This window comes from Equus caballus, chromosome 19, assembly GCF_041296265.1.
Source record: "Equus caballus isolate H_3958 breed thoroughbred chromosome 19, TB-T2T, whole genome shotgun sequence".
Classification (NCBI taxonomy): Eukaryota; Metazoa; Chordata; class Mammalia; order Perissodactyla; family Equidae; genus Equus; species Equus caballus.
The window spans coordinates 6,398,255-6,469,977 of NC_091702.1; the positions used below are offsets into that span (position 1 = coordinate 6,398,255).

Below are 71,723 nucleotides of genomic sequence, written 5' to 3' on the forward strand. Positions count from 1 at the left end.
CTTCAGTTTTTCCCAGTGAAAGTCTTTTTAGTTTTAAGTAGAAACCTTTTCAAGCACATGGAGAAGTAGAGAGAAAAGGGTAATAACTACCCTAATACATCCATCAACCTATTTAATAATTAACATTTTGTTATATTTGGCACATTATTTGTCTGAATTAGACTCTTTTAAAATCCATCTTATTATGGAAAGGCTGAGTATTAAAAAACAGAGGAGTATAAAGAATTGGATCCTTCTTCATTCATTACCTGGCCCATTTCTATAAGGAGACTTTCTCTCGTCAACTGTTTGAATACCCTAAGGTAGGGTTCTTACAGAAGTCAGGATAAATGCTTGAATCTCTCTTTTCATTAACCCATTTTCCACAGACGATGTTGGTTCTCTGGCATCCTGAGCCACCAAAGGGATGTTTTCTGTTTGCCTTTTTGAATCCATGCTAGTCAATTCCTGAATACAGTCACACCTGGCATAATGACGTTTGGATCAATGACAGACCACATATACATCAGTGGTCCCAAAAGATTCGTACCGTAGAGCCTAGGTGTGAAGGAGGCTATCCCAAGTTAGTGTAAGTACACTCAGTGATGTTCACACAAGGGCAACACTGGCTAAGGATGGATTTCTCAGAACGTATCCCGTCGTTAAGTGATGCATGACTGTACAAATATTTTGGTGTCTTTCAAGTCACTGTTATTAGTTTTGATGCTCAAATTGCTCCATCTTTGACTAATGGGAGCCTAGTCAGGTTAGATCCTAAGACCTTTTCACAAGACTCGAGTTATGGTTGATGGCTTCCTATCTTTGGATACGACAAGATTTTCAGGCTCACCTGCTACATTGCTTGTCCCAGACCTAGAGTCAGCCATTTCTCCAAGGAGCCCTGGTTGCAGTTAATGAGAAATGGTGCTTGGAGTCCACAGTCTCGTCACTAGAAGCTTTCACTAGTGATGGGTTGGTCATTGTTTCTGTATTATCATAGATTTTCTCTTCCCATCATGTATGTCCAAAGTTTTAAAGACCAAGAAGAATACATAGAAACCATAAAGGAAGATCATGAAAAGATGTTATTTTTAAAATATCTAGCAAAATTGAAAAAGAAAAAGTAAAAATTCTATAAATGAAAAATTAAAGGTATTCAAAAATGCAAAGTAAGTCTATACAGAGTTTAAACAGCAATTTAGTCACAGCTCAAGAAAGAACTGTGAAATGGCATTTAGACTTGGACACATCACCTGGAATATAGAGCAACGTGATAAAGAGACAAAGAGACGTTAAAAACAGGATGACTAAATGATAAGGTCCAATTTTGTATAATAAAAGTCCAAAGGAGGCTTAGAGAAAATAAGCACAAGACAGCAATTGAAGAGATAATGGCTAAGAACTTTCCATAATTGGTTGTATTTAAGAAGCCCCACAAAGCCAGATATACATAAATTAAAAATTCATCCACATCAAATAACAATAAAACTACACAACCACAAAAAAACAAAGAACAACCTTAAAAGCAATCAGCGAATAAAGCAGGTTTAGTGTGAAAGAACCATCCTTAAACTAAAGTCTTCTCAGCAGTCACAGCAGAGCCCGGGATCCCGCAGGTCATATCCGCCAAAGGAACATAACCGTCCCCTGGAGTTCTGTATACACCCACGAGAAAGAGCGAACATTCTCCCAGCAGACAAATACACAGAATTTGCTACTCATAGACCTCAATGCAACACTACTTAGGTGAGAGGCAAACTGAATCCAGAAGGCAGAAGAGGTTTCCCAGAAGCCATGGTGGACAAGAGGAGCTTGCTACACGGGATAAATCAAAACAGGCCTGGACCATGAGAAACAAAAACAGAGAGCACCACCAGTCCAGTGTGGTTTTTGATGAGATACGTTTCAAAAATGGTAGAACTAAAATGGTAGCCAACAATAATGATAAATGGCAGGAGCAATAAAGGCACTCCAGCATGCTCAGCCTGTAGAATGGTTTGGGGGGAGGCCAGAATTATTGATTACCTTTAGATCTGTTACCTGAAGTGCAAATGTTAAAACTTTAACAGTGCTACTGAAAATGTGGAGACAGAATAGTTAACCTCTAAGCTAATACAGCCGGAGAGAAGTAGGCATAAATAGTCCTTCAGTAATATAATAGGAGATAGAAAAAAGAAAAGTTATTTAAAAAGAGCAATGGTAAATAGAGAATAAAATGGAAGAAGAATTCAAAAATATTAAAGGTCACAATAAATGTGAATGGATAAAACTAGTTAGTTAAAAGGCAGTAATTATAAAGATTAAAAACTCCAGGCCTATTTTGTTTATAACAGACACATGTGAAATATAACACCATGGAAAATTTGGAAGTAAAGATATAGGAAAAGATATACCAGAGAAGTACTAATCAAATAAAAGCGACACAGCAATATTTGCCTTAGGCAAATCTGAAGCTGTATATAGTTGAATGGAGTCAACAAGCCAGCCTCAAAATGTATAATGAAAAAGCAGACAGATTACAAGGAGAAATGGAAAATCCATGATTACATTAGATTTTTAAAGCCTCTCTTAGAAACAGAAATATTGAATGAAAAATATTCATCATGATAGAAGATTTGACATCAGGTAACAAGCTTAATCTAATTGACATATGTAGAACTCTAGACTCAATACTTAGTGCATATACATTATTTTCAAACACACATGTAATTTCTACAAAAATTAACCATGCATTAGCTCATAAAGAAAACTTCAAACATACAAGAGTCAATAGGACACAGATCACTTTCTTTGACAGCAGTGCACCAAAACCAGAGATCAATAACAAAGATAATTGACCTTATTCCAAGTATTTGGAAAGTGTAACACATACATATACACCAATCAAAACGTGTCTAGGGGCCGGCTCCGTGGCTGAGAGGTTAAGTTCACGCGCTCTGCTGCGGCGGCCCAGGGTTCGGATCCTGGTTGCGGACATGGCACCGCTCGTCAGGCCACGTTGAGGCGGCGTCCCACATCCCACAACTAGAACGACCTGCAACTAAGATCTACAACTGTGTACGGGGGGCGGGGTTGGGGAGATAAAGCAGAAAAAAAAAACAGATTGGCAACAGTTGTTAGCCCAGGTGCCAGTCTGAAAAACAAAACAAAACAAAGCCAAAACGTGTCTAAATAACTTTATATCGTAAAATCATATACAGTTTATAGACTATTTTGGACTGGATAACACAAAACTGAAAACAAAATGTGTGCACCAGTGACAGCAGGAATTGGAGGGAAAATGTCCCCCTGTGTGGATATAACAGAAGAGAAGGATGATTGAAAATGACAGAGATAACCTTTCAAAAGAAGAAAGGAGAACTGGAAACAGAACAATAGTATAAACTCTAGGAAAGCAGAAAAAAGGGACACACTTAATGACATAGAAAACAAAGATAAAAGAGATCTACAAAAGAAAAATGCAACAAAATTCTTTCATAAAGAAAGAGAAAATATGAATAGCACTGTAACCATGGAGGAGAGTAAATCAAGTGTCAGGTTTCTGATGAAAGAGCACCACACTCCAATGATAGTTAGACAAGTTCCAACCACTGTTGGGAAAACAATCACCTCTTATCCATAAGCTGTCCTAGGAACAGACCAAGAAGGAACCTCCCTAACTCACTTTATGAGGCTAACAGTATAGCTTTGAAATGAAAACTAAACAAAGGCAGTTGGAGAACGGAAAATTAGAGACCAACGTTGTTATGAACATTGCCCTATAATTGGGCCAAAATCTGAAACGAAATCTTAGTAAATGGGCTCCAACATTGTATTTTAACAAAGCATCCAAGTCATGAAGGATTTACCTTAACCATTCAGGATGGCTTAACGACATGAAATCCACTAACATAAGTGCATTACACTAGGAACCCGGGCGGGTAGGGAATCAGCACCAAATGAACAAGTGCTCACACCTACAGATGGGGAGGAAAAGTGCGAAAAATTAACCAGCAAACATTTTACCAAACTTGCAGTACAGGGAAATGGTAAAATGATAAAACGCATCAAACAAAATGTTGCAGTAAACATCTTGATCAGTGGTGAAAGCAAAAGTTATTCTCATTAAAGTTAAAAGAAGCCCCAAGGACACTTGGAATCACCACTTTTGCTCATCATTGTAGTGGAGGTGCTAGCCAACAAACGAAGAAAAATAGAAGAAGTAGAACGCATAAGAACTGTAAAGGGAAAAACAAGATTCACTGTCATTTTCAGGTGATTGTTCTCTTAGAAGCTCTATGAAGCCAATCCTCAAACTGTTAGAACTAACAAAAATGGAGCAAGGTTGCTGCAGTCAAAATCAAAATACAGAAATCAATAGCACTCATTTATACTGAAAAGATAACACCAACTAGAACTTTTAAAAAGGATACAATTCCACAGATAAAACAAGAATGGCTGGGAGCTGGAACTTGTAGAAGCTGAGTAATAGACACGCGTGTTCATTATTCCAGTCTGTCTCCCTCCGCATAAACCTAAAAGTTTCTATTTTTAAAAGTTAAAATCTAAAATAGATCGTGACCCACTCAGAATAACAACAAATCTATCAGGTACTTAGGATACCTCGAAATGTATCTTACAAAGATGTGCAAGAATTTTAGAGAGGAAATTATTTAAAAGTCATTGAGTAACATTAAAGGAAACATATAAATAAAGAAATGACCATATTCATGACATGAAGCTTTTTTTAAAAGTTTTTTGGTGAGGAAGATTGGCCCTGAGCTAACATCCGTTGACAATCTTTGCCTTTCTTTTCCTCCCAAAGCCCCAGTACATAGTTGTATATGCTAGTTGTAGGTCATTCTAGTTCTTCTATATGGGATGCTGCCACAGCACGGCCTGATGAGCAGTGTGTAGGTCCACGCCCAGGATCTGAAGTGGCAAACCCTGGGCCGCTGAAGTGCAGCAAGTGAACTTAACCACTCAGCCACGGGGCGAGCCCTGACATGAAGCTTTGATGTTGTGAGGATGTAGTTTTCCCCCAAATTATAAGTTCCCACAGGGTATTATGGAGAACTCAGCAAGAAGATTCTAAAGTTCATACGAAATTCTATCAGTTCAAGAACAGTGAAGACAATTTTAAAGAGGAGGAAGGGAGAGGAGGAAGGGAAATGAACTTTTTTCAGCACTTAGCCCAGGCCAGGTGCTGGTCGCGGCCCTTTCCCTGTATGACCTCACTAATCCTCCCCGCAGCCCTGTGGGGCAGATACCAGTACCATTGCCATTTCCTAGAGGGAGACACTGGGGGAAAGATGACATCATTTGTCTGAGGTTTAGGGGGACTGATCTTTACTGTGTGCCCAGCACTGATGGGGTCCTGGGACATGGGATTCTCAGTGCTCACACCAGGGAAGTCCCCACAACACAGCCTGGTTAATCACCTCCCCAAGGCCCCATGTCAGGAACCAGCTGGCAGAGCTGATATGCAAAGCCTGGCAAGCTGACCTCGGTGCCTGTCCTCGACACAACAACGCATCTAAACCCTTAAGGCTTAGGTTAAATTACAGAACACTGAAACCACTGATACTGGGCAGGGCATAAATCAATAGTCCAACAGAACTAGGAACCCAGAAGCACACCTGTCTATACTTGGTATTATCAGTGGGGGAAGGACTCAACAAATGTCACTAGGATGACTGGTCATCTCACCTATGTGGGGGAAAATAGATACTGACCCCATGCAATAAACAATAAATTCCAGTTATACTAAACGTGAGCAGCGAAAAGTTAAAATTTAGAAGAAATGATAAAAAATCTCTTTTGGAGCTTAGGAAAGAGAGTAGGATTTCTTGAACCAAATTTAAAAAGAAAAATGGGCAAATGATGAGAATAAGTAACTCAAAGAAGAAACACAAAGAACAATATAAACACAGAGTCTGCGAGTCTCCAGTAATAGGAAAATGACAGTGGGGACAATGAAATATTTCAGTTCAGCTTGGCGTCACTTAGGCTGAAAATGTCACGTTAGAAAAAACGTGGGTAACCAGAACCAGCAGGCATCTAAATTGGTACAAGCAACTTAGAAAGCAACAGAGCAAAATACATTAAAGGAGAAAATGGGCTACAACTCAACCACTCATTTACAACAGACTCCCCAGAGCTCACGCCGGTGTGTACACAGAGAGGTGCAAGTATCCTCCACCACAGCAACACCACAAAGTTGGGGAAAACAGATGTTTATCACCAGAGGAGTGCACACTTTATGGCTTAGTCATTCAGTTAAAAGGAATGAAGCGGGGCCGCCCCAGTGGTGCAGCAGTTAAGTTCGCATGTTCCACTTCAGCGGCCTGGGGTTCACTGGTTTGGATCCTGGGGAGAGGACATGACATGGCTTGACAAGCCATGCTGGGGTAGGTGTCCCACATATAAAGTAGAGGAAGATGGACATGGATGTTAGCTCAGGGTCAGTCTTCCTCAGCAAAAAGAGAAGGATTGGCAGCAGATGTTAGTTCAGGGCTAATCTTCCTCAAAAGAAAAAAAAAAGGAATAAGGCAAGTGCATATATCAACATGAATAAGTCTTTAAAAACATATCGATTTAAAAAAAACAAGTGGCAAAGGCTGTTGTATATAGTAGGGTACATTTACATAATATTTAAATACAAGAACAATATCAAGTATTGATTAGGGCTCTGCATATGCACATGAACTCTCCAACTTAACAGCAGTGGTTGCTTCTGCAGGAGGAGGAATCAAATGAGGAGGGAGACAGGGATTCTGATAAATAGATCTTTAACATCTCACGGCTTAAGTTTTAGTACTTCTGAAGCGTATATTTAGTAAAATCTGGTTGGCAAGAACATGTGTATAACAGTTAGTGTCCTTTTTTCAACTTCTAAAATATTTCACATTTTATAAGACAATGGGTGATGGGGACCAAAATTGTTTTTCAATCATCTTTTCCATGATAATATCTCAAATTATACTGAAATTGGCTGGAAAAATGATTTTAGTTCAGAAGTTCCTTGGCATGCCTCACTTCAGGAACGCATCGCGGGCGCAGCTGCACTCTGAGAGTTAACACAGACTCTGATTCCAGTGCAGGCGCCCAAGATCACTGCCAAAACCCAGGATTTAAAAGACAAAAGCAAAAGAGCCAAACCAGGTTCTCAGATGACATTCAGATACATGTGAGCATAGACCTCATGAGAAATGCTTAAATCCTATCCTGGCTTTAATTACCAATACAGCAAAACACAAAACGAGGAATCTTTTGGTCAAGCTGCAGGGCGGCACTCAGCACGGCCCACGGAGGGATGGCGTGGCAGGGTCCCTCAGCAGTCCCCAGAGTGGCCCATCGAGACTGCCCCAGCGGCCCCAGCTCCCAAGAGCAGGTGAACGGCCGGAAGGTCCAGGGTGAGTCCGAGGAGATGGCCTGAATTTTTAAGCAGTTGCCTGGAAGCTGAGCTCATAATGTAGCCTTGGGATGACATGAAAGCTTAAAGGATAAAAAAATATCAATATGATGCTGAATTATTTGGCTTCTCCATCCCATCTAGCAATTGGAGGCAAGGTATTCTGGGCATTAAACAAAGCACAAGGAAGCCGAATGAAGAACGAGCTGGAGGAAGTGTGAGGATGGAAACGGCAGCCTGTCACAAGGCGTGAGATTCAGTGCACACAGTTCAAATGACAAAGTTTATCACAACCACCTTGCCATTCTATTTAAAACCCAATGAAATTACAATCTCATTGCTATAGACATGATAAGTATCCCAAAGATAGAGTACAAGATTACAAAATGTCTACCACGGCCTGTTAAGACCCCGTCTGCGTCATGACACAGGCTGGGGAGCGCCTGCACCTGCCTCTTAGCAGAGGCTCACCCGCCGAAGCCGACGCCCCTCCTTTGCACGGCGAGGGCACTAACAGGACAGGCTGCGGGACTCCTCCGCCAGGACTGTGAGACCGTGCCGCCAAGGTCTGCAGACAGCTCCCGGCAGGGAAGCAATCAGTACACGCCTTTTTAAGTAACAAGTGCTGGGATAAGAACGTTAAGTTTAATAAAATACTAAACACACAGAGAGAAACAGCTACGGAGACTGTTTCCTAAAACATTGTGTCTAGATTATATCTGCTTCACTTTCTCCATGCCAGAGAGCTGATAATTAGAAAACTGAACAGATTACGGAGCTAGTTAGTACAGCTCCGGGGGTCACAGGGCCCCAGGGCCAGGCATTTGGTACAGAAGAAACATCGGAAAATGTTTCTCTCACCGGTCTTGGTAAATCATACTGTAGGAACAATTTAGCTTAAAAGGCCTCTGGAACACATTCTGATACAAAACAAAATTCTTTTGCAACTGTAATGAGTTCATTACAGCATCATGTATGCCAGGAAGAAAAACGCTCAGCTTCTTTATGTGATGTAGTTGCATTCCTTAAAAGAGCCTTTACTTTCCGCAGCTGTAACATCTATCCAGTTAGGTCTATGTTAACTGTGTTTATAGATTTTTAAAAGAAAGCTTTGAAGCATTTAAAAATGGATGTGATGTTTGTTTCCACAGGCAGGAACAGAAAGAGCAGAATGAGAAGTGAGAGAAGGAACCGCGTCTGTCTGGGGAGCACGGTCACAACAGCAGGGCTGATCGCTCATGGACACGGCGGACCCTCAGGGTCGTCTGCACGCCCTCCTGAGACCCTACCGTAAGGAATCCTAATAATCACCGTAAAACACTCCAAGAGTTGGAGAGACGAGAGAGCGACCGAGCTTTGGAAGACGGAAGAGGTTGTCCACTCAGCAGAGGAGAGCAAGCAGGAACCCCGTCTCCCGGTGGGGGGCCATCAGCAGGGTGAGATGGCTGAAGCAGCATCCCAGAAAGGCTTGGGAATGGCAGACTGGGGGCATCTCTGGGGCCAGCACAGGCTGGGCTTAGGGGCCGTGCAAGTAGAAGCAGAGCCCCAGGTCCCTTGCCAAGCCAGCAGAGCTGGCCGACTGACCCCGTGTCCCACAGACTAGGAGATGTACTTTCTGGAGACTCTGAGGCAGGGAAGATCTGTACTCAGGGACCCCAGTCATAGCTCGAGGGAGGGTGGGAGCAAGGTGCCCACCAGGAAACGGAAGGATTAAAGAACAACCACAAAGCACACTCAAGGGTGAGACATCCACCTGAACTCTGATCCCGTCAGCTCACAGGTCCTGCATCCAGCTTAAATCCTCAGCAGGAGGCTTCAGGGTTCTTCTTTGGGGAACCAGACCAGGCTAAGAAAACACAGAAGGTCAGCGATGCATGAAGGTCCCTGTGCCAAATGTGTGCTTCTGAAGCACAGACAACTTTCGATCAGCTCTTCGGTGTCTCCTTAAATATAAACAGAGAGCCGAAATTCAGACGTTTGGAAAAGTCACGGCGGGGGGGGGGGGGGGGGGGGGGGGGAGGAAACCCAGAGCTACTAGTGAGAATGAAGTCAGCAAAAGAATGCCTAAAAAATAAAAATGAACGACTCCAAGAGTTTAGAGAATTCTTGCACCCAGGAAAATGAATAGAACACTAAAAAAAGAAACATTCACAGAACAAGAATATCTCTTGGAAATTAAATATCTGGTAGCAGAAGCAAATAACCTGAACAGCAGGGTTGGGAAAGGAAATTAAACAAACTCTCCCAGAAAGTAGAACAAAAATGCAAAGATGAAAAAGACGTAAAAAATTAGAGGATGCCGTCAGGGATCTGGGACATCCAGCTGATAGCAGTGTCAGAAAAAGCAGGATAAGGACAGTGAGGAAGAAGTAACTGAAGAAATAATACATGGAATTATCCCGGCACCTTACAGCGTGAGCTTTCACAGGAAGGGCCGCAGAGTGCCCAGCACAGCACTGACAAGCACTTAGCTAAAGCACACCATCAGGAAATGTGGAAATACCAGGGATCGAAAGAGGAGAAAAGCTTCCAGAAGAAACAAACAGGCTAATTCCAAGGATTGGCAGAGTGCCACCCGCTTCTCAAGCAGCAATGGGCCTAGAGACCATGAAGAGATGTCATAAAATACTGAGGAAATGCGACTTCCACCTTGGAATTTTATACCTAAACAAACCAGCTGTCAAGGGTGCAACACATAGACATATTTGCATGCAAAGTATAGCAGACACACATCCCAACCTTCTTTCTTACTCGCAGAACCCTGTTTTGTTTGAAACAACAATGTGTACAGCTATTTCCTTTCCTATCTTCCCATGTGGGTAGCAGTGGCCCTGTGCCACAGTAAGGCCAAGAGAAAAATCTGCTACGAAGGTTTCTGGAAATGTTCTTATTCTCCCGATAAAATAGATTTCACTGACTCTGATTTTTGCCTCTTCTGCCCTATTACTGCCTGGAATACAGATATAATGCCAAGGGCCACAGCAGCCATCATGACACCAGGAGTCAGTAAGCATAAAGGCAAAAGTCAACATGTAAGTATGGCAGATGCAAACAAAAGTAAGATCCTGGGTCCCTGCTATTATCAGATCCTGACTCACTACACCAGCTTCCACACTGCTTACTTCACAACTGCTTCTCACGGAAAGGCAAAGAAAAAAAGGAATGAAAATTGCTGTAGTCAGGTTTTCTATTATTTCCATTCGAAGTCATTCCAAACAAGTTATCAAAAAATTTTATCTCCCACACACTTCACACCTCAGGTAGTTACTAGAAGATGTGCTCCACAAAATTAAGGAATAAACTAAGAAAAAGAAAATTATGATGCTCAGAAAACAGGTGATGCAACTCAGAAAGGACACAGAGGCATTCCTAGCACCTCGGAGAGAGGGCAGTCCAGAGAGGGCAGCCGTATGGCGTGCCTGAAAGTCCCCGTTTTATATTGGAGCAGGTGGATAAAGGGCTCCAGGAGAGAGACCACCAAGGAAAACAGATAATGGGTAATTCCCTGTGTGTCTGATCACACTGAAAAGAGTTTAACAATTCTCCCAGAAAGTGCAGAGGTAAAGATTGGGACACAGGAAACAAAGCCAAACAGGAACAAAAACAAAAACAGAAAGCAATTATTAACTGTAGGAAAAACAAGTTGTAAGAGGGATGAAATAGAATTATAGGACACTGCAGCTCAACTGTGAACAGTACGTGCAAAGTGTTCAAGTGCAAACATGGAACTTTGTTTTTTAAATTGTGGCAATATTACTCTGGAAAGTTGGAAAGAAGAGAAGCCAGTGTGGCTGGAGGAGAATGAGCAAGAGGGAGAATGGTCAGAAAGCAGATCATAGAGGAGAACAGAGACTGGGTTATCCAGAGGTTTGGATCGCCCTAAGAACCACAGAAAGCCACCGGGGAGTTTTAAACAAGAAACCGGCAGGAGTCAACTCATGATGGACAATGATGACGCTGGCTGTGGTGCTGGCAAGAATGCGCTGGGCAGGGCAAGAGAGAAAGCCAGCAGACCAGTTAAGAGGATACGACAACAGGGGTAAGAGGCTTCTGCAGAAGAGAGGAAAAGGAAAAAAAACGTGGCCAAGATGGGAGAAATGGGGGCAGGTGGGTAGATAGAACACATTTTGGAGGTTAGTGCCTTACAGAGGGAAAGGGGAGCCTCTCGGGGATGGCTTTCCAGGTGTTATGAGGCATCTTGAGGAGGCAGAGGACGTTGTTACTGAGGTGCGAATTCTGGGGGAGGAACGGGTTCAGGAATGGAGGGTCTGGAATCCAGTGTTCTGTTTTGGACCTGTTAGGACTGAGATGCCACTGAAGGGCACCAGGCAGGCGAATGTTCTGGACTCAGGGTAACACACAGAGAGACAAACCCAGGAATATGCTCTGCCTTCAACAAGTAGCCTCCTCCCTTGTCTCTGGCCAACATGAAGAATCTCTCATGAAATGCTTGGATTCTGAAATAATCTCAGTGATACAATCTGGTGCACTGACTAGGAGCTGATACTGAGAATCCAAGTGAATCCCAGGATGTCACAAACTGTGACCCACTCAAAACGTTTAGGCCTAACTGGTTTTCTATTTCGACTCATATTTATCCTAAGGGAAAGCTCTCTCCACCAAAGCTGCAGTCGTAAAATAATAAAGTCCCCCTCTATGAAATAATTTCCCATTATTAGCTTGATTTAGTAAACATTGGCTCTAACAGATAATACCGTCCAGGGTCAGTGGACTTCTGTTTACACGGAGAGCTTGTGCCCGGTTGGAGATCCCTCAGGCACACTCTGAGATTCAGTTCCAGGTTTTGAAAAGGTCTCTCTGAAAACACTTTCAAAAGGACCAATTTGTAGAAAAGTCTTTCAAAACACTTTGGACTACCACTATTTCCATTTGCAGCTCATCGACTTCTTTGATGGCCAGCGGTATTCTTTCTTGGCCTTCTTACTGCTCCTTCATTACTTTGTGCAAGTCTTACTTAATCATTAATTCCCAAATGAGTCTTCACTGCCCTGTGGATTTTAATGAGAGCTGGGTTTTAGCCACATTACTCTACGTGTGGTGGGGGCGGAGGGCAGCAATGGCAATTGCAAAATAAAATGTACCATAAAGTGGTACAGTTCGCGACTGAGGCCTGTCGTTGAAAAATAAACGCCTGTTACATAGAATCAGAGAAATTGAGAGTTGGAGGCCAAAGCAAGTCATTCGTAGGTAGACCGACAGCGCCTCTAGCGGCAGAAAGGCGATGGCGGCGGTGGCGGAGATCCAGAGAAGCTTCTGAACTTTTAAAAAGGCACCTGCTGGGTCAGTGCTCATTATGCAAAAAGAAAGGATCCACGGGTGCCCAATTTTAAGGAGATACAACTCGGGAAAATTTAGATCTATAAAATAGCTATAATAGCCACACTTTAGTTTAATTTCGAAATGAGCTGTCGCTTTACACAAGGCTGATTTGACTTTATAGGTGAGAAACTGATGGCGTGGAGGGAGGCGTGAAAAATCTGCTAAATTTGGCCGCCACAGACAACTAGGGAGCAATTCGGAATTTAAAAAAGAGAAAGAAAAACTAAAGAAGTCGACCAAAGTGTCTATTTTACAAATAGAGAGCGTGGAACACACCTGGCATACCTGCGGAGAAGGGGACTGCTCACCTGCGTGGCTACTGCGCGTCCCCCAGGTGTATCTCTGGGGGAGACAGGGGTGGAAAGGAAACTTCCAGAGGGCCGACCCAGAGCCTGGGGGGCGGGGCGTTCACTCAGGGACAGGGTCAGTAAGATGACCTGAGGAGCATCAGCCAGGGCAACACTATAACTGTCAAGACATAGACAGACACCCTAGCGAATGACCCCCAGGGGGAGGGTTGGGAGGCGATGGGGCAGCAGCCTCGAGGCTGTGCCATCCGGCTACCCGCAGGCAGCTTCTGGGCCCGACCCAAGCGCTCCTTCTCCCGCCGGGAATTGGCATCTGGTGGGGGGCTGTCCCCTCCGCCAGGAGCCTCAGGACCCCCAGCTGCGCCCCAGTGCGCCCCCTCGCGGGGCAGCCCCGCCACTTGGCGTCGCCCCAGTGCTGCGCGTGGTGCCCCTCGGGGCGAGGTCCCCAGCAGCGGCCGATCCCGGGCGGCGGGCGGGAGAGGAGAGCTGGGCGCCGGCGGGGAGCCGCCTGGGCTCGGCGACTTACCTCGGGCGGCGCGCTCGCTGCCCTCGTCCCTGGCCTTCAGTGCCGCAGCTTGCGGGCGGGGAGCGGGCGTGGGACCGAGGGATTCCCTGCTGCAGGGAGTCAACTCCAACCGCTCCGCAGCCCCGCCGCCGGTGAGCTCGTCTACGCCGTCATTTTTTCAAAGCTTTCCCCCGTGTGCGCGCGCGCTGTGCTGGCAGGAGCCAGCCTGAGCCTTAGGCCGGGAGGAGGAAGATCCCTGGTGAGAGAAGGAGGTCAGTGGTCTGGATCCCCGGCCAACAGTCACCGGCCTCATTACCAGGGGCAAACGATCGTCTCCCCCGCACCCAGCTGCCGGCGACGTCCCGCGGGCTCTAGAGAAGGCACATGGTAGCCCGGGGCGGCTGGGGGCGGGGCTCCCTGGGGCGGCGCGCCCAGCGTCGCAGACGTGGCTTGGTGGCGGCGCGGGCGCCCGGAGCGCTCGCATCCCACCCCGGAGGATGCGGCCGCGGGGGCGGGCGCCGGCTGCCAGCGGCGCGGTCCGCGGCCCGGCCCAGCTTCCCAGTCGGAGGCGGGGAGCGGTGGCTCGCGGATCCCTCCCCCACTCCCGGCGAACCTGCAGGAGGCGGGTGGCGGGTCTGAGAAGCGGTCCACCGCCCACGTCTCAAAACCGACCCGGTCGGCGGCGGCCTGAGGAATCAGCCTGGACTCAGGGGCGGGCGGCTCCGGGCGTTCGGTTCTGACGCAGTGCTTCAGGTTTCCGGGGGCGGGTTGACTCCCGTTTCCTTCCCATGGCCTGGACCCAGGAAAGAGCGCATGGCGATGTTTCCCAAACTTGCCTGATCCAGAGAAGCATCTGGGTTTGTGTGTGAGCAATACAGATTCCCGGGCGCCCTCCCACGCCCTTGGAATGGGACTCTCCAGGCCGGGGACCCAGGGGACCGCTGGGGGTGGGGGTGGGGGTGGGCAGCATGCCGCGCGTGGAGGGCCCTGCCCTCAATCCTGGTTCCTGGCGTCCCCGCCTCCTCCACTGCAGCCTCCCTGAGCTGTGAAGTCAGGACTCCAGTGCCCTCTGGGGACCATCCGGAGCTCAGCGAGGGGGTTACGCAGACTCAAGGGGCTGGCTGGCTGTATCAAGGGGGGCTGCGACCCACCTTGGGGGGCTATGGCGATCCCCAACCTTGGCGACTTATTAGAAGGAAGCGCGTTGAGATAAAACCACCCCACCCAGATTAACTAACTCGGAATCCCTGCAAATGGGCAGAGCCTGAGTCAAAGCCCCAGGTGCTTCCACTGTGCAGGCAGGCCAGAGGACCAAGCGCCCCGCCGCAGCCTGTCCTGTGCCCTCCCACCCAGTCTCAGGGGCCAAGAGCCCGCAGTTGAGGAAACCCCCTCCCTCACCATTCCTTCCTCCTGGAAAGTGGCTGTTGCTCCATCTGCCTCCTGCCCCCACGTGTCTGCAGTGCCCAGGAACCCTCAACCCTCTCAATAAGGCGCAGGCCTTCTTCACAAACCAAAAGCGGGACCCACTGGCCCAGAGGCCCCCGTCAGTGCCAGGGCATCTCAACACTCCTGGAAGCAAGGCTAGGGTCCAGCCCCAGCTTCAGTCCAGCCCTGCCACATACCCGCTCTGCACAGCCTTTCCTTGTTCATTCGTTTGCTCCATCAGCAATTAGCAACGCTGTGTTAGGGGCTTGAGAAACCCGACTAATGAGAACCCCCGCTTGCCTCAGAGACTTTTCTGTCTGGTAGGACAGACTGACAAATCATGACTATCAAACGAACCGTGTGAGCTGGCTACTTAAACTTTTTAATAAGCATTCAATTGTTTGTTAACTGCTACATCATTTATTATGTACTTCAAACAATCGTAGGATTGTGCTAAAGTGCTTCCCATGCATTATTTCATTTTAAAATCCTGACTATCCGAATGAGAACCTGCAGCACAGAGAGGTTAAGTACCTTTCCCATAGTCACACAGCTAGGAGGTACGTCAGAGCCCCCACCAGAGCTGTCTGCAGACACAGCCTGTGTGTTTCTGACTGCCAGACTTCGGGGACACATCTGTTAGGGGAAAGTAAGAGGCAAACCTTCCAGGGGGCTGTGAGCATGGAAGGCTGATGTGACGCCTGAGCTATGGTGAGAATTCCCGCCCTGGCGTTTGCAGTGGCGATTCTCCCTAGGAAGGGTGGCCTGAGAAGGACAGTTTCACTGGGACTGGGGTGGTTCTGATCCCTGTGTTCCAGAGAACTTTCAGAAACGCTGCTCCTGAAACTTAAACACTGTTTCCTTTGAAGTCAAGGGGACGGACCAGCTTGGGGACAGTCCAGCTCCGGCCCCTTGAATCCTCCTGACTGGTCACGTTGTCCGCTCATAATGGACCTGATAGGTGCTGGGCGTTACACACTTTCCCTCCTAAAGACCCACTTCTTTTCCATCTTTAATATCCAGCTGCTAGCCTTGACTGTAGGAGTCCAATTTTCTTTTTTTAAACCTGGAAGTTGCAGAGCTCTTTCCAAGGGGCTAAATGTGCCCCAGCACTGACCTTGGTTTGTTCCTGATGGAATGAAACAGAAGAGCCAGTGCAAGGGGAAGAGGACAGGAAGGGAAATCCACCCGCAAGCCCTGGTTCCTCAGCCTTCTAGTCCCCGTCTCCGTGCAGCAGGGAGCCCGGGCTGGCGCTATGTCCATGAGGACTCCACGCTCCTCAGTAACAGCCAGCGGGGCCGAGAGCAGACCTCCCCTGGGGCAGATGGTGGGCCCCTGCGTGGGAACCACCTCCTCGCTCACAGTAAGTGAGAGCCGGCATGGCATTCGGCCCTGGACTGGTAGGTGACGGTATGGGTCGGAGGCCAGGATCTGCTCCCTGAAATCTCAGATAGGTGGCTCCTTGTCCCTTCCTCTCCAGAACTGCCCTGTGCCTGTGTGCTATTTTGTTCAACAGCCTGGGCATTCACCACGAACAGGGCACTGATCTCTTACCCAAGCTCACATTTGGCTCCATCTGCTCTGAGTACCAGCAGGTGGAAAATGGAGGCCGATTTTCCTAAGCCAGGATTTTACAGGCAGCCCATGCTGATCTCTGTGTAAGTGAAGGGCCGGCCTCCTTGTATCTCCACCTGTTGATGGAGCTTCAGACATGGGCTCCCAGAACAGCTTTGACCTCTCCAAGCACAGCTCCCAAGGCTTGCTGCAAAAGGAAATGGACAACCCCCCATGATTACCATTTTGGAAATCGTGTCAATTCCATCTCTTGGGGAGATTGAAGCTCCTGATCCTCGCACCCGCTTCTTTTCCCAGATCTTCTCCCTTCAAGAATCCATGCCTTCAGCTCCTCAGAAACCTGCTCCTGAGAGCCTCCTCTGGGCCGATTAACCCCTCTTGGCTCTGACACCTCCGTTACCACACAGCACAGACTCGGTACTTATGTGGCCCATCCAGATGCCAAAGTAAGCATGTTCCTGGGGGGATCAGGAACTCATGGATGCTCTCGGTCAGGAGGGACACGGGAGGTCGCTTAGGCTAAATCCTCCCCATCTCTACTTATCTGTGTCACCTGCCGATTGACCATCCCACTTCCCCTTATATACATACCGTGATGGGGAACTCATTACCTCCCAAGAGAGCCCATGTTTGAAGTACCCCAAGTGACTGAAAACCCCAGGGAGGAGCAGAGAGCCAGCGTGGCCAGAACAGCAGCTTCTGAGACAGCCCTCCTGGCTGCACACGCCCGTGCTTTCCCGGGATCCCTGGGGCAGGCTGAATGAAAAGGCAGCGCTCGGAGAAAGGCAGACAGGAACTCACGACAATGGCCAAACACTTGAAGACTGTGTTTCATTCCACAAGGAAAGCTTCACCTCCGTGCCTCTTAGTGTGGGCTGGGCTCAGTGGCTCGTTCTAATGAAGGAAAAGTGGCCACAGTGGCAGTGCATGAGTCTGAGACGAGATCAGGACAGGCCTGAGGGACTCGGGTCACTGTCTCTGGGGACACCAGCAGCCCTGTGGTGAGGACACTCAAGCAGCCCCGTGGGGAAGAACTGAGGGAGAAGCCGAGGTCTCTTGCCAAGGAGCCCCGAGAGTGCGTCAGCTCGGAAGTGGACCTCCCAGCCACAGTCAAGCTTTCAGATGGTGGCAGCCAGGGCAGTGTCTGACGGAGGCCGACGGTCTGGCTAAGCCGCTCCTGCATTCCCCACCCACGGAACCTGCAGGACATCATGAATGTGGCTTTGAGCCACTAATATGGGGAAGTGACTTGTTAAGCAGCAATAGATAACTAATGCACATTTGATAAAACAGATGTTCCTTTTCTGTATTTTCTTCTAGCTTCCAAGGATTCCTGAAGAATTTCAATACCGAGGGCACCTCCCTCTTATCTTTGAGCTTTGAATATGAGTGATAGATTGTGTGGCCATAGGTGGCAGTTTTGTTCTAGCGTGATTATCAACAGCACCCCTCCTTCACTATCACAAGTGTCCTGGTTACTAACAAACTGCACTGTTATCCTGTCTGTGGGTAAATACGTCTCCTACGTGGTGTTTTGGGGGCGGGGGGAGGCAGGCCCTCAGGCTTGGTTCTGTGTCTTGACTCGGTTCCTTCCGTGAGCAATGGGTGGCTGAGGGACTGAACTCCCAGTGGTGGACAGTACACGTGAGCCCGGTACCAGCCATAGCCAGCAGAGCAGAGCTGCCTGGGAGCTGGAGCCTCCCAGGGTTCTCTGAGTATCTTCACTGTGCCGGGAACCACACACACCGATCAGACCAAACTGCCACTTGCGGAAGGTGTAAGACACTTCCTACCAGCTGCCAAAGAACCTGCAGGCACCTGCTGTTGGCTGTATCTCGAACACAGCAAAGAGAAAACGGGATTAAAGTCGGGCTTGTTCTTGGATCGGGAGCCCCACCAGGGGAAGCACAGATGCTCCCATGGTCCAGGCTGGCCACACCCTTGTCAGGTTTCTGCTCTGAAGAGATGCCAGGCTCCAGGCGCCAGGAGAGCTGGGATTGGTGGGTCTCTGGAGACAAGCCAGGGCCTCATATCTAGTCTCCAGCAGGCTGCCCCCAGGGAGAGGGGACGACCGTATTTGACAGCTCCTCCAGGAAAGGCCATTCCAAGAGGTACAGACATTTGGGAAACTCCTTCTTTACCTGATCTCTCTCGTGGCAAGTTAGGCCATTTGCCTGTTATTCTGTGCTCTTGAAATTGGGAAATAACTGGACCCCGGCCCCTCTTCATGAATGTGAACGCCGTTCCCATTTCCTCTTTGCTGTTTTAGGCAAATCAGCCCCGGTTTCGTTAACTTGCCTCGTGGGTCCTCTTCTCACTCCCTGGATCATGTTTTGCTCTCCTTTGGCTCCACTCCAGTCCCTTGATTTCTCTTAGACTGTGGAGGCCCAGTGTGGCCGTGCAGCTCCGAGAAGGGTCTGCAGGAGGCCGTGGGAAGCAGCGGCTGGTTTGTTGCGTCTGTTTGTTGGTGGTGGGTCTCTGTGCGGTGGAGACTTGGAACTCCTCTTCAGAGGCTGGACTGGCTTCCCCTGTGGGGGTAAAGGAGCAGTTCCCAGTGGGTCTGCGGAGGCCGACTCCTCTGATGTGGGTGTGTTGGGCCCCCAAGCCTCGCTACACAGCCTTGCTTGTGGCGTGCTCGGCCTTACTCCTTCACTGGAGTTATTCCAGCCCGCTTCCTGGGTCTCAGTGTTCTGTGCTGCTCTGATGAGCACTTTCACACAGAGCCCCTTTCTCCCGTTAACTCCTCGATGGACTTGGGCAGAAAAGCCAACTCAAGTTCCCAGGGCCTGGGGGTCCTTTGTTCTTCCTCCTGCACTGAGCTCTGGTCTAGGATCTGATGTAGCTTTAAATTTGTAGCAATTACCAAGCATCTGACACTTTTTCTCACCACCGCATCCTGACCAGCAGCATCCCAATGCCATAAGCCTCCAAATTCTGTCAGTGGGAACGTCCCCCACTGCCTCCCTGGCATAGACCCTGCCAGCATTCCTTTCCCTACTCTCAACAGTACTCATCACAGGCCCTCTTCCCATGACCCACCGGTCCTGTGACAGGGCATAGCTTTGAGCCTGCCTACAATAATCCTCACAGACAGCCTCCGTCCTGCCTCGGATCTCTCTGCCCCAGGCCTCCAGGATCTCATCAGCTCCCACCGAATCCTGTTCATTACTCTTCTTTAAGGAACAAATGGATGCTCTGAAAAGTGACCCGCCCATGAATGCAATACTTGATAGCAGGACAGCTGGGGTTGGAAGCTGGGTCTGTCTGGTTCCAAGGATCTCCATTCCATTCCCCCCTGCTGATGCTGGCCCCAGACCCAAGTCACACCTGCCCCTTCCTTTCTCTCTCTCTCAACCAGGCACTTCTGATTGGGTGTCACGTCCTGTCCATTCCACCTCAGAAATCCCTCCTGAGTCTGCACCCCTCAGCCCTGCCCCCTAGTCCCAGGGCTGGGAATCCTGGGGCCTCCTCTTGGTGACAGTCACAGGCTCCTGAAGCTTGTTTTTCTGTCAGTCCAGCTACTGCTACTGCAAGAGCACTTTTAAAATGAAAATCTGACAAAGCCTCACTGAATCCCTGTTGTCTCCACTTACATATTGAATGTCCTTCAGAGACATATGAGGTATGTGGGACCTGACCACAGCCAGCGTTCAAGCTGTGTCTCTCTCCCGCCCCGATACACAGCCCCTCCTTTAGCCATCTGGGACAACTCGACATGCGAAAGTGTTGAACATTCCTGGTTTTCCACAGGCTTCTCCCGATGTCAGAATGCCCTCTACTTCTTTCCACCAGCTGATCCACCCTTCAGGGCCCAGAGTGGGGCCATTTCCTCTGTGTTGTCTTTTCTATGACTCCAGGCAAATTGGAGACTTCCTTCTTTTGCTTGCACACTTCTGTGTATCCACTGCTAGTGTCAGGCTCCCCACTCTGTACTCTAATTATTGTTGTGTGAGCCTGTCTGCCTCACTAGACAGGGAGTTCCTGGTGGCAAGGCCCCTTGACTTGCTCACGGTTATGTCTGCCGACCCATGCCTGGCCCAGAGCCTGGCAAAGAGAAGGGACAGCAATTTCTGGCTGAGCGTGTTCCCACTTGGGTCTCTAAGACTTCTCCTCTCTGTTCAGCTTTCCATTCCAGGCTCAAGAACAGTGATTCCGTGCGTGTGTGTTTGTGCTGAGGTGGAAGAGGATACGTAGACAATACTTCATTCCTCTCCCTGACCATTCTCCCAATAACCTCCATAATCGTTCCAACTAAGGCCTATCACCATTGCAAATGAAGTTAGAACTGGTTTCCACAGAGCTAGCAATCTGTACTAGGACATGTTTTATTTTCAATCTTTGACTTTTAACTAAGTCTGTTACATCTGGTACTATTTTTAACTTTAATGGAATAAAATAAAACTCTTTTAAAACTCTGAACAATCTCTAACTGTGTTTTGTTCTGGGAATCAGACAATGGATGAGCATTGTGGTGACTGGGAGATATTACCAACAATGGGAAAAATAAGTAAGCATGAGTGAGAATCGTCTGAAACCAGAAGTGTGGGCTGGTACTTACTCAGAAAGTCACATGGAAGGGGCTGGGTCACAAAATCAAATTTGAAGGTTTTTTAAAAATTATCATCTCATGTACTAGAGAACCCCTTGCACCTGGTAGAGTGCCAAGTAATGTGACAAAATCTAATCATGGGAAATCAAAACCCTGTCCCCTCAGGAAAATGCTGTCTCTCTTGGGGGCAGGATGCAGACAGTCTTCTGTGCCGTGTGGACAAATGACCCACTGTGGTGAGCAAGCAATGAGGCAGCAAAGAGGAGACTGTTGAAGTCGGGTGGAAGCTGTGCCTGCAGCCCGAGCCGCTAAGGCACACTTCCAGCAGCCCAGGGAGCTGCAGCCTCGCTCTGGCTGGGCTGACGTGGCATTGGATTCACTGCGTTGGAACACCAGCAGCAGTACCCAAAAGTGTGGTTTTGCTGTTCAAAACCAGCCACTGCTTCACCTGCCCGTGGAAGGAAGAACGTGCCCTGCGTCTTCATCCCTGAGCAGCATGTTGTCCCCAACCCCATGTTGAGCTTCCTAATGACCATCAGGCTTACATCTGCCAGTGTGGGCCCAATGGTGACCAGCAACACGATCTCCATCCTAGAGGTGACCATCCTGGGGAGAGAAGATGCATGCAGTCAGTGCTGAGACAATAGAGCATCTGTGTCACCCCCCAAATTGGTCCCTTAGTCCTTAACAGAACAGACGCCAGCAGTCTCAGCACAAATTCTTTTACAGCTGAACCCCGCTTCCTTCTGGTGCTTATACTTATGGCAATTCACCTATTTCACGCTTCTTTCACCAACTTACGTTTGAGTTCCATTTTGGGAAGTGACACAAAAATCTCTTGTATCTTTGCAAAAGAGGAAGAGGAAGAAACACACACACAGGCACACACGTACACGCTCCCCAGAATTCTAGGCTGTAGTAATAGTCTACAAAGGAGCATTTGTTTTCTGTCACCAAAAAACCTTGTCAGAAAGCATTTAAAAAGTGTCAACAGTCCTTTCAGAAATAAAACATATATATGTTAACTTATTAGATGCTTATCTGGTAAGATGTCTGTGGAGTAATGTCAATACCTGTTGGTGGAAAGTCCCATCTCAGAAACAGGGCCAGACAGTGATGGATGAGTCCCTGCAGGTTCAGATGCCAAGGGCCCTCAGAAAGCCCCCCACTGTGGTGGTGTTGGTGCCCTCCACGGATGCCCACTCCCAGGGCACCCTGTGCACAGCAGAGGGGAGCCCTGCCTGGGGCCGTTGTGCTACCCTCTCACCTTCTGGCACTGTGTCAGACCATGCTTCATGGCTAGCCACAGGGTTTCCCCTACGTAGTGTCACTTTACTCAGAGGTTGGATATCAGAGTACTGACCTCACAATGAGCCACTGGAATAAAAACTACATACCTGAGTATACAAGACAATTACATTCCGGGTGGCAGATGACCAGACACCCAGTTCCCAAGTGCTATCTTAGGCCTGACAGCACTGACACTATGACAATGGCAGTGCCCATTTGTTGAGTATATATTACAGTCTAAACACCTCACATATATTGTTTATAAACTTCCCTATTCCCTGTGAGGGATATTTTAGCTTACCATTTTAAAAATGAAAAACTATGCCTCAGTGATATTAAATAAATTACTCAAGACACCCCAACTACTAAGTAGCAAACCCAAACTAGGACCCGCACCCAGGTCTGCCTAATTCCAGAGACTGCATTTTCTTCCCCTAAACCAAATTGCCTCTTATAAAAGCAGATTCCACCCAGATTTGGACTTAAATCCTGTGATCATCCCACTGCCAGTAAAGCATTTGGTTTCTTGCCCTTATCGCCTATAAGATGGGAGCACTCTTTAACCTTGGTAGATTTTTAAGGCAATTAAAAATGGAAAGACATTAAAAATGATATGGCATCCTGGATCAGATCCTGGAAACAGGGCACTAGTGGAAAAACTAGTGAACTCCGAATGGAGTCTGGCATTTAGTTAATAGTAATTTACCGATGTTAGTGTCCTGGCTTGGACACATGGACCGTGTGATTTTAGACGTTGACAATAGGGGAAACTGGACGAAGGGTATGCGAGAACTCTCTGTGCTATCTCTGTCACTTTTCTGTAAATCTGAAGTGATTCCAAAATTTGAAAGTTTACTTTTTTAAAAAGGGACACCTCAATAAATAAAAGGAAAAAAATGGAAATGTGGTAATCCTCCTGTGGTTCCTGAGTCTCAAGATTTGCACAAGTAGATTTATCATAAGCTGAAGAGACAGGAGGACTAACAATTTCTAGTTGTACATCAATGCATTGGGATTAATATACTTATTTAACAAATTTACTTAGAAACACTACCAAATGCATTGTTGTTTTTTGTCCTTGTTTATTTTATTAATCGACGAATGCTGAGTGGAACTACTATCCAATGTAAACATTTTTGACATTAGAAAGTGGTCCTAAAACCACGCAAAGAAATGTGTGCATGGTATGCTACCATTTATCCAAGAAGATGTGCTGTAAATATATGTGCCTGTGTACATCATTACATTATTATACCATATTGTTTTCTAAATGAAAAGATAAGCCATAAATATTTTTAAATGATTCCATATAAGGGGAAGAAGGGATCGTGACAAGGAGGAAGGAAGAGGCTAGACTCCACTGAATATACTTTGTAGGTGTGATTTTGAAACCATGAATGTAGTCTTATACAAGTATAAAATGAAGTGAAATATTCAGAAAAGAAATCCCTAGAAGTCAAGAGCAAATTGAAATAAATAAACCTAGCCATCTACTGATTTGTGTCATGACCACAAAGACAGAAACTATTCCATGTGACTTTAAAATACTCATTTGACTGTACATCCTTAGTAAGACATACCCGAAGAACAGGAAGAACATACAAAAGAAAGAACAACTTAAAGGGTATTCACAATCGTGTTATTGACTCTATGGTTAGGGTTGTTCTTCTGAGACTTAAGATTGATGGGATCAAGTGAAACAGCTCCTGAATTTTAACGAGAAGCAGTCTGATCAACTCATTATACGTTGTATTTTAAAAAACGCTTTCCAGCTTTATGCACTAAAATGTCTGGAAACAATGACACACCCATCACTAGTGAAAGCTTCTAGTGTCTAGATTGTGGACTCCAAGCACCATTTCTCATTAACTGCAACCAGGGCTCCTGGGAGAAATGGCTGCTTCCAGGTCTGGGACAAGCAATGTAGCAGGTGAGCCTGAAAATCTTGTCGTATCCAAAGATAGGAAGCCATCAAAGATAACTCGAGTCTTGTCAAAAGGACCCAGGAGCTGACCTGACTAGGCTCCCATTAGTCAAAGATGGAGCAATCTGAGCATCAAAACTAATAACAGTGACTTGAAAGACACCAAAATATTTGTACAGTCATGCATCACTTAACGACGGGATACGTTCTGAGAAATCCATCCTTAGCCAGTGTTGCCCTTGTGTGAACATCACTGAGTGTACTTACACTAACTTAGATGGGATAGCCTCCTTCACACCTAGGCTCTATGGTACTAATCTTTCAGGACCACCAACATATACATGGTCTGTCGTTGACCTAAACGTCATTATACCGGGCGTGACTGCATTCACGAATTCACTAGGATAGATTAAAAAAAAGGCAAACAGAAAACATCCCTTTGGTGGCTCAGGATGCTAGAGAACCAACACAATCTTTGGAAAATGGGTTAATGAAAAGAGAGATTCAAGCATTTATCCTGATTTCTGTAAGAACACTACCTTAGGGTATTCAAACAGTTGACGAGAGAAAGTCTCCTTATAGAAATGGGCCAGGTAATGAATGAAGAAGGATCCATGGAGTGAGGGCATAACCATTTTGCACCCCCTAATAAAACAACAGATCTAGGAATGGTCATTGGTGGCTACAAAGGTCTCAAAGAGAGATGGCCAGACATGGTGCCTCCTGATGAAAGTCTACAAATTTGATGTCTGAATCTAGCTGAGTCAATTTTAACAAAATGCCTGAGGAGCAGAAAAACAGATTCAAAGACTCCGTGGGGACACAGCTAGCTAACTCTGGACTGTGGGAAACTAGAGCAGTGCCACCCAACATGCCTTCACAGACCAGCATCAGCGTGATTCGGGAGCTTGTTAGAAATGCACATTCTCAGGCCTTAGGTTATTGTTAATTTTTTAAGGTATGGCGGTGCTTTGGTGGTTCTATTTTACAAAGTCCTTTCTTTTAGTGATGTGTATTTAAAGATTTGTGCATGAAATGATATCCTATTTGAGATTTGTCTCTACTAATTTTGGGGTGGGAAGTGGGAAAAGAGGTGGGGTTATAACAGAAACAAGATGAGCCATGACTTCATAATGATGGAGGCCGGGTGCTGGGTACATGGCAATTCTTTCTACTCCTCTGTTTTTAATACTCAGCCTTTCCATAATAAGATGGATTTTAAAAGAGTCTAACTCAGACAAACAATGTAGCAAATATAACAAAATGTTAATTATTAAATGGGTTGATGGATGTATTAGGGTAGTTATTACCCTTTTCTACTTCTCCATGTGCTTGAAAAGGTTTCTACTTAAAACTAAAAAGACTTTCACTGGGAAAAACTGAAGTAGGTGCTCACGCTTCAAAACATGGGAGTCACTGTAGAAAACACTGACGTCTTTGCTGTAACAATTATTGATGAAAGTGTATGTGCAGACACCATATTAGACAAATTCAGATGTGATTACCTTGTTGTTAACACCAGTGTTAATCAGCAGGAAGTGAGGTCCAGGGAGCTGTCGCCCAGAGTCACAGGCTGTGCCTGCGGTCAGTCCCAAGCCAATCTCTACCTATCCTGTGATCTTCCTGGTACTGGAAAATTTACATTTCAGAATCACATCATTTTTCCGGTTTATTGTTGATCATTCCTATGACTTGGGGATGCTTTCTGTGTTCTAGGATATCAAGTGATAACATTCTGTGCTGTGTGTTTGTTACTTGATTTTTGACTTTAAAATGTGTCATTGGATTATAACATACATTCAGAGAATTGCGTGAATATGAAGTATGCAGCTGCACGAGTGTCACTTATGTCTTGTGGACAGGTTTCTGGAACCCCTCTCCCTGGCCCGATGGGTGAATCTAGCCCACAAACTGCATAGGCGTTAAGTCAGTTCAATGACACCCACGCTGTGCTGCGCAGTAGCCGTGCAGGCCGTCTTCAGCCTGTGTCACACGACCTTGCGTCCATGACTGAAGACGCCAGTTGGACCTCTGCAGAGCAGGAAGAGGTGAAGGGCAGCTCGCTCTCACCCACCCCCGCTGCATTGCTTAGAGATTGTGGGAATAGTTAACGACCCTGGTCCTCGTCTCCCTCCACACGTAGATAACATCAGCTTCTCTGAACTTGTTTGATGTATGACTGAAGATGCTTTTTATGTCACCCAGATGCACCGTATCCTTTGTGACATAGATGAAATCTAGTGGCAAGTTTTTTCCCTCTTCTCCTCTTCCCTGCACGTACACTGTTGGTAAAAGAGACAGAAGCTGGCCTTCACCTCACACCCTCGGAGCAGTCCCATCAGAGCACCCTGTGGAACTGGTTCTCGGGGTCCCACTCCTCACCCCGAGTATTGAATGAACTCCGTCACCAATATCACCTGCAGCTTTCTCTCAGTTGACACAATGCAACCTGTGTACCACCTCCCAGGACAGGATGTAGAATATTTCCCATGCCTCCACCCCTTGTGCCCCTCCCTTGTCACAACCCTCCTCCTGGGAAATGGCTATGCTGAGGTCTACCACCAGAGATAGAAGTAGGATCCTAGTGGGTGGTCTTTTCTGTCCTGCTCTTTCACTCATCATGATGTCTGGGAGAGTCACACTGTTGCTGCAGGTGGCAGGAGCTTATTGCTTTTTGTTGCTGTGTAGTATTCCATCGTGTGAATATACTCAAGTTACTTATCTATCCTATTTGATGGAAAGTTGAGTTGTTTCCAGTTCTCCACTATTGTGAGTAGACTGGCGATGAACATTCCCATAAGAGTCATCTGGCAGATGTGTGCAGCCACGTGTCATGGAATAAACCCTGGGTGGAATTGCTCAGTCAGAGGAAACCAACCATATGTTTACCTTTGGGAGGTCATGGGCAAAGCACTTCCAACAAGGTCCTCACAACTATGACTCCCACCAGCAGCAAATGAGAGTCCCAGCTGCTTCATCTTCCCAGTGACACAGTTGTCACTGTCCTTGCCATTCTGCTATCAGCATTTAGGAACCTCCTCCAAACTGTCCTGTGTTCCTCTGCAGAGTCAGTGTGCCCTCCTGTGGCTCGCACAGCATCTTCTCCATCTCTGCCACAGCTCTTGCCATCTCTGGTGGAGCTTTGCTTCCTCTGTGTCTCCCCTCATTAGAATCTAACTCCCCAGGGGCAAGGGCGGTGCTCTCTTCTTCTTGATATCCCAGGAGCTTACACAGGGCCAGGGACACAGTCGTGGCTCAATCAGAGTTTGATTCAATGAGTAAATGAATGAGTGGATGAATGAATGAATCAGTCAATTAATCAATGTTCTGAAGAAATTAAAACCTACTTACCTGGCAGGACATGGTGCACATTTTATATAAACAACTAAGCTCTTTGGGCCACGCGAACCTCTCTCCAGAGCTGTACACACAGGAAGAATTTTTGGCCTGAAATTCAGAGAGCGCTCAGGGATGGGGAGAAGCTTTCATCTCCAAGGCCTCATTTGCACTGGGCCTGCAGCACAGAGGAGCAGGACTCGGTGCCAGGATGGGGCTGCCCAGGCTGTGCTGAGCTTGGATAGTGTGGATCCGCTTTGCAAAGCCCACCTCTTCCCCTCGAGCGACCGGATCCCCAGGATCCCAGGAAACAGCATGTGCACGCCCTTCCGTTTCTCAGTCGCTGCCGAGACCAGCAGGCTCCTCCGTGTTCGGGCTTGGTGGGCTACAAAGGCTACGCCCGCCCTGGCCCCACCTCTGAGTTCAGGGATTCCCAGCCGTGACCTCGGGGTCCAGATGCACGTGCCCAGAGGGGAATGATCATGGAGATGCAGTTTTGGTCTCCTCTAATAGACAGGTCTGCCTGTCTATTATGTATAATTTATTATATTTTTATATATATAATATACAAATTATATATAAAATATAATTTACAAATTATATTCATATAATTTATATAATATATATAATTTATAATATATAGTGAAATATAATAATTTATATATAATATAAAGGCTGCCATTTGTATAATGGGAGATTGAGAGTGCCCTGCTGTGTTACAATAACCTGAGTGCCTGTGGAGACAATTCTAACCACCAACAATTCAAAGGCAAAGCCCATCGTTCAGGAAAACATTTGGTTTTCATTGAACTTCTGCATTGTGATTACCCCAGTGGACTGATATCTGCGACTTTTGTTATGAGCTGTTTAGGAGCATTTTGACATGTAGGGGGTGCTGCCGAATGGAAAACAAATGTTCAAAGAGATGAGCACTGAGAAAAGCAGAGTTCTGAGAGAGAGACCATGGGAACTGGCATGAACGTCATTCTAGTCTCACCAGGGTTTCTTCAAGTCACACCAGCCTGGAGGTGAGAAGAGGCAGAATTCTTACTGCATTTATCTAAGGGTTTACTGCATTGTCTCTACTGGCTCCTGAGGGCACAAGACTCAGCCCTTTACTTCCAGGTGGCCCCTAGGACTGTCACATGTACAACTTGAGCAAACATCCTTGGCCTCCGTTGTGCCCCACTTCCCCTGGCCCTGCCCTCAGCCCCATCTCCCTGAAGCAGTGAACAAGGAAACGGCAGAAGTGCCCGATGCCCAGGGCTGAGCTCTGGCAGCATGCCCTGGGACAGGTGACCACAACCAGCCTGCCTGCTTTCCCAATGTCCCCTGGGAGTTTTAGTGAAGACAGCAGCTGTCAATTCAGCCTGAAATGTCTATCACAGTGGCATACTCTCATGCTTACTTCCCCTGTTCCCCCAAGGAAAGACGGTCCTGTGTGGCTGTCCTCATTTCTCCAGGCTGCTGGACCATTTCTGCCAGGCAAATTCCCAGCTTTGTGTTACAGGAGGAGAGGATGGGATGGGGACGGCAGGAGAGAGGCCAGCGAGAGAGGCGAAGCTTCCTCCCGAAGTCCATTGACGCGATTTGTGTCCCAAAAAGAAGGTCTGGACTTCCTGTGGGTCTGCTTGTGGCTTTTGAACCATGCTTCTTGAACGTCACCCCAGCTGTGGCCTGAGTAGGCCCCATTCCAGTCCCCTCTTCTCCTAGGACTCAGACGTGAACAAATGTAAACGCGAGGCAGCCTCAGTCCTCAGAACAGCCCGTCCTCTTGGGTGACCCAGGCCCCCCGAGCAGACCTGCAGCCTGAAGGGCTGTCTCTTCTCCAGGATGAGTTCCATGCAGGAGGCTGCCCGCCTGTCTGCCCACCCAGGTCACTGCCCCCAGGGAGCAAGGCTGGGGGTTAAGCTGCTACGGGAGTAAATGGCCAAGAAGGGCTTCCTCCAGCAGCTCTTCCCATCCCCTCAGGCTGGGTCCTGCAGCAAGGGGCAGCGGACACACCCCAGGAAGGCCGGAGTCACTGTCCCCAGTGACAAATGTAAGCAATCAAAGCTCACCCCCTAGTCAATTATTCAGATAAATCTGAACAACATCAGATGGCCCATAAAGGTCTGTTTGTTTCATTTTACCCCAATTAGACTAGATTTATGGCACTTGGATTCATAGGTGCACACATCCATCAGTGTCGGGGAACATCTACATGTGGCTGACCAGGAGTGAAATTGTGGTGTTTGAAAGATGTTTCCAAGTCAGTGATGTCCTACTTTCCAGAAATAGTTAATGACAGGAAACAGTGCTAATTAGTGGTAATGAGGGCAAAACGCAAGACTTCAATTACATAACATCCTATAAATTCTGTATGCGTTTCTATCATCTTCCTGTTTCTCACTCTGTCTCTCACTCTCTAGCTACATAACTAATAAATGTAAAAATGATAGAAAACACACCAAAATATTCTCACTGGTTATTTTCGGTTGCTGGAATTGTTGGTGACTTTTCTTTGCTTATTAAAGTTTTTTGCAGTTTCAAATTTTTCTTCACTTTTATATAGTTAGCCTTTGTTGTGTAACAAACTACTCTAAAACTTAGTTACTCAAAACAAAAAACAAGAAATATTATTTCTGACAAGTCTGTGGGTCCGTGGGGCTGGTCCCTGGATCCAGGCCTGCTTGTTGGGTCTCTGCGGTCAGCTGAAATGGAGCTTTAAGTTTAATATATTTCATCTTCAATGATTTAAGCAGTATTTTTAATCACTTTAATGGTATTTTAAAAATCACTATTGTGTTCGGATCCCCTCTAAAACTGATTCAGGATATATTCTTATCACATTCTCACAAAACATTCGGTAGTGGCCTAGATTTATTACTATTTTGTAACAATTCTAGTCACATTGGAATCCTGCAAAAGATGTTTCAATAAGCTAATATTTAGAAATATTTAAGACTGTCCCTCTGTTAGGAGAAAATGTCGTCAATCACGGCAATATTCTCATTTGAAAACAAGATAAGCAGAGAAATGCATTTTACAAATAGTATAGATAATTTGTCTTTCTTGAAAGCCAGGAATGTAAAATTATAATAATTTCTGATTTTGATATATATAAAACATTGAAAATTAAAATAATGTTTATTAATACATCTCATCTTTATCTTTCAATATATTTTCAGCTACTTCCATGTCATAGGAAATTTAGCATTAACAATTCTTGCAGCGGATGTAGGATTGAACACTTTTCCCTTTCGCCCAGGAATTCTGTAGTCTCCAGGCGTGTCCTGTGTCCCCAGCTCCCTCCCGGGAAGGCCCAACATCTTGCACATCCTTTCACGAGGGCACCTGTGTGTCTGAATCTGTGCACGATTCCTCCCACAAACCTCACAAGCCTGTGACACAGCACAGCGGGCTGTGATCGCCCCATGAGCCCCATAAAGGACGATCCTGTGCACAATATGCCTCAGGAACACACGCCCTGAGGGAGTAGAGAACAAGCCCCAGGAACAGTCCAGACCATGCAGCTCTGTGCGCATGACCGAAGGAGAGTGTCAGAGGAGGCACACAGGCCCCTGCTGGGCCGGAAACGGGCAGGGAGCATCCTCTTCCCGAGGGAGAGGCACGTCGATACTGGGGACAGGAAGCTCTTGTCACACTGGGGCCGGGCCGGGAACCTGTGTCCATGGGTGGCACACCCAGCGCCACACCCTGGTCTCTGGGGCCCCGGTCAGAACAAGGCGGTGGTGGGCACCCTGTGCCCCCGGCCGGGGAGCAAGCTGGCTACCGCTAAGCAGGGACTCCTAAGCCGAGGCACAGCAGCTCAGTGGTCACACTGTTCAGTCCCTTAATTTCTGAAGTTCAAATGGAATGGGCACCGTATCACAGGCCTTGATGAGAGTGGATTATGATAACAAGAAGTACAGGTCAAAGTGCAACACGCGGTGCGCATCCTCTGTGCTGCTAATGAATGAGGAGAATTTAAAAGAAAAGAAAATACCCTTCACAAAAGGGCACAAAATCAAAATAAATAAAATCCTTACATAAACATCTAAACAAGTAAAGACAAATCTGTATCAGAAAACTACCAAATGCTGTGGAAAGCTAGCAATGAAAACCTACCTAATAGGAGACGTATTTCACTTCCATGATCAGTAGACTCAGTATAATGAAGATGTCAGCTCTTCCCGACTGGACCTATAGAGTCAACACAACCCCAGTCAATGTCCCAGTCAGACACTTTGTAGATATCTACAAACCGTTTCTGCACCTGGAATATCCTGCACAACACTGAAGAGCAAAGTTGAGTAAGCCGCACTTCCCCGTTCCAGGATTTAGAAAGGTACAGGGAGTGTGATGCTGGGGTAAGAATGTGCCAGGAGATAAATGGAAAAGAATACAGACTCCACAGATAGACTCACAAACATGGGCAACTGATCTTTGTCAAAAGATCAGAGGCAATTTGATGGAGAAAAGTTAGTCTTTTAAACAAATGGTGATGGCACAATCGGGTGGCCATATGGAAAAAACTTAACAAAGATGCCAACTTTTCACATGACACAAATATTCACAAAAATTGCTCATGGATGTAAACATAAACTGCGAAACTATCAAAATTCTAGAACTAGCAAAGGAGAAGATATGACCTGAGTTTTCATAATGACCTTTTATCTTCAACATTGAAAGAACGAGTCTTCAATGAAAAATCCAGTTAAGGTGGACTTTGTTAGAATTAACATTTTCTACTCTGTGACAATCACTATTAAGAGAAGAAAAAGACCAACCCTAGACTGTGCGAAATCTTTGGAAGAAGCCTATCTAAGAAAGGGCTTGTATTAAAATGTACAAAGCATCATAAATTCAACAATAAGAAAACAAACATTCCAATGAAAAATGGTTAAAGATCTGAACAGACACCTCGCTCATGAAGGTGTAAGCATACAATAAGCATGCAAGAAGATGCTCAAAATCACTTATCATTAGAGAGAAGCAAGTTGAAACAAAGTGAGACGCCTCGACACACAAATAGACGAGATCAATTCATGGCTGGGGGGTAGGACAGCACAGACTCTCTGTCGTCACTGCTGCCCATGCCGAGTGGTGCAGCCACTGTGGAAGACACTTGGGCACTTTCTTACAGAGCTAAACATCATCTTAACACGTGATCCCTCAACCATCTTCCTAGGTATTTACACAATGTTTTCAAATAGAACGTCAACAAAAAAGCCAGCACACGTATATAGACTGCACCTCATTTATACAGGCAGGGAACTTGAATGAACAAAGATATCCTTCCATAAATGAAAGGACACCCAAATGAGGTACATCCATGCAATGTAATGCTATCAGGTGCCAACACTGAAAGAGCTATCAAGATGAAAACACATGGAGGAATCTCAAATTCACCTTTCTAACAGAAAGAAGCATCTGTGAAGGCCAGGTAGAGTACGCTCTCATTGATATGGCATTCTGCAAACACAAAGCTATCAATTTGATCCACAGATCAGCTTCCCAGAGCTGTGCAGGGCTGGGGTCGGGGGAGAGGGATGAAGAGGTCAGGAAATCCGTGGGATGCTTTAATGGCGGATACTTGCCTCTCTGCCTTTGACAAAATCCCCAGATTTTTACAGTGGAAAGAGCAAATCTTGACTTACACAAATTAGTAAAATAATTTAGGTGGGTGGATCCTTGGATGGAATGCAGATGAGACTAGAGAGTCTAACCGTATTGAGAATGGAAGAAACAAACTCACTGCAAGTGGTGGGGGAAGTGGTGCTGAGCTACGGACCTTTGGAAATGACTGGAATCTGTACAACTACAGGAAAAGACACCGAGCAAGCAGAGAGCCCTGCTTGATAAAGTTCTTTCTCAACAGTTACTGGTTAATAACTGTGAGGCCCCTATGCATCTAGACCGGGATTGGAGAAAGGACTGAGTGGTCGTCAGACGGCAGGAGCCAGGGTTCCACTACTGCAGGGGCAGGTTTCGGGGAGGGCAGGGCGCGGGCTGGAGGGCTCCATGTGGCCATTCGCTCGACTGGGAAGCCGTGCTCTGAACTGACGTTGACCTTAATCTAAACATGGCTGTTTCTATATAGACACATATACAGCAGACAGTGTACACACGGTAAGGTCAGCACACCAGCCTAACTTAAGCATCCTGCCACCGAGAGGGCCAAGAAGCAAGGACACCCCGGAGCAACCAGCACACTGAGCTCACAGATGCACGTTTTTAATGCCAAGGTCTCATACAAGGAGCCAGTGCTCCTTGAGGAAAAGGCTGATTCCAGGCTGAGGCTGAGAAGGCGCAAGACAATGCTGCAGAATCCTGTAGAAAAGTAAGGAGGCGTTATATCCCCAACTAAAATACACAGGCGCCATAGTTTTCCATCACATTTATGTCGTAAGAATATTTAAGCATTAAAACCTACCCGGCGGTGTAGTGGCTGAGTCAAATGCTTCATTTCGGCTGCCCAGAATTCACAGGTTCAAATCCTAGGCGCAGACTTATGCCCTGTCCATCAAGCCATGCTGTGGTAGGTGTCCCACAGACAAAAGAGAGGAAGATTGCCACACATGTGAGGGACGCTGGAGGCAGAAAGAGGCAGCGGAGCTCCGTCGGGACAAGGAGCGGTCTCATGCCCGCCAGCGTGGCTCTGAGAGTTTGAGAAAGAGGCCCCTTCAGAATCAGTGGGGGCATCAGTTGGACATTTGTTTAGTTAAGAAAATGGTCTGTTCAGCTCAAACACTTCAAAATCAGAGCGATGTGCATGGAGCAAAGGTAGTTGGTGTTGGTTTCTGGCCCGTGTGCGCTCACGCCCCCATCCATTCGCTGAGTGACTGAGCTTCTCCACGTGAGCCGCAGCGGCTCCTGGGCCCTTTGCACTTCAGGTTCCCATACAATGCACAGGTTAGCATGGGATCTCTGTGCCTCCTTCCAGCTCCGTCTGCCTCATTGCTACATTCACATAAGGACACATTCCACTAGGGAACTATTGTTGCTGTCGTTAGGACACGAAAAACGCATCCTGGGCCCTCCTGAGAGGTGCTGCCGGGCCTCACATGCCTCCTGGATGCAGGTTTCAGTGTGGTTGGCATGCCCTCTGTAGGCCATGGTCACACCAAGCCCGTGCTCAGCAGCTTTTCTCACATCCCGGTCCCAGGCCACAGGGCGAGGAAGGGGCAGCAGGCCAGCAGGCACTGGGGCCTGAACCACTCAGCAGGTCAGCACTCCCGTTTGAATCCACGCTTGGGGTGGACACCAGCTAACAAGCACCCTAGGCTCCCCTGGGCTCCTGAGGTGTTTCGGGTGCCCCTTCCCTGCCCCCTTGCTCCATACCCCATGCCCTGGGAGCCCTTCCACCCAGGACATCAGGAGGCTTAGCCCCTCCAGCCTGGCTATGGTAACCCCAAAGCCTCGTGGTCGTGCCCTCGTGGCAGGGAGCCTCTCTTTTTTCTGGAAATGAACTCCAGTCGTGCTGGCTGAGGGCTCCAGCCCTGTTTGTTTGAGGTTCCATCCGTCGCCCAGGCTGCATGCCTGCTGTTCTCTGAGACGGGGCCCCGTTTTCCTTAACGTGCCCTGTTGTTCACCACAAGCTCTCTGGGCCTCCAACTCCTGCCCGCTCCAGGCTGTGTACTGTCTGCTCCCACCCCTCACACCCCTGTTACTGGGCTCTACCTTCTGCTGGGAAGCCCACCAGTTGGCTTTGACTGGTCTGTGGACACTCAGCACTGCCCTGGCCTCTGTTCACCTCTGTTTCCATCACGGTGGACACCCAGCTCTGTGTGACAACCTCACATCCTTCCAGCCATCCTCAGCTCCCAGGAGTCCTGGTCCAGCTCCTTCTTTCACACCTCCTACCATCCAGGATGCTTTTAAACAGCCTCTGAGTACCACAGACAAGCTGCCACTCCCCCAGGCCATCTGCTCTGATGCTAGCCTAGGTCCCTGCATCTCGGCTGCTTCCAGGAGGAGGTGCCTCCTGGGCAAGGCCCTGAGTGACCACCTTAGTGTAGTCATGCTCAGAAACTCAAAACCAGGTCCTGCTTCCTGTGAGCTCGTGAAGATTTTGGAGACATGGTCGGAGAGCAGACGCTGACTTCCTAAATCTGCTCCCAGGCCATTCCAAAATGTCTGCTCCTGAGAGAAGGCCCGACTACCCAGCAGTTGTCCCCTGCAATGGGGTGGGATGGCACTCATGGCACGAGAACTGCGGGGAGCAGGGACGTCTCCCATGGTCTGTTTCACTCTCTTGGCAAAAAGACCACAGACCAGTGAAGAGTTCTGATGATGAAACTTTGCCCAGTTCTGACTCCCACTCTCTGTGGTCAGGAGCAGCCTTGGGGGGATGCTTGTTAAGAAACAGCTAGTGAGACTACACGGCAGAACTTTGTGTCACTGAAGAACGTCGTAAAGTCTCCCACCAGGACCATTTAACTGTGTGACGCTATTCTTCTCTGGCACAAAATGTGCCCCCAATCCAACAAGATTCCAGTTGCTCCTTCGTTTCTGGGCCTGATCGTGGGTGGGATAGAAGGAAATTCATGACTTCAGCCTCTAATCTGGTAGGACAATCAGGCACACACTGAGCTCTCTCTGTCTCTCACGGCCAAGGGAGGGGGACCAACTCAGAACTGACCTGGGCCCTGGTCACATCGAGGACAACAGGTTCCCTGCGTCAAGATGGAGTCCCTGGCTAAGCCATCTGTCTGAGGGGGCGGAGATGCGTTGGGCAGGCATTCTAGGTGCGGGCAAGAAGAGCGGAGGTGAGGGAGCAAGAGAGCCCAGGCATGTTTGAGGAGGACAGGCCAGATGGTGTGGGTGACAACGGCCAATTACTCCTCCTTTCTGTGCTTCCTCTACGTTATTAAAAACCTGGGATATTACCCACAACACTCCAAATTATTCTGAGGGCAAAATGAGTGGATACGCACAAAGACTCTTAACCTAGACCTCTTGCCTTCCCCGGCCCTGCTCAGCCCTGGGTCCTGGCGCTTCTCTTGCTCTTGGAGGTAAAGGATGGTCTGCCGTGTAGCCAGTCACGTTCTTGGATGGCTGTGCCCTGTCAGGGAGGCCGTGGGCAACCAGGATGTGTGCTCCGTCCCTGCCGCAGCCTGAAGGCCATGCTGGCAGAGGCCAGGCCCCCTGTGTGTCTGAGGGCCACTGGCAGCCTCCATCCAGAGGGGAGAGCTCTGAACCGCTAAACAAGTCATCTGGGTCTTGCTGTGACTGGGTGTTTCCGTGGGAGCACGTTCACAATACTCGGCGGTGACCCCTGAGCTGCTGATCACCGGGTGGGGACTCTGGGTGAACTCAGTGCAGTGGCTCTTGTCCACCCATACTGCCAGCCCTTCAGGATTTAAACAGGCAAGGCCGTGTCCATGGATGCCCAGAGATCATAGTTGGGTGGCATTCTCCTGGAGGACATCCCTACACCTGCCCCTCTCAGCCTCAGCTTTCAAAGCCCCCAACAGAAATGGCTCACACAGCCCAGGAGGTAACCACAGCACAAGACTGTGGATGAGAGCACAGCCATCCCAGGGGCAAAGGTCTATGGGCTCCGGCCCAGCCGGAACGTAGGACAAGTCAGGAATAACATGACTCAGGGTGTGACGGACGGATCTCCTAGACCAAGGACGTCAGCACCACACAGACCCGGAAGTCACCTTGGTCAGCAAGGGACCGAGTGGGGGTTTTGTCTGGCCAGGTACATGGACCCTTATCCCGCCTGTCAGAACCCATCCTGGTCCATCAGGCCAGCCAGGGAGGAGTGGCTGTGAGGCACCTGAGGGAGGGTGGGGCCTTGAGGGGACTTCTGACTTGACAAGAGTGAAGAAGGAAGTGCAGGGGCTGGGGTCCTGGGTCACAGGGAGCAGGAGGGTGTCGGGAACGGGGCCCAGCTGGAGCCTGGACGGCTGCACCACAAGTGTTCCCCTGGAGAGGAGACGAGCAGGGAGAGGACTTCGGAGCCGGGGACAAGTTCCCAGCAGGATTCCAGGCCAGGGAAAGGGTGAGCATGGAGCCCCAGGGGGACACTGAGGAGGGGAGGTCCTGCCTGCCCAAAGTCCCTGCACAAATGACCTTCCCCTGGCCTTGTCCTCTCCACACGCACGGTTTGATCTCCTTACGTGTTTTCCCCACTTAGAGCTGATGCGTTTCCAGAGGCTGAACTAGAAAACTACAAGTTCCCAACATGGGGTCCAGAGACACGTCCACAAGAGACGCAGGAAATGTTTCCTCTCCCTCCAGAGTGTGGATGGGCAGCCCCACCCCTGGGGCACAGATTGGGCCTGGCAAGTGGTGGCTTTAGGGCCCCCCACATTTCCGTGGTGGATGCTCGGCCTGAGAAAACACCTCGTCCTCCCATCTCAGGGGTCTGAGGGGCTGTCTCTGCTCCTGGCCCAGCTTCACGATGCTGACACGGACCTGTCCTCTGAGGAGGGGCACTTGGGGGTCTCCTTCAGCAGCCAGGGAGGGGCTGCACCTTCCCCCCTCTCCCACACACAATAATCGGATGACTGCAAAATGTCTTACTCCAGTGAGGAATCTGAGAGTCTGGACAGCGTTTAAATTAGCAAAGAATGTGAAAGAACCACCACTCCCAGGCTCTAAGAGAAACAGGACTTTAATACAACAGTCTGCAAATCTGGCATGAACTATTTACAAGCAGTGATTCTCACCCCTACAGAGATGGAAATTGGCCTCAGGAAGGGGTGGCAGGCGGTGGGGCCCTTGCACCCTGAGTGCCCCAGCTGGCTTCCCAGTGCTAAGGAAGAGGACATACGACCACGGGACACTCACTCCCTCCTCAGCTTCATGATGGCCGTGCTCTCTGGGCCTGGAGAGATTTGCTGGCCAACTACGAAGGGGGCTCCAGAAGGAAGGACAGGATGTAGCTACAGGACAGAGTGGCACCTGTGAGCCTCCCACAATCCACAGCCCAGGTGTCCCTCCCAGCATCTGCCCAGCAGCTGGAGTCCAGGTGCCCTAGCCATAGCCATGGGACAAGTCAGGGCTGACAAGGGAGCCATGGACTCAGGCTCTCCGGACTGGCCAGAAGGGAGAGTCCACCTGTTCCTGCCCATCTCCTGGCTGGCCTCACCTCTCATCCTCACTGAGCTGCTCCATGTCCCAGAACCAGGACCTGAATAGCTCCTGGGGCTCTAGGTTGTAATTCTCTGCAGCCTCCTGGAGCTGAACAATCTCAATCATCACGCTGTGTTCCTGGGACCAGAGAAAGGAGACGATGCCGACAGAGCCTGCTGGGGATGCTGCAGGGTCTTCAGGGGGTGAGGAGTGGGGCAGGGGACTTGTCCTGGGTCCTTGCTCACATGGGACCCTCCTTCCCTCCAATTCCATGCAGGTCCTACCTGTTCTCAGAGATGGGTATAAGCCCCTCCTGCACAAAGTTTCGCTTGATGCCCACCGCAGCCCCCACCCCCCTACTGGATGGGTCTCCTGATTCTCTGTCATCCAACACTCTCAATAAATGTAAGACACAGGGGGTGGAGCCCATGAGAGTTCTGCCCAGGGGTGTCTCTGGTTTCAACACCCCTCTCCTCCCTGACATGGAAGGCCACAGCTGCTCACCTTTTTCTTTTTCTCGTGGTTGATCTCATTGCCCTGGAAGGCAGACAGCAAAAGTCCATCAGAACGAGCCCCCTAGCTATGACAAGCCCCCGGGTGCACCCCTTCTCATGGTGCCCTGCTCCAGGTCCAGGAGGGGGCTGGGCATGACAGAAAACAGGACTTGGACCCAGGCCAGGCTCTGGGCTCCAGAGAAGGGGGGATATGTGGGCCGACACTCAAGGACCCTGTAGCCCAAGCCTCTCTGATGACAGACAGGGAGGCTGAGTCCTCAGGCAGGAAGGGACAGCTCCAGCAATGTGCTGCCTGACTTGGAGGCCGACTTCTCTCTCGCCTCCAACAAAACCCATGCGGCTCTGCAGGCGGGCAGCTCTGCTGCTTCGCCAGCCTGGGGACCCGGGACCGGCTCCACATGGAACCTTCGTTCCCTCATGCCTAAGAGGGGCACACTGTCCCAGCCCACAGGGGAGCCTGGGAGGCTGTCATGACAGGAAGTTACCACATTCTGACCACTCAGGTCTTGGTGCTGTGACTGTGTCTTCCCAAGTCCCAAGCTGGTCACCCCCTTCTGGCACCCAGGCTCACTCACATTTACGTAATCCTCCATGGCAGTGTCCAGCATGATCAGGTCAGTTAGCATGCTGCCCAGGAAGGGGACGATGCCCTGTGCCATTGGGATTAGATGGGATGAGGCCCTGGTCTCAGGTGTCCCCATGACCCTCCCCTGAAAACTCCTCATGCTCAGCCTCCTGGCCCAGCCCGGGGTCCCCACACGGAGCAGCCTCAAATCCTTTATAGCCGGACCTCAATCCCCACCCCTCACCCTCCAAGAACACCAGACTCCTCCTGGTCACCTCCCAGGGCCTGCTTTTGGCTGGTCACAGGGCCTTTAATCCTTGGCCCCTCCACTCTCCCGACCCACCCTGCTGCAGCTCCCCAGGCCCTCCTCCTGGTCACTTCTAAGGGCGGGTGTCAGGCTCTGCGGCAACAGGAGGAGGGCTGCAGGAGGAAGGCCCCCTCTCTGGATTGGAGCCCCCAGCTGGGAGGGCAGAGTCCCCTCCTCTGACCTTGGAGCCCCTCCCCACAGGCGCACTCACCTTCTGCTGCTGCCTCTTCCGGCCTCTCTGCAGGGTCCTCAGCAGGGTGGCAAACTTGGAGGGCTGCTTCTGCCAGGACTGAGGACAGGGTCAAGGAGGCCATCCTCCCCTCACCCCACTTCTCCTCAGCCCCTCTGACCTCAGCCCTGGACGTCTGAACCAAGTCAGCTGGTACCCATGCTACTCCATCCTCCAGAACACTCTGATTCTAGAACAATCCTAGCTCCAACACTCTCGCTGTGTGACCTTGGGCCGAACGCCTGTCCTCCTTGAGTCAGCCTCCTCGTCTGGAAAGTGTGACAACTCCCCCTACCTCGCAGGGGCTCCTGAGGACTCAGCGTCAGTCTACATGGTTCTGGCTCTCACCCCAACCAGCGTGAAAGGGTGGGGCGGGGCTGAGAGGACACTTCGGTTTCTCTTTCATGTGAAGCCTATGAGGTCCACTCAGGAAAGATCCACTGAGCACCACCAGTTTCCTGGACACTTCCCATAAGCCACCTGGGCACCAGTTACTGCTGACTAGGACCCAGGTGAGTGTTCCTGACAGGGACAGACTAGCAGGGACCGTGGTAGGGCCAGTGGGGAGTCACACATGCACAAACATCTGTCATGCTCCAGTCATTCAGACTCAAGGCTGGGCAGCCCATTTGTCCACCTGGCCTGGGGGAATGCCTGGCAGTGCCCATCCCGAGGGCAGGCAGGGAGCCCTCCTCGTGGAGAAGTGGTGAAGACAGAAGGAGCAGTGGGGGCCTGGCTTCCTAAAGACACACTGAGCTGGTTCAGGGAAGAAACATACGCCCGTCCAACCCATCCATGCAACAGCCTGGAAGAATCTAAGTGCTGACAGCGTGGACCAAAATGGAAGGCAGCCCCTGCTCAACCGGCCAGCTCGGCATCCCCTCCGGGATCAGCCCAGACACCCCCACTTCCTGCCATGACCGGGGCTTCCCACCCCACAAACACCTCCCCCACCTGCCCATGGACCAAACATACCCCATCTTCCTGTTCATCCAGGGAAGACTGGAATTGTACACAGAAACTCCAAGTGAGAAATGACCGTCCACATCCTGCCCCGTCCCCCTTCCCCACACCCCGCCTCTCCCTCCACATGCCAGCCTCCACTCTACCTTGATGAGCATCTCCCAGCTAAGGGAGTTGTCCTCATCACAGAGCTTTTTAAATTTTCGGCAGCTCTTCCTGAGGGGGGAAAGGAGGAAGGAGAAACTCAGGAACAATGGGGCAGGGGGCATAAGTGCAAGTCCCTTCTCTATGAGAATCTGGAAAATCCAAACTGCCCGAATGAGGATTTTCGTGGGGGTCCTCTGAGCACTGACGTCACCATGGGACTGCAGAGGGGGCTCTCACGTTGGTCACCTGGGGCTGCCACTGCCTTTTCTATGCAGCAGCTGTATTTTGACCAGTTTGGTTTCCGACTGGGCACAGAGTTCTGTTGCTGTATGGCAAACACTTGAAAATCTCCACTTTGGTTCAACCTACTATGTGACAGCCAGGGAACCTGATTCCTGAAGCAGAACTGGGGGCCTAAGTTGCCAGTGAGGATCAGGGACACTGCACACCCAGCCAGGCCCTGTGCCCAGGGCTTACTGCCACCCAGGAAGATCCAGCCGATGAGAGGGCAATGGCAGACACGTGGGAGCTCCCTCCTCCCCCTGGTCCTCCTGCGGAGAGGCCTCCCCACCTGGACACTTTCCCCCAGGTCTTCTTCAGTCTGTGTATGGGCACGCTCTGCAGAGCCGAGAGGACTGCGTGCAGGGAGGAGATGTTCCTCAAGGCTCGGCACTCCTGAGGAGGGAGAGGAGGAGCTGGGAGGGGGAGCAGGAGCCCTGTCTGCTCTGGCTTCAGTCCCCCTCCCTTCCACTCTTCCCTCCTGAGTGGGACAGATGACCAGGGTGCCAGGGTGGGCACAGGTGGACCAAAGAGTAACACTTCCGGGAGGAGGAATTTCGCTCAAAGTAGGAAGGAGCCAGGGAGGAAGTGAGCATCCCACCACTGGGACATGCGAGTCAAGGTCAGTGTGCCCTTGACAGGAAGGACCTAGCGACTGTGCAGGGGCTTAGAGTGCAGCCTTCAGTCCTGAGAGCTGATCAAGGAGAAGGGGCAGTTCCACGGCTCTGGAGAGGGTCTGCCCCCGCATACCCTGGCCACCTCGATCCACCGCTCCAGAACCTTGGCCCTGCCCCGGGCCGTCACGTTTGGGTCCCCAAGGCAGGACGTCATGACACACTTTACTACTCTGTTGAACTGCACCACTGTGGCCCAGACGGTGGGTGCCACGTTCTCATGTCCGGGCCGGTTTCTTTTGCCCCAGGTGGAGCCCAGACACTCAGAGGGCTCGACGTTCTTGAACACTTCCTGGGGAGGAGGGGGAGTGTCACTAAGCCCTGCCACGGCCCAGCTGAGTGTCCAAGCAGGAGTCACCAGTCTAAGGAGGGGCTCAGGAAGCTGAGGATGTGTTCTCAGCGTGGTGGGAGCCCCTCGCTTTCATTGTTCTTCCACTGAGAGCACCCAGCACAGGAGGACCTGGGACTCCAGACTGGTGGGGAAAGGACAGGAGCATTTACACACAGCCCACCCCCACAAACTGCAAGCTCCAGAGGGCTGCTCCAATTGGCTCCTCCCAAGGGGGCATCTCCCTGCATCCTGAGCATCCTTGGTCCCAGGCCCCATTCCGCTGCACATTCCCCTGTGCCAGCTACACCCACGGGCTTTGTCAGGTTGTCTCCCTTTTAGTGAAGTACACGACTGGTGCATCACAAATGCTGAGGCTGCTGAGCATCCCGAGCAGATGGCTGGGCCGCCTGAGTTCCTGGCTGCACACAGTGAGTTCTCCTCCCCGACCTCTCGGGCCAGGCCCCACCAGGCTTCCTCTGTGTTCTACTTCACTCCATGTGCTCAGCCCCTCTGTCCAGCAGGGCCTCTTGGTCCCCATCTCTACAGTGTGAGGGTGGAACACGAAGGCTGGGGAGTTGCCCAGATCCCATGGTTGGGAAGTGGTGGAGCTGGGATTGGGACCCAGGTCACAGGAGCCGCCACAGGGAAAAGCAGGTCTGGGCCAGCTGATGGCATAGGGGTGGCCTGCCCCACCCCGCCCTGAGAGCCCGGGTGCTCACCGCGTCAATGGCCGTCAGCTGTTCTGCCACGTCCCTTGGGGAGAAGGCCATGAGGCTAGGCTTCCCATCGGGCTGCTTCTTCCCGGTCACTCGACAGGGGTGGGAAGCCTCTGGAACCGGAGCTGATTCTGCGGCTGTTACTGGAGCCTGAGGTGGAAATCCCAGCAGACCCCTTGGTCCCGTTGAGTCCAGTTCAGGACCTGGCACTTGGGCTGGGGCTGCTGATGGCACTCGCTCGGGGTCTGGAGCAGCTGAGGGCGCTGCTGCCGGTTCCAGCGCTAGAAGTGATGGCAGAAATAGAACTGGAGTTCCGTCCAGCTCCAGATGTGGCCCCTTTTCTGCCTCTGCACCTGGCAGAAGTGCTGGAGCTGGGGCAGGAGCTGGAGAAAGAGAAAGGGTCAGCTACATAAGTTGCTTTCCATGTGCCTTTCCCCAAACAGGAAAGATCCCACTGTCTTTAAATGAATCCCCAGTCGTGACCCACCCACTGGGGTAGTCTTCCAAGCCTACGGTCTCCCTTACCCTCTGTCTCCAACTCAGTGGCCTGGAAAAGGTCCACCTGGATGAGAAGAGGGGTGGCCTGGTGCTTCAGGACTGAGCCAGGCAAGAGGTCCTGGAGATACGCCAACGTCAGGTTGATCCTGGAGTGGCGCAGCATCTGCCACATATCCTGGGAGTTCTCCTGAGGCCGGGGGCCCCAGATGGGAGAGAGGGCACTGGGGAGAGGCATGTGTGAAGAGAGTCACAGGCCTGGCCTGCTGTTCCACACTGTGTTCCCACAGCACCTTCTCTGTGCCTGAGCCCCAGAGGGTGGACCAGCCACTCCAATCCCTGGGTGGCTGTCCTTGCACTGGAAGGCCTGGTCATCAGCCAATCTAACAGAGAGCCTGTGTGAGTCTGGTCTTCCACCTGACACTCTTTTCCCAAAGGGCCTGGACATAGCCTGCCCCATCCTCAACGCTCGAGCATCAGGACTGAGGTTGGAGGCAGATTTGTGACCAGGCTGCTCACCACCTACTGTTCTGGGCCCCAGTGGCGGTGCTTAGGAGAGGTGCATGTGCAGAGGGCAGGGAGAGGGAGAGGGAACTGTGGAAGCGAGGAGTCTCTCAGTGGCCGACTCAGCCCAGCCTCTCCTCTGCTTCCCATGGCGGGACTGGCACCCCATGAACAGGTCTCTTTGATTCATTTCCTCCTGTAGGGAAGACCGCAGACCTCAGGCCTCCCACAGAAACCCCAAGAGGTGTGAGATCCAGGGTCTGCCAGTCCATCCATAGCCACAGTCCCCATGGTCTCCTAGCCCCTTCTGTGGACACAGGAGGCCCTCCCTCTGGACCCAACACCACTCATGGTCTTAGTTGGTCCTTGAAGTCTGTCATCGTGGTCTGACTATGAGAGGATGCATCCATATCTAGAGGAGGCCAAGAGGGTGTGACATCTAACGTCCTCTGGGCATCAATACTCATGATGCCCAGAAGTGAGCTTCTAGCTCTCAGGCTAGAATTGAGCCCCAGGGATAGTGTCTGCTTCCTTCATTGGACATCCTTAGTGTGTAGGAAAGGGTATGAATGTAGTAGGAGCTTAACATATAGTATTGAATGAATGAACCCCATCCAGAGCCTTCCCAGAATTCTGAGTGGGCCTGCGCCTCCTCTGCTGCCCACAGAGACCACTGCTCTGGCCGCACCGAAGACAAGGACCAGGATCAGCTAGATGGACTCGCTAAATTGTCTTGCCAATAGGAAAACAGTTTGCTTTCATGTACTTTTCCACACTCAGGAAGGCCACAGGCCAGCGAGGGGAGAGGCAGGGAGTCTCCTCACTGGGGACGGAAGCTGTAAGCGTGAGGACACGCAGCATGAGCAGCAGCCCCTTCTGTGGAGTCCGGCACCAGGCAAGCGTCTGCCGTGCTTTCTCCCGTGATTTCCTTCAGTGACCCTGTGAGGTTCATCCTCTTACCACCCCACTATTTGGATGAGCAAGGTGACGCTCAGAGAGTTGTGGGGACGTTCCCAAGGCACACGTTTATTAGGTGGGAGACTCCCGCTGTGCTGTGGAGGGGTGGGCACTCACCTCTGGAGCAGCTGGTCCAGGACCTGTGGGGTCGGGTAGAAGGCCTGGTACACACACGGGAAGGTGGTGACGGAGATGGATATGCCGTGGAAAGATGGTTGCAGGCAGCCTACCACCTTCTGCACTGCGCCTGCCTTGAGGGCCAGCATCGTGCGGGCCTCAGCCACGGACAGGGTGGGTTCCTTGGCATACCACGTGGAGAAGGAGGGACACAGAGTCAGTGGAGTCACCATGAACCACCAGGGGCATCAGGGTCTGGAGCTCAGACCAGAACCTCCCAGCACCTCAGGAAGTTGTGCAAGAGGGACGAGAGCCCGCCTTGAAAATGGTTTTGGACTTAAAAGTACAATTTGATTTTTAGGGGAATGACAAACACTCAGTACCTTCAAGGCATTCTGTGACCTGAGGAACAATTGTACCTCTGTGCATTAAGAGCCTGAGGTAAGAGCACTATCCCAGGGAGTCACCAATGAACATCCCCACCACAGACAGGAGCAAAGAGATGATTAGTGACCTTCCGCCAATCTGCGGTTCTATGTCATGGCAGACCTGGAAAACTTAGAGTCTATTCGGACACGCTTAAAATGTGCCCTGCAGTGTTGGCTCAAATGGCAACAGAATTGGGTCATGTCAAGGTCCAACAGCATCGAAAGGCTGAATCACTGTGCAAAATGTCCTCCTCTGTGGAATATGATGAAGTCACTTAAGGCCTCGGCTCCTGACCTGAGCGGCCTACAATGAGTTGCCGTGTTCTGTGCAATGACAAGTAGCAGAGAAATGTATAGGATCCTGTAATCCCACCGCCATCCTCTTTATGTGTAAATCAGCCCAGCAAGTGTGATGATTCGTGAGGCTTGGAGCAGGTCTGCATGGACAGTGGCCTGAGTGCTACACAGCATCACAGCCGGGTAGTTACATCAGTCAAAACAGGAGCAAAATGCTCAGGTCCTCATGGCCTCGTGAAAAGTGATAAGAACATTAAACATTTCCTCTATGATTCCAAGAAACGTGAAGAGTGTCTTTCCACCCTACCCCACAGCTGGCTCGGGAGGAGAGGAGGCCCAGACTCCTTCAGGAGCAAGGCCGTAGGACACTCCGTTGGGAAAGCCCTGTGAGGGCCCCAGGGGTGTGCTCAGATTCAGACCTGGGTTCCAGGCCCACGCTGAACATCTTGGGGGGGTGGGGGTAAAGACCTTCTGCTCCTGCTCTCACCTCAGACCGGCACAGGATGCTGCTGGCGGCCTGCTGCTCCTGCCCCTTGACTAGGGAGGGAGAGAAGTCGAACCCAACACATAACTCTTCAAACATCTCCTGAGTGGAGTTCTGGAAAGACAATGCCCGGCAGACGGGCCAGGAGGCATTAGGAGCCTGCTGGACATCGCCATAGGGGGACACCCCCATGAGAATTTCTGTTCCCTAGTTCAGGCACACAGGGACATCTGCACAGACATCTGACCAGGGAGGGAACTAGATGAAACTTCTAAGGCTCGGGATTAACACAAGGGCAGAGGAGCTTGATCCCCAGCACCCACCTGCTCAGGTTGCCAGCCTGGGGTATGAATATCACAGACTCACCAGTTTTACAGCACGTAACAAACTGCTCTGATTCGAAGTGTTTTGTGAGATGACACGGTGCAGAGAAATGTATAGAATCCTGTAATCCACGCCCATGCTCTTTGTGTGTAATCAGCCTAGCAAGTGTGATGATTTGTGAGGCTTGGAGCAGGTCTGCAAGGACAGTGGCGCTGAGTGCTACAGCTTCCCAGCCGGGAAGTTACATCAATCAAAACAGGAGCAAAATGCTAAGGTCCTCATGGCCTCGTGAGAAGTGACAACAACAGTAAACCTTTCCTCTACGATTCCAAGAAACATGTGGAGAGTGTCTTTCCACCCGAGCCCTCAGCTGGCTGGGGAGGAGAGGAGGCCCAGACTCCTTTGGGAGTAAGGCCGTAGGACACTCAGTGGGAAAGCCCTGTGAGGGCACCAGGGGTGTGCTCAGATTCGGACCTGGGTTCCAGGCCCAACCTGAACATCTTGGGGTGGTGGGCGGGGAGACCCTCTGCTCCTGCTCTCACCTCAGACCGGCACAGGATGCTGCTGGCGGCCTGCTGCTCCTGCCCCTTGACTAGGGAGGGAGAGAAGTCGAACCCATCATGTAGCTCTTCAAAGATCTCCTGCGTGGAGTTCTGGAAAGACAGTGCCCGGCAGATGGGCCAGGAGGCATCAGGGGCCTGCCTGCACATCGCCACAGGGGGACACCCCCATGAGGAATTCTGTTCCCTAATTCAGGCACAGAGGGACGTCTGCACAGACATCTGACCAGGGAGGGAACTAGATGAAACTTCTACGGCTCAGGATTAACACAAGGGCAGAGCAGCTTGATCCCAGCACCCAGCTGCTCAGGCTGCCAGCCAAGCCCCGGGGTATCAATATGACAGACTCACCTGGCTGACAGCACATAACACTCTCCTCCTGCCCAGGAGGGACCCACTCCTCACCTGCTGCCTTCCCGCACAGCGCCCACGCGTACACACACACACCGACACTCACACACAAACCCTCACACAAGGTGCAAGGGCTATGGGGCTGCTCAGGTGGGATCCGAGTTGTGTCCTGCCCTACAGTGGGCTGCCCTGGGCTGCCCCACATTACCTTTGGGTACCTCCTGCCAAATTGGCCATGAGGCTTGATCCGATGTCCACAACAACACAACAGTCTCACACTCTGGGCTTTCCTGAGCCTAGAGCCTCTGAAAACTGGTACACAACAAGTAAACATGTTGTACTCTGAAGTTTCTCCAGTCAAATGAACTGGCTAGGGGTCTGTCTCTAGAATTAACTGCCTGGTTACCAGAGTTCTAAATCTGTTGGGGTCTATCGCCAAGGAAGTGAGGTCACTTTTTCAAGATTCCATTACCTGGGCTGCTTCCTGTACTCGGACCTACCCAAACCACCCCCATGTCTTCTTCTTAACTCTACATGAGGAGCTTTCACAGCCCCAGCCACAGCTCCCTGGGAATGTGATGAGGGTCCCAGCTTTGAGGAGGCAGAGCAGAATTCAGACCTCCTTTATCTTACCAGTTCTCTGTCCTGGAAAACTCATTGTGCCTCTCAGGGCCTCCCCAGTCTCCAAACCTTCACAAGGGGAATCCGCCTAGAATCTACTTGCTAGGGACATCATCAGGTGTATATGAAATAATATCCATACCACCTGTGAGGTGGTGTCAAGTGCAAGTAATGCACAAAGAGATGGAAGAATTACGAGAAGGGATGTAGCATGAACACCACTCAAACCAGGCCTGGGTTCAGCAATGCACTATTGCAACAGGCACTTCCTCTCTTGGCCTCATTTCAATGTCAGCACAAGGAGAGGGTTGATGAATGAAATCCAGACACTGTCATCCTCTGGATTCAAACCTCTCCATTGTTTCCTCTTCTGTTTAGAAAGAGACCCAAGAGCCTCATCTTGATCTGTGAGGTGGGCAGCCTTCACCGTGGCTCCCAGAGATCCCCACCCGTGGTACACACATCCCTCACAGATTCCTGTGTGACCACTGAGTGCTTAGTGACTGGCTCTCGCCAATAGAACACAGCCAATGTGGACGAGTGTCATGTCTAAATTTTAAACACAGAAAGTCTCTCACTTCTTTCTTATTCCCTCTCTTAAGTTCCGTCTCTCTCTCTTTCCCGTGTCTCTCTCGCTCTCCTGTCCCTGAGCTGTGGAATCAAGCACACACGTTTTGAGCTGCCATACACAGAGGCCCACATGGGAGAGAACCGAGGCAGCGCCCAGGCCAACAGACAGAAAGGAACCCATGCTCTGAGTCCAAAGTGCACCTCGACTCCTTTGAGTGAACCTGAGAGGAAATCCTCTGCCAGTTGAGCATCACTTGAGGCCGCGGCCGCGGCCTTGAGGCATCTCGAGCAGAAGAACCAAGCTAATCTATGTCTGATTCCTCAACCACAAAAATTGTGAGATATGAGGCATTTGCCGTTTACAGATGCAAGGCACTGGAACCGTGATTTCAGGCCCCAGGATCTGGCCCTGCCCTCCTCCGCCTCCTCTCTCCCCCCAGGCTCCCTCCAGCCACACTGGCCACGTTTCTCACATCCTCTGGCCAAACCCCCTTCTGCCCATGAGCGTCTACAGCAGGGGTGCCTTCTCCCTGACACGCCGCTCCCAGACTTGTGCAGGGCTGGCTCCCTCTTGTCATTCTGGTCCCAGGAAATGTCGCCCCAGTGTGGCATTTCAGACCCCTACCCGGTGACCCCCGGCCCTCCCTCACAGGCCCCTGAATGTCCCCTCAGCGCTGGCTCTTTCCCCTCTCATGTCTTTGCTTTCATGCTTTTGTCCTTGTCCCCTCCAGAGTGTGAGCTCCTGACCGGCAGGGACCACTCAGTCACTGTCAGCCCTGCACTTACACCCACCTGAGCACCTGGCACAGGGTGAGTGCTCGGTGCACAGTCGCTGAGTGAAGAATTGTGAAACTCGTGTCCCCTCCCTCCTGCTCTTCACCAAGTCAGACTGTGGAGAGGAGCGCTAGTACCAGGAGGAGTGAGTTCTCTCTGAGGCGGGGCACAGCCGGAAAGGCCTCTGCACGGCTATTCACTGCTCCAGCAGCTGAGGCAGGCTGAGTGGGCGCCGTGTAAGTTTAAGAAGTCAGCACAGGGACTGGATGCACACAGCCTGCGCAATGACACCACCAGTTCACTTAACATCCGTCACCGAAAACAGAAAAGTAAGTGTTTGCTTGTGATGAGAAGTTTAGCTTCTTGGTTCTTAGCAATTTTGAAATGTACCACACAGCAGTGTTAACTTAGGCAGTGCTGTGTGGCAATTACATCCCAATAGAAGTGACAACAGTGAAAACCCAACCTCATTGGGCACCACTGACGCTGGAGGCTGCCTGCCCCCTGGTGGCCAGCACCAGCACTGCAGCCCTGGCAGAAGCCACCAAACAGGAAGTCTCTTTGGGTGTCCTCAAGGCAGAGGCTCCCCACTGTCCCAGGGGTAAAGGAGCAGGACCTGCAGGCTTCCAGGCCGTGGGAGGAACCTCAGGAGCCTCCCTCTCCCTCATCTTTCTGTCCCTCCACTTGGGTGTCCTCTTTTCTCAGGAGGCATCCTAACCTCAGCCAAGCAATGATTCCCCTCTCCTGCCAAGTGAGGACCCGGGAGTCCAACAAGGACTGGTCTTGTCCCTGGACTCTGGCCTTAGTTCACAGTGCTCTGGCATGTTCTTCCTTATCCCAGGTTCTCATCCTCCCAAGCCCCCAAGCCTGTCTCAGTTCCTTAGGATCTCTAGGTTGTGGGAAAGCATTTTCTCAGGTGCTCAGAGCACAGGGCGTCATCGATGGAGAACCAAGGGCCACAGACCCTTCGTGAGCATCATACGGAACCCAGGGAGTCACCCGCTGGACGCACTCCACTTGACACAGGAGGACACCAAGGTCTTCTCTCCTCTACCCAATGTCTACACAAGAGGAGAACGGCTCCTCAGAGTAGCAGGTGCCCACAGAAGTGGACTCCAGCTCCCCAGTCCTGTGCCCTCCAGGCTGGGTCAGGGATGCCCTTGGAACAGGTACACACCTAGAAACCTCAGGGATTCTTCGGTCCGTCTCGGGCCTTCTGGTCATGTAGCCAGGAGGACGGATGCTACTGTTCATGGCAGAGCTGCCTCCAACTGCCTTCTCCTCGGCCTCTTGTCACTTCCCTGGTGTCTGCTCTTTCCTGGGGTCCCTGCATGGTCCACACAGGAGAAATCGGTGTGAGTGTGCCTGTGCATGATTGGATGCGAACAGGAAGATGACCCCCCCATGGACGGGGTGGGCAGGGATCCCCTAGGACCATGAGGTCCCTGTTTCCAAAGAAAACCCGAAGGGAAGGGGTTGAGCCTTGGCCGAGGAAGCCAGAGCCCTGCCGGATTCTCTGGATTTTGACCCCCTCCTGAGGTCTGGGTCAGTCCCTCCAACTTTCTGGGCCTCAGATTCCCAAATGGACAAAGAACACGTTTTGTAAGAGCAAAGTCAAAATGGACCCTCTGCAAATGAAACAAGTTCCATGCTTTGACCTCCCCCCACTGTTTATCCTCCAAGGAGACTTCGAACCTACACGGTGTCTATTACTGGGTAAAATCACCCTCAGCACACAAAACTGATAATGGTTAAAATGGCACACGGTGAACTTTATCAGTGACTAAATATCGATGGAAGAAGAAATACATCCGAATATATTTTGATATGACTGATAAGATTCAGGAAAGTTTACTTGCTAGAAAGAATAACACCTAAAGAAAACTTAAAATGTCAGAACCTGTAGTCAGTACATTATGATGTAGATTAAAAGAAATTCAGTCATTTGCATAACAATTAATTGATTCTGAGAAAAAATAGATTCAGTGACAATAACAAAATGGATACACTGGAATTGTTTTATGGTGCTTATTTTATAGCAGTCAAGGAATTAATAATACTATATTGCATTTTGAAAGTTGCTAATAGCGTAAATCTTAGAAGTTCTCATCACAAGAAACACATTTGTAACTCTTGATGATAGACGTCAACCAGACTTCTTATAGTGATCATTTCACAATATACACACATATTGAATCATTCTGATGTAGACCTGAAACTGATATAAAACAAACTTAAATTTAATATTAAAAATGTCTATGTTTTCTCTGAAAAATACATGGTCACAAAAATTTTGCAGAGTTCTGTATAATTCTGATTTCAAGGTTCTCTTAGGCCCAGAATGAAAACATTTGTCTGATCAAAGTTGCCTCAGGTATAAGGGCTGAGACAAACACCAGGGTCAGAATGGAAGAGCACGAATGGAAACACTAAATCATCCTCTGCTCATTTCTTTGTATTTGCACTTTTAACAGAAAATCTATTTTTATTGGCTTAAAACGCACATAATGTAAAACTTACCGTCCTGGCCATTTTACTGTGCGCACGCCATCAAGCACATTGACTTCCTTACGCGCATCTTCAGTGTGTTGGCCACAGTCGTACGGTGGTGCAGCCATCACCACAGTCCATCTTCAGAACTCTTGTCACCCCACAGAACTGAAGCTCTGTCCCCACTCATCGCTCACTCCCCTTCCCCTGCTCCCGCCCCTGGCCAACAGCATCCGCTGTCCGTCTCTCTGAATCTGACCATTTCAGGAATGCCATATAAGTGGAGTCACACAAGGCCAGTATTTTTGGGACTGGTTGATTTCATTTAGCATAATTTCCTAAAGGTTCATCCAGGTTGTCTCATATCTCAGAATATCCTTAGTTTTTAAGGATGAATAACATGCAATTGTATATATATACATGCCCATGTTGCTTCTCCATTCATCCCTGGATGGATCCTTGGCTTGTTCCACGTTTCAGCGATCATGAACAATGATGCCGTGAACATGGGTGTTCAAATATGTCTTTGAGACCAACTTTTCAGCTCTGAGGTGTATATATCCTGTAGTAGAATTGTTGGGTCATTTAGTGATTCTATTTTTAATTGTTTTAATGAAATGCCATGCTGATTTCCACAGCAGCTATAACATTTTACATTCCAGCCACAGTGTACGTGGGTCCAATATCTCCACACCTTTGCCAGCATGCCTTTCTTCACTGTCTGATTTTTGGGGGTGCCGTCACATGGATGTGAGGTGGTGTCTCATTGAGATTTTGACTTACATTTCCCCAGTGATTAGTCACATTAAGCATCTTTTTAGATGCTTGTTGACCATTTGCGTATCTTCTTGGAGGAAAAGTCTATTCAAGTACTTTGCTCATTTTTGATTTGGGTTGTTTGTTTTTTTGTTGTTGAGTTGAGACGTTCTATGTCTATTCTGGAGATTCAGCCCTTGTCAGATAGATCATTTGCAAATATGGGCTCCCATGCTGCATGGGTTGTGTTTTTACTCTGTTGATGTTGTCTTCAGAGGCAGAAAAGGTTTTAATATTCACGAATTTTGGCGTCTGTACTCTGTTTTTTATTGCCCATGCTTTGAGTGTCATATCCATGAAATCATTGCCAAGTCCTATTGTGAAACGTTTTGTCCCCTGTTTTCCTCAAAGTGTTTCAGTTCTTACATTTGGGTCTTGATCCATTGAGAATTAAGTTTTATATCTGGCGTGAGGTCAGAATCCAAGTTTAGATTTTGCATGAAAATATCCACTTTTTCAGGAACCACTGGTTGAAAAGACTGTCTTTTCCACGTTGAACAACCTTGGCCACCTTATTTCTGGGCTCTCTATTCTGTTCCGATGCTCTATGTGTCTGTCTTTATGCCCTTACAATGCTGTTTTGATATCGTAGGTTTGTAGCAAGTTTTACATCAGTAAAAACAGAGTCCTCCAACTTAGTACTTCCTTTCAAGACTATTTTAGACATCTGGGCATACTTGAGATTCCATATGAATTTTAGGATGGGTGTCTTTCAGCACAAAATGTCATTGGGATTTTTATAAGGACTGCATTTAATTGGTTCATCTCTTTGGAGGAAGCTGACATCTTAACAACAAGGAGGCTTCCAATCCACGATCACAGGATACCTCTCATTTCTGGTAGTGCCAGGTGGTTGTTCAGGTGGAGGGGACAGCACTCTTCCAAGTAGTCACGCAGGGTCCCAGAATTCCTCCACACTGTGCCTTCAGCATTTCCTCAGAACTCATCGACATCTGCATCCAGTCAAGGGAGAGAAAAATGCGTGTCAAATGCATGTGGGAAGTTTTCAAGGACTGGGTGTGGATGTAGCACACGTCTGTGCCACCCTCTCCCCTGGCCAGAACTACGCACGGAACCAGCAGACCCTAACAGTTGGGACTGCAGGCAGAACCAGCAGACCCCACCAAATTTGGGACTGTGGACTAACCAAGAGCTAGAGACTCAGCGTCCCAGGGAACCATCTGCCAGCTCCAGCTGCCTGCTACCACTTTGACTGGCACTGTGGACGAACCCAGGGCTGAGACAGATGCTCTGCTAGAGCATCCTGTCAGACTACACTGGCCCGTTAACCTGCGCCTGGAAAGACACTTAGCTCAGGAGCTCAATGCAGGGAGAGTGGAGCTGAGATGCACGAGACACTTACCCACAGCCCTCAGAGACAGCAAAAAAGATGGAGAATCCAAAGGCTTCATGGGTACCAATGCATGTGTTTCTCATCCCCGAAGCCATGAGAAGTGTCCTTCGAATCCCGCTGCTGCCACCAAGCTGTTAAGAAAGAAAATACAACTGTGTAAGTCTAAAGAACTTCATTGCTTTATTCACCAATTCCTGCATCCAGAGGCATCCAAACTAGCAGATAGAAAGCAGCTCCAAGGAGCTGTACAGAATGAAAGACTTTGAAAGGCAAAAGGGAGAAGAAAAAGAAGTCACAGCAGGCGGGAAGATCGCTCGGTTATTGCAAGGTTACTTTCCTCAGGGGACAGCAGCAGTCTATGACGTGGAATACCTACCTAGTGCTGATTGGGGGATTCCTAATCCACTGGTTTAAGATTCTGTTTCCGGGAGAGTCGAAAATCTAATGAAGTCAAGACTCAGTTTGATGAGGTGGGGCTTAGCGTAAGAGGCTCCTCTTGGGGCCCGCCGTCTGGTTTTGACACATGACTCTGCTGGCCCCCTGCTGGCCCCGGGTACACCCGGGTTTCCCTTCCTGACCATTGTTGGTCACACATCCACTGCACCTGCCTCCAGTTCTCCCCCTTCCACACCGCAAACCCCGCCATGACTCCCTCTGACACTATCACGACTTCTCCCACCACACTGCCCTGCTTTCCACAAGGCCAGCAAGAGGCTTCGTAAGCACCACTTCATCAGTCCAGTGGGCTGAGCGGGCTGCCCAGCATCGGGACTCAGAAACTGGTGAGCCTGTCACACGGCCTCCAATCACCGGTACCCCAGCTGAAGTGCCTGCCCTGATGAGAAACTCAATTTTAGCCAGCTCCATCGAACAGCATCTTTGCCCCAAGCTTCCCTTCAAAATACTCCACACATTTTCTGCCCCAGCTGTTTTTTGAGGAGTCATTTTGGGGGAGCCTTTGAGGCCACCTTGGTGATTCTGTGCCCGGGCACAAGCAGCTCTTGGCCCACACACGCTTTGATTGTATCACCTGGAATCGTAGAGCACAGGGAGCCACTAGATGGGCACCAATCACTGGTTTGACCACCAAGAGCCCTGTGAATATTTTAAAGTGGGAACGTCCACTTTCGGGTCTTCCTGTGGGCGCACATCACACAGCGCTCCCTGGTACCCCGCTCTCCCCCACATCCTCTGACCAGCTTTCCCCAGGCGATGTTCTGCAGTACATCATTGTCTCCACCGACCTGCCCCTAGAGGTGCACCCCACAGGCCACAAGTCCCTGAGTTTCCTGCCCTGCCAGGCTACCACCGACCCAAAGAGATATGTCTGTTCTACTAGGATGACTGGACTGGCATAGAGGAGTGGCCCTAGCCACAGAAAAGCAGGTAACTGAGGCCACCCAGAAGTGTGGACAAACAACCCAACACGGACAGCAGCTCCATGAGACTCTTCTACTCCTTGTAAGACAGTCGCCTAAGTCTCTGCCAAATGGTTTTAGGAAACCACCTGGCCTCAGACTATCTCTACTGGCCAAGGAAGGAGGGGTCGGGGCCCTCCCATGGTCTACCACCTGCATGGACATCAACAACTGACAAGTTCAAACCTACCTACACCAGAGGGTCCAAGAGGTGAGAATATTGTCGAGTATAACCGAGATCTCTGAACAGATTCCCAGGGCCCCCAAGACCACTGACCTATTTTCTTGGCTGGTCTTTTCAAGGTGGAGACCATGACTATGGACTGGATCTCAGACTGTTGCTTGTGTGATTTTCGTACTTGCTACTAGACCCTAATCAGATGTTTACTCTCAGGGCTACACCGTGCCTTACCCCTAATAGCTGCATGAATTACCCTAATTTCAAATTTTCACTGAAGAAAATCTGCTCAACATAAAATACACCATTTTAAGTATTTGAAAGTACACAAGTCAGTGACGTTTAGGACAATGAGAATGTTGTGTGGCTATCACTACTATCTAATTCCAGAACAGTTTTAATACCTTGAAAAGAAACCACACTCACTCCCTCTGTGCTTTGCCCTAACCCAAGGCCATGGAAGCACCTCATCTGTTTCCTCTCCCTGCGGATTTGGTATTCTGGACATTTCATTCAAATGGAATCAAAGAACCTGTGGCTTTGTGTACCACTTCAATTAGACACTTTTTTTAAGGATCATCCAGGGCTGAGCACGTCGCAGTGCTTTCTTCCTTTTTAGGGCTGTGTTATATCCCATAGTATCAATATGCCACATTTGCTTTATGTGTTCATAATTTGGTAGAAAGTTGGGTTTCTTTCACTTTTGGACTACTGCGAATACTGCTGCTTTGAATGTCCATGGACAGGTTTTCCTGTGAGTGACCATATGTTTTCCATGTTCTTTTGGAGCCGCCTCACAATGGACTATCCAGCTCAATGGTACTGATTGCTCGAAGATCTTAAGAAACGCAAGGCTATTCTCTACAGTGGCTGCATCATTTTACATTCTCACCAGTGATGTATGAGGGCTCCCCTTGCTCCTCATCTTTACCAACACTTGTGATTTTCCTTTATGTTGAATACAGCCTACATACTGAGTTCGAAACAGTAGCACATTGTGGTTTGAATTTCCGTTTCCCTAATCATGAATGACATCGAGCATCTCTCTTGTGCTTATGGGCCATCTGAATATCTTCTGGAGAAATGTCTATTCCAACCGTTTGCCTATTTTAATTGTTTTATTTCTCTTTTATTACTGACTTCTAAGAGATATTTATGTATTCTGAAGACTACATTATACAAGTTGAAAGTCGGAGAATTCAAGACCCCACTTTCAACAATGGATAGAACATCCAGACAGAAACTAAGGAAATGGCAGAAATAAATGACATTAAATACTAAGGACACTGTATTGAAGAGCAGCAGAATACACATTCTTCTCAAGAGCACACAGAATATTTTCCAGAAGAGATCATGTTTGAGGTCACAAAACAAATCTTAACAAAATTAAGACGACTGAAATTATACCAAGTATCTGTCCTGAACACAATGGCATGAAACTAGAAATCAACATCGCAAGGAAACCTGCATCATTCCTGAGAGATGGAAATTAAACAGCAGCCTCTTACACAGACATTAGGTCAAGGAGGAAATCAAGAGGGAAATTTAAATATAGCTCAAGACAAAAAGAATTAAAAACACAACAAAACTACGGGATGCAGCAAAAATAATACTAAGAGGGAAGTTTACAGTGATTAACTTGTAACATCTTAAAGAACGATCTCAAATTAACAACCTAACTGACAACACACAGCACTAGAAAAAGGGAAAACTGAACCCAAAGTTAGCAGAGAGATGGAAGTCACAAAGGTGAGAACAGAAAAAAGGAAATAGAGGAGGAAGGCAAAAGATCAAAAGGATGAGCTAATGTTTTGAAAAAAGAAAATGGACCAATGCTTAGAAGATAGAATGCCTCAGAAAAGAGAGAAGAATCAAGTAAAGTAAATGAGAATTGAAAGAGCAGGTCTTACAACTGATGCTTCAGAAATAAAAAGATCATAGAGATGCTTCTGAGCTCTGGCTCACTAACACAATGGGTGACCCAGCAGACTGAGTAAGTTCCTAGAAGCAACCTACCCAGTCTCACCCATGAGGAAACAGACAACTGAAGAGACCAGTGACAGAGAAGGAGGCTGAGTCAGTGATCACAAATCTCCCACAAGGAGGAGAGGGAGGGACCGACTTCATCGCAGACGCAGAGCCGGCCTGCCCAGCAGCAGGCTGACTCCTATGCACCTGCTGGCGCCCTGCATGCTCCTGCAGACGCAGGCCCCTGGCTCACCCTGGCGCACGCCAGCTCTAGTGGCCTCAAGCAGAGTCCTTGGCACCAGGGACTCAGCAGGCTCCAGAAACCCAGGCCCCCATCTCAGCCTAGTGCCTGCCATCTTCAGCAGCCCGAGGTGGCTCCCGTGACCCCAAGTTTTGTCCCTGGGACCAGGCTCCTGGTGGGTAGTGGAGGATCCACACTGTGGCTGACGCAGTGCCTGCTTTCTCCCGTGGCCTCAGGCAGCTTCCATGGCAGGGCTCCCAGTGGGTTCTGACAAACCAGGACCCCAGCTCACTTCAGCATTTACTGACTCCAGCGACCCCAGGCAGATCCCAGGGCACCAGGCTCCCGATGGGCTCCTGGGAACTCAGGCCCATGTCTCACCAGGGCACCTTACAGGTCCAGCAGCCCCAGGCAGCTCCCAGGGAAACAGGCTCCTGGCAGGCCCCTCCACAACCAGGTCCCCATCTAACACATGTGCTTGCTGACTCAGGTGGTCCCCAACAGCTCCCACGGCACCAGGTACCAACAGCTTCCCAGGAACCCAGGCTTCCACCTTAAAACAGCACCTGCTGGCTCCTGCGACCCCTGGCTGATCCCATAGCTCCTGGCTCCCAGCTGGCTCCCAAGATCCCAGACTTCTGACCCACTCCAGCACATGCTGTCTCTCATGACACCTGGCTCTGTCAGACTCCCGTGAACAAAGACTCCCAGCTCACCTCAGCACCAACCAACTCCCATGGCCCCGGATGACTCCTGCCGCCCCAGGTTCTCAATCACCACGTGCAAACCCATGCTCCAGGGCTGGTACTCACCAACTCAGGTCCCAGCTGTGCCCAGGACCAGACTGGATGACATGCACCAAGCTTTCCACTCACCCCAGCACCGGGCTGCCCAAGGACTCCAGCAGCAAGCCTGCCCCGGGACCCCACCAGATGGCCCACATGGAACCCCGAGATGGGCTCACTGTGCCCAAACCCGTCAGTAAAGCCTGGGAGAGGCGCCCACTTCCTCAAATTTTCTGACCTCACAGCAACGCCACAAAGATCGTGAATAATCAAAGACCCATAACACCACCAAAGAGAATTATAAAACTCCAATGTCTGAAGAAGAAATGGGGATATAAGAACTATCTGACCAACGCTTCAGAACACTGCTCTTGAAAAATTCAGTCAGCTCTTGAATTCAGATCCCTACTAACGGAAGTTAGGAAAATCGTGCAAGAACAAATGAGATGATCAACACAGAAATAGAAATCATTAAGGCAAAACAAACAGCAATACTAGAGTTAAAGACACAAAGACTGCACTGAAAAATTCCATAAACAGCTTCAAAATCAGATTCAACAAGGTAGAAGCCATAAGTAGTGAAGAAGAAAACATGACGTTTGAAATCATCCAGTCAAAGGAGCAAGAAGAAAAAGCATGAATGGGGTGAGGAAAGCCGATGTAAATTATGGGATCCCATAACCAAAACAGCTGTGCATTATTGGATCACCAGAGGAAAAGAGAGGGAGAACGGAAAACAAAGTTGATTAACAAAAATAATCGCTGACAAGTTCCCAAATCTGGAGAGAGATTTAGACATCCACGTTCAGGAAGCTAATACGTCACCCCAACATTTCAGACTGAAATCATCTTCTCCAAGGCAGATTATAATAAAACTATCAGAACTCAAAAAAGGATCATACAACATGATCAAGTCCAACATTTGCAAATCAATAAATGTGACATGCCACACTAATCGAATGAAGGTGAAAATCAGAAAATTAACTCAGCAGATGTAGAAAAAGCATTTGACAAGATCCAGCACCCCTTCAAGATAAAAACTATCAATACATTGATTATTGGAGGAACATACACAAACTTAATAGAAGGTGTACACGACAAACACACACGTAAGAGCATACTGAACGGTGAAAGGCTGAAAGCTTTCTTGCAAAAGATCGAGAGCAAGCCAAGGGTGCCCACTCTCAACAAGACTTAGGAAGGCTTAATCAGAGAAATTTGGCAAGAGAAAGGAATAAAACGCATCCGAACCTCAAAGAAAGAAATATAAGTACCTCTGTTTGCAGACGGTATGATCTTATTTAGAGAAAGTCCTAAAGACTTTCCCCTAAACTGTTAGAACTAATAAATGAATTTAGTGAAGCTTCAGGATAGAAATACACAAATCAGTGGCGTTTCTGCACGCTAGCAATGAGCCATCTAAAAAAGATATGAATGAAACAATCCTGTCTACAAAAGCATCACAAACAATGAAATGCTTAAGAATAAATTTAACCAAGAAGGTGAACCATCTATACACTGCCAGCTATAAGACAGTGATGAAACAAATTGAAGAAGACACAAAGAAATGGACAGACATCCTACGTTCACGGATCAGAAGGAATTAATGGTGTTAAAACTACCACCCAATGCTATCCAATGCCATCTCAAGATTCAACGCAATTCCCATTAAAATTCCCAGGGTATTTTTAACAGAAACAGGAAAAACAATCCTAACATTCTTATGGACCCACAAAAGACCTCAAATAACCAAAGCAATGCCAAGAAAGAAAATCAAAGCTGGAGACATCACAATTCCTGATTTCAAACTTTATTACAAGGATATGGTAATAAAAATGGTAAGGTACAGGTTTAAAAATAAACACATAGACCCACACAACAGAATCAGGAGCCCAGAAGTAAAACCACACACATACACTCAGCAAACAGTTCACATCTGAGGTAAGAAGATTCAAGGCAGAAAGGAAAGTCTCTACAATAATTGGTGTAGGGAAAACTGGGTAAGCACATGCAGAATGAAATTGGACCCCAATTTCACACCACTCTAAAAAATTATCTCTAAAGGAATTAAAGACCTAAATGTAAAACCCATAACGGTACCACTACTACAAGAAAACATAGGGGAAAAGCCCCTTGAAATTGGTCTTGGCCATGATTATTTGGATGGAACACCGAAAGTTCAAGCAACAAAAGCAGAACTTAGCAAGTGGGATTACATCAATCCATAAAGTTTCCTCACAGCAAAAGAAACAATCAGCCAAAAAAAGGGGGTTAATATCCACAATATATATGGAATTCTTACACGTCAAGAGCAAAGAAACCAAAAGTATGATTTACAAATGGTCAAAGGACTTGAATACTTTTCCAAAGAAGACATAAAAATGGCCAACAGGTACATGAAAAGATGCTCATAATCACTAACCATTGGGGAAATGCAATCAAAACTGTAATGAGCTATCACCTCACACCTACCAAATTGGTTATCCAGAAGACGACAGACAGAAAGCACTGGTGACGCTGCATAGAAAAAGGAACCCTGTGCACTGATGGCATGAAGGTAAATGGGTATAGCCACAGTGGAAAGTAGTGGGGAATCTTCTCAAAGAAATAAAAACAGAACTACTCTAGGATCAAACAGTTCCATTCATGGGTGTATATCCAAAGGAACTGAAATCAATAAGTTGAGGAAATGTCTGCATCCCCATCTTCATTTCAGCATTATTCACAGAGCCAGGACATGGAAATGATCCAAGTGCACACCAATGGATAAATATGTAAAGAAAATGTGATATATAGATATGTAACTAGAAATATAATATAGAATGCAATATTATTCAGCCATAGAAAACAATGAAATCTGGCCTTTTGCAACAACATGGATGGACCTTGAGGGCATTATGCTAAGTGAAATAAGTCAGACAGACAAAGAAAAATACTACATGTTCTCACTTACATGGAATCTAAAAAAACTGAACTCAGTGAAATAGACAGGAGAATAGTGTTTGCTAGGGTCTGCAGGGTGGGGGAAATGGGGACATGTGGGTCAAAGTGTACAAACCTCCGGCTATAAAATGAGTAAGTTCTGGGGATCTAATGTACAGCATGGTGACCATAATTAACAATACTGTATTACATAATTGGAAGATTATAAGACAGTAAATCTTAAAAGTTATCACTAGAAAAAAAAAAGCTAATTATGTGATGGAATAGAGGTGCTAACTCACCTTATTGGGGCAATCATTTCTCAACACATACCTGTATCAAATCATCGTCTTTCACACCTTAAACTGACATATGTTTTACGTCACTAACATCTGAATAAATCTGAAAAAATTCTCCGAACAAATGAAAACTTAGGAGTAGATAACGCACTGGTGAATTCCACCAAACTTATAAGGAAATATTAACAACAAACCTCCTTACACTCGTCAAAGAAGTGAAAGAAAGAGAATAGTTCCACACTCATTTTCTGAGGCCAGCATTACCCTGATAGCAACACCAGACAGGGACAACTAAAGAAAATAAATTTGCAGACCATTACCTCTGACGACTAGAGTTGCAAAATCCTCCACAAACTATTTCCAAACAAAATTCACCAGCACATTAAGAGTATACGATGTGACCAAGAGAGATTTGTTCCTGGAATGCAAGGATGGTTCAACATACAAAAGTCCATCAATGCAACAGGCCAATCACAAAAAGGAAGGGAAGAAAAAACATGATCATCTCCATCGATGCAGAAAAGCACTAGACAAAATACAACACCCTTTCATGATAACACCATTCTACACATAGAAATAGAAGAAAATGACCTCCACATATTAAAAGCCATATAGGAAAAAGCCGCAGTGAACAAAATACTCAATGCTGCAAGACTGAAAGCTTTTCCTGTCAGATCAGGAATAAGGCAAAGATGTGTGATCTCATCACTTTCATTCAACATAGTACTGGAAGTGCTGACCAGAGCATTTAGGCAAGAAAAAGAAATAAAAGCCATCCAAATTGGAAAGGAAGAAGTAAGACTATCACTGTTTGCAGATGATATACTCTTATACAGAGAAAATTCTATAGAGACCACTGAAAATCTACTCAACCTAATAAATGAATTCAGCAAACTAGCAGGATACAAAGATGGCACACAAAACTCAATGGCATTTCTACACATAAATCATGAAAACTCTCAAAAAGGAAGTTATCAAAAAGACAGTCCCTCAGGCCCCCGCCCATGAATCCATGAGAGAACACGAGGGATGAGAGACACAAGGCAATCAAGCAAGATCCTCATATTTATTGATGGTAAAAAACAGATCTCTATAAGGAGCTTGAATTAAAAAACATAACAAGGCCATGAACCCCATGTAAAATAGCCTTTACGTGGAAAGCAGTTGATGCTCCTTATTTCTTTAAGCCCATTTTCCCTCATGTCAATACCTTCATGAAAAATCTTCGCCTAGGGAGATGTTATTCCAAAGACCACCCAAATACTGCTTTCCTTAAGACTCTTCATACTCTCCTCAAGCCTCATTTCTATGGGCATCTTCCAGACTCAAAAAAGGTGATGGAGAAAAACCTGCCAACCTTCCTTTTCATTCCATGCAGGAGGAAGAGAATTCTTTAGATGTACTGATCTCAAGTCAAAGGGCAACAGGTATGGACTACAAGGGGCATCTCAAAAGGTACGGAGAAAAAACTTCCAAGAATGATGGAAAGGAAACCACAGGTGGTACCACTAAAGTTGTGGAGGGCCATAAGCTGCCATTCCTTGAAAACAACGGCAGAGCAGGTCATGACGGCAGTAGGGAGAAGGAAAGATGACATGGGAATGACTGCAGAGGGACAGCTAACACCCAAGGCCTTGCTCAGACTGTGCATTTGAATCAAGCTCACACAAGTCACAGGCAAACCCAGGGTTCCAGCCCAGGGCTGCGTTCATGATTGGCTTCCCTAAAAAAGCTGCTTCAAGTCAACGCCCAAACTGGATGCCGGACACAGAAGGTGAGCAACAGAGGAGTGGGTGTGGACAGACACCGGGAGGTCACTGTGGCATCTCCAGGTCCCACGATGAACACAAGCGACTGGGACTGATCACTACACACCGGGCCAGAAAGATGAACCCTGCGATAAAAGCATGGAATTACTATTGTTAGTACTTTTACAAAAAATGCTAAAGCAATGAGACCATTGAATCTTTACAATCTGTAACAGCTGAACGAGCGAGCAGCACCTGAGCCGTTCATCATGTAATGTACGAACAAGTAAAATTCGTGTTGTGTATCTAAAGCTCCATTTTGCAAAAATCACTCAGAACAGCAAAGCCTACACAATATAATTACGGTACTTTCTGCTACACAGGAATGCATACAAGGGACAATTAGCATACAGCAAACCGGGATTCCGATGTACTGATCAGGAACTCTAGATGAAGAAAAGGGCCAACAGAATTTGGAGATGAGTCTGCAATATAGTGATGATAAGAGCTGTGCTTATTGAGGGGATGTATGTTATCTGCCACACCTTGTTCTATGTGTTTCCAAGGGATCACCTTTCTAAAAACTACAATTCTATGCAGGAGGAACTATTGCTACCACACCGTTTCACAGCTGGAGGAGCTGAGGCTCAGAGAAATTCACTTCTTCTAGGTTACGCACCTATTAGGTGTCAGGGACAGGATTGGAACCCAGGCAGGTTGACTCCAGAGCTCATGGTCTGAACTCCCATGGTAAACTGCCTCCTAAGGTGTGTCAAGATAGGAAGGAGTGCTTCTCTAAGAGGCAGGCCCGCAATGACTGGAACATCTCATTCGGGAGAGCGGGAAGAGCAGAAGTCTTAGAGTTAGGCTGAACTGGGTTCACATCCCGACTCTGCCAACACCTGTGTGACCACAGAGACGTCACTTCACCTCTGTGATCCTCAGTTTCTTTATCTGAAAACTGAGATGGTCACGCCTACATTACAGGGTTGAAAAATGAGATCCCATGGAAGGCACTGGGCTCACTGGTGAGGCCTCATGGTAGCTGCTATTTGTTGTTAACCGGAACAGAGCATCTCTGAGAACCCTGGCAGAGTCTCTGTCTGGGAGAACAAGAGAAAACCAAGAAGGCACTTCAGGAAGCTGACAGACTGAGGAAGTGGCAGAGCTAACGGAGCATATAACATTGAGAATTTAGTTTCCTCCTGCAATCAATGGAAAGCTATTGGATGATTTAAATAATAGGGTAATATAGTAATATTTGTACCTTTTAGTGATAAAAGTGCTACATGCCTGTTTTGAAACTTGCAAACAAGATAGAGCTGCTTAGAAGGAAGAGCTCCCCTGACCCTCCCATGAGCACTTAGAAATGTCACTGCAGCAGCCACATGGGAGTTGGACTGAGGCAGAGGACAGTGGTTAGGGTACTTCTCCAGTCGAGGCAGGAGACCGAGGAGGACTGAACTCAGAGGGTGGCAGTGGGGCCAGGCAGGAGGGGACAGAGGAGCTCGTGGGGGAGCTGTGAGAAAGAAGTCTGCAGTCAAGTGGAGAGGGAATCAATGCGATGCTAGGAAAGGAGGTCAGATGGAGAGTCACGTGCCAATGAGAGGAAGCCTTGGGCTTCAAAGGGCGCACAAGTGACCAGGAAGAGAGGAAGATGACAGACCTGCTGGTGTTGAACGGGCTGCGGAGTGGAAGCGATGCAAATGGGTATCCCAGGTCCAGAGCTCCAGTGTCTGGGGGACCCCGGGAATGGTTTATTGCCACCTGCTGATTCAAGGACCATAAGCACACACCTACAGTCAGAAACACTTAAAAGATTACTCACAAACGCAATGTTCTATGAGTTTTAACAGAAAAATTGAGAAACAAGCCATGAGAAACAAGGCTAAGATATCATTTGGCTTTGAACACTGGACTTTGATGAAGAAAGGAGGAAGGAGTAGAAAGACAAAAAGGAACGAGAAGGACGGAGTGGGGTCAGGGACTCAGCAGCACTTGTTAACTGGGCTTCAGACCTTTAGTCAACTGCTTCAGACTCAGGCCATCTGCTTCCTAACGTGACTGACCTGTGTCCTCAAGCAGTGTCATCCAAATTAGAAGTACCATGTGGTCAAGCTATTGTAGAGGCGCCTTCTCACTACACAGGGACCTTATCAGCACTGCCTGGCGCTGGTTCTGAGCAGCTGTCCTGCATCATCGCTGTGTGGCAGGATGTCCCACCAGGTGGAAAGTGCCCATCCCCATTTCTCTAGCACTTTCTTCCTTGTCCTTCCCTCAGGCAGGTCCAGGATGCTCTCTTTTCTGAAAACTGCTCCCACGCTGGGATTCTTCGTCCCATCAGATTGACTCTTGTTCCCCCTGTGCTCCATTCTCCAGTTCAAGACAAGCACAAGGGCCCTCTGCACGGTGAGGGTTTTGCTTTGACTCACTCTGGGGAGACAGACAGAAGACAACACAAAGAATAAATCTGGGGAATTGCGAAGGTCATGGAGCTGTATAAATTCCTAAGAGGCACCTCTGATTCACATTACCATCCTCAGTGATATGGCGATTACTACGATCCCCCTGGGCCTTATTCCCGAGTGGGCTCTCATCCAGCTTCCCCACTTCACACAAAGCTCCGAAGCCATAAAATAAAAGCATGTTCATTCTGTCTACATAAAAAATCTCAAACAGCAAACACTTCCATGAGCAAGGTTTAAAAGAAAGACAACACTTGGGGAACAAGTAACTGAAACTTCCCTACAAAGGACCAATTTCCTTAGTATATAAAGGGCTCCTGCAAAGCAATAACAAAAGACCACTCATTCAGTAGACAAACGGGCAACGGATATAACGAGGCAGTGCAGAGAAATGGGAATATGGATGGCTCTCGAACATGTGAGGTGTTCCTACTGAAGAGAACTTTAAAACCCTACCACGAGATGTCCCTCACCCCTTAGACTGGCAAAGCAGGAGTCCGGCCACATTCTGTGTGTGTGCGTGTGAGGAAACACGTGCTCTCTTACACTCCTGCTGGGAGTGTAGACTGGCACCACCTCCACGGACAGCTGTCCAGCAATATCCACCACACTACAGATGCACAAACCTTCCATTCCAGAAATCTGACTTCCAGGAATTCACCCTCCAGATATCCTCACGTGTGCAAAATGACATACAAACAAGGTGACTGACAGCATTGCTTCTCACACAAAGGGACTGGAAACAACCCACGTGTCTCTCAATAAGACAGTGCTTAAATACTGTTTCTGCGCGATAATGTTCCTACCAGCTATAAGAAAGACCGTGGGGTCAGCCCAGTGGCGCAGTGGTTACATTCGTGGGCTCCTCTTTGGCAGCCCAGGGTTCGTAGGTTCGGATCCCTGCTCTGGACCTGCTCACTGCTCATCTGGCCATGCTGTGGCACTGTCCCACAGACAAAATAGAGAAAGACTGGCACAGGTGTTAGCTCAGCGACAACCTTCCTCAAGCAAAAAGAGGAAGATTGACAACAGATGTTAGCTCGGGGCCAATCTTCTCAGTAAAAACAATAAACAAAACAGAACAAAGAACAGAAGCTGGGGCCGCGCCGATGCTGTAGTGCTTAAGTTCATGTGTTTGCTTTGGCGGCCTGGGATTTGCAGGTTCGGATCCCAGACGTGGACCTCCACACCAGTCATCACAGCATCCCACATCAAAATAGAAGAACATTGGCACAGACGTCAGCTCAGGGACAATCTTCTTAAAGACAAAGAGGAAGATTGGCAAGAGATGTTAGCTCAGGGCCAATCTTCCTCATCAAAACAAAAAACAACCAGAAGCTTATCCTAAGAAAGTGCAGACTTTGGCGGAAGTCCTAGGAATCTGGTGCAACTTCAATGCAAGGCAGATGTTGGAGAATCTCTGGAGATGAGAATCGCAAGCTAGACACGGACTATTCAGTGACGCTGTGCTAAGGAGTTTGGATGTGGTTCTGAAGGCCATGGGGAAGCTCTAGGGAATCATAAGGAGGGGCTTTAGAAAGATGCGACCACACCAGTGCCCAGGACGGAAAGGACAAGACGCAAGGACAAGATCGATGTTCACTGCACAACGTCATTCCGAGGGAGACAGGCTACCTGTGGACGACTAAGGCAGAGAAGCAAGAGGAAAACACGGGGATGACCAACCACTTACAACCTGCTCTGTGTCTGCATCACAGTACACGATTGTTTCTGAAAGGCATGAAAGTAAATTAATTACACTCTCCTTTCTAAGAAGCATGCCAAACAGCTTTTACGTTTGTAGCAGGGCTCATCAAAAAAGTTTGGAATCATTACTCTGGTCATTTTCCTCATTTTATAAACGACTCACAGGGCCTGACCCGTGGCCGAGTGGTTGAAGTTCCACGTGCTCTGCTTCAGCAGCCCAGGTTCAGGGGTTTGGATCCTGGGTGGAGACGCACACCACTCGTCAGCCATGCTGTGGGGGTGACCCACACACGAAATAGAGGAAGACTGGCACAGAAGTCAGCTCAGGGCTAACATGCCTCAAGCAAAAAGAGGAAGATTGGCAACAGATGTTGGATTAGGGTGACTCTTCCTTGGCAAAAAAGAAAGAAAAATAGACCCATTCATAGTGTATCTATAAGCACAGATGTGAGATGCATCCCTGACCTCACCCTCACTAGAGTCCTTTGCAAGAAGCTGGCAAGAAACCTGGCTTCTTGCCAAATGTGCCGGGATTAGGATGAAAAAACGAAACAGGACACAGCAGAGCACAGGTAACCGGAAGGCTGACAGTTTTGTTTTCGTTTTTAGGCAAGCAAAACTATTTAAAGATGAAGAAATAGAGCAGAAAAACATCCACTGACATTCTCCTATGAAAGAAACAGGATGGCCTTCTAAAAGAAAACAATTTCTAGGCCAATGTTGCCTGACACCCTAAGACTATTTTCCCTTAAAAATAATCTTTGGGGTCCATTTCCAGTAACATGGGGGCCAAAATCACCTGAAACTCCTCCCACAGAGTGACACACTTAGAAATAAGGACTAAAAAACGTCAGCCTCTTTAAGTAAAGCTGAGTTTGCAGGTAATTGAAGAAACTCCTAGGGGTCCACGCCCAGAGCATTTAGCGGACGTGGAGTTCGGCAGCTCTGAGGCTGGGCCACGGCAGCTTGGTCATCTCCCTAGTGAGGTGCTCAGGTTCTGGTGGCCACGTGGAGGCAGGAGAGAGAGCCTTGGACCTCAGTACGGCCGGGGTTGGAATCGAGACCCCTGTGGAAAGTTGGAGCCTTCACAGGCCCACAGCTTCAGTGAGGGCGAGCTAGACAAGAACCAGCTCAGGAGCGTGGAGACAGCCTGGGCCTGGTGAGGTGGAGGGAAAGGTCCCCCATGAGGACGCGGAGCTCCAAGCCTGCTTGCACGCGGGCCTGGGCCTCAGGATGTGTCTCTCCTGCAAGGTCCAGTGATCCTCCAGGTCAAAGTCAGCATGAAGGACCCCTCGCTGGTGGTCTCCCTCGAATCCAGGCAGAAGCAACAAAGACGGCTCTAGAGGGTCATCTTTCCCACAGGATCCACACAGGCAAAGCCGCCCCGAGCACGATGCACAACAAAAACTCACAGAGCACACGAGAGCACCACAACGAGCCCCTGTGAGAACCAGGAGCTGCATTCGACACCAGCCCTTCAGACAGTGGAATCATCTGACCCACAGGCTAAAACGGCCGTGTTAACACGATTAACGGTGTAAGTGAAAACAGGGAGTAAGAACAGACTTTTGTTTTTAGAAAAAGACCAAGTGGTTGTGAAAGAGAATTCCAGAAATTAAAAAGAAAAACGTTTTCAAGTTAAAAACTCAATGGAGAGGTTAAACCACAGATTGAGCACAGCTAAGGAGAAAAGTGGTGAAATGGAATACGGACACAGAACACAGCACAGAGAGAGAAACAGAAATAGGAAAGAGAGGGAAAGAGACACAGAGAGCTAAGGGAAAAAAGTCACCTTCACAGAAGCAATGGGGAGAGTGTTCCCAGACAGATGGAGTGGGATGTGAATGCTCAGCTCAGGAAGTGAGTCCTGAGCAGGAAGAACACAGCTGCCTTCACAGCCAAGGCACTTAGGTGAGTCACCAGAACACCAGCACAAGTGATCACAGCGAGAACACAGCATCTCCTATGTGCTCAACGCTTTACTCAAAGATCATCCTTTTAATATGTTGGTCTATTTCCTTCCAGTCTTTCATCTATGCATGTTTAGTACACATACAAAAATTTCAGGGGAAAATAAGATTGATACAATACATATAATTTTGTATGTACTTTTTTTACTCAGCGTTTTCCCATGAGCATTTTCCCAGGTCATTATGCAGCAGCAGCGGAACTGCATCAATAAGAGCGAAGAAGAGTTGAGTTGTGGTTACGAACGTGGGATGTGAAGTCAAGCGTTCTGTGTCTGAGTCCCAGCTCACGACTCACCAGCTGTGTGACCTTGGGTAAGTTACTGGTCCTCTCTCTGCTCCCATTTTCTCATCTGTAAATTAGTGTGAGTTGCTATTTACTAAGCTATCTGCCAGGCACTGTGCTAAAGACTTGAATAATCCCATTTGATTTTCACAAAACCCCTATGGATTACATGTGTTATTGGCATTATTTTACAGACGAGAGACTGGGCCTTAGAAAGAATGTGAAGTGATTCGCCCCAAATCACACGGCTGCTGATGGTGCTTCGACTTGAATTGAGATGTGTCTGCAAAACCTGCGCCCTTGATGCCACACTCTTCTTCCATACGTTTGAACAGCCTCAGAGTACGCACAGACTGTGAAGCTGACCACGAGAGGCCCCGAGTGCTGCTCATCTCCACTTATTTCCTTATTTATGTGCTTTGTCCATGTTTCTTTAGACATGTTCATTTTTCTAATTTCTATGTTGTATAGTTATATATTACATTATGTCATACATTACAGTATATGTTATGTGTGTATATATGCATATATGTTACATATATTGTCTATTAGGTTTTATATAGTTATATAGTATAGATATTAGCCAGTTTTATCAGGAATATGTTTAACAAACTTTGATTTTAGAACAGCTCTGGAGTTGCAGAAAAGTTGGGAGATAGAGCGCGCTGTCACATGCCCCACACCCAGTTTCCCCACTGTGAACACCTTCCGTGGGATGGTACGTTTGCCGGTAGTAGTGAACCAGTACTGACGCACTATTGCGAGCTACAGTCCACACGTCACTCTGTTTCCTTGTTCCCACCTAAGTCCCTCGTCCCAGGGTCCCACCCAGGATGCACCCCACGGTTAGCCGCCAGGGTTCCCTGGGCTCCTCTCGCTGAGGTGGGTTTTGCCTAGCATTCATTTTTGCAAATCCTCCTTCCAATTTATAATCTCCCTTTCTCATTTGTGTGTGCTGTTTCCTGATGTATATGAAAAATAAACTCTATATTCGAATGGATCAGTGTTTTGTTCTGTGGTATCTTCTGCTGTATTTATTCTTAGAACGTTCTTCCCTACATCAGAATGGCAGAAATGTTTACCTATAGAAATTCTCACTGTTTCACATTTTCACTTTTTATGTATATCTAATTCACCAAACCATACGGGATTTCTTTTGGAATATGGTATGAGG

At 48.6% G+C, this 71,723-nt stretch overlaps 1 protein-coding gene and 1 non-coding gene across 2 annotated transcripts; one reads left to right on the forward strand and one right to left on the reverse strand.

Moving 5' to 3' along the window:
• Positions 1 to 1,382: 1,382 nt before the first annotated feature.
• On the reverse strand, positions 1,383 to 54,067 carry LOC138919054 (ral-GDS-related protein-like). Its single transcript, XM_070243048.1, has 20 exons — positions 52,426 to 54,067; positions 47,572 to 51,232; positions 46,709 to 46,819; positions 45,497 to 45,678; positions 43,949 to 44,142; positions 43,427 to 43,806; positions 42,453 to 42,668; positions 41,995 to 42,098; positions 41,423 to 41,492; positions 41,289 to 41,315; positions 40,296 to 40,373; positions 39,788 to 39,862; positions 39,202 to 39,234; positions 38,714 to 38,835; positions 21,620 to 21,680; positions 16,505 to 19,053; positions 14,139 to 14,318; positions 13,547 to 13,781; positions 3,828 to 6,479; positions 1,383 to 3,032 (listed from the first exon to the last, which is right to left on the reverse strand). Exons 2-16 carry the CDS (start codon positions 47,737 to 47,739, stop codon positions 18,898 to 18,900), a joined length of 1,977 nt encoding a protein of 658 aa, XP_070099149.1. The 5' UTR covers positions 47,740 to 51,232; positions 52,426 to 54,067; the 3' UTR covers positions 1,383 to 3,032; positions 3,828 to 6,479; positions 13,547 to 13,781; positions 14,139 to 14,318; positions 16,505 to 18,897.
• MIR8923-5 (microRNA mir-8923-5) lies at positions 43,622 to 43,746 on the forward strand. Its single transcript, NR_128221.2, is given in 1 exon segment — positions 43,622 to 43,746. It is a non-coding gene; the product is annotated as a microRNA mir-8923-5 (primary transcript).
• Positions 54,068 to 71,723: the final 17,656 nt, after the last annotated feature.

Bases quoted from the DNA above. Each gene is read 5' to 3' on its own strand.
- LOC138919054 (XM_070243048.1), bottom strand. From the start codon at position 47,739: ATGTGCAGGCAGGCCCCTGATGCCTCCTGGCCCATCTGCCGGGCACTG. The intron at 41,493-41,994 runs GTGGGGAGGCCT...TTCCCCCCTCAG, and splicing joins ACCTGGGGGAAAGTGTCCAG to GAAGAGCTGCCGAAAATTTA. The intron at 39,863-40,295 runs GTGAGTGCGCCT...CCAATGGCACAG, and splicing joins GGAAGAGGCAGCAGCAGAAG to GGCATCGTCCCCTTCCTGGG.